A 72,089-nucleotide genomic window follows, 5' to 3' on the forward strand; every position below is an offset into this window, starting at 1 on the left:
AAATAATAAAAAAGATACCGCAAAGAAGTAAATACCATATTAAAGTAGGAATCTGCAGATCAAACCACTAAAAGGAGCATTTATCACAATTTGTGACTTATCAAGGTTGCAAATAGAGTTGGAGACTAGTCAGTTTGACTTTGAAAACAATTCCCAGATGGCAAAATACCAGAATATACAGTGCTTTGACAGCAGCTATCAAATCCATAATCCGTCTTCACTTTCAGGTTTGTCATGAGCAATGTATTAAACATTATAGTGGCAGGGTTCTCCCTGTTAGGCAGCACTGACTGTCTCTTTCGCCAGTTAAAATAACAAACAGTACAGGTCAGATGGGCTGTTAGTCATGAGTGCTGATTCCTTAATGGCTAAAATGAATCTTTTGGCTGTTTTCTTGTAAATGTTTTCCCTGCAAGCCGGTGTATTCCTGCACCCAGCCCAAGATTGTAAGTGAAACAAAACACCATTCTGTAGCACTCCTCTTCAACACGAGTTGGAGAAGGGGTAAACTTTAAATTGAGCAGATAAGTAGGCTTTTCAAAATGTCAGATCCAGTAACTATATTTCCTATTTTATGCTTCTTATCTCATTTTGACCTTTCCAGGGTGAACCCCGCCTCTAACCCAGTGTCAGCTGGGATTGGGTCCTGCTCCCTGGTGGATGCAATGAACTCATTTTCAGGTGGTAGTTAAAGCAGGTGCTTAGGAGGTGCCTCTTTCATTCCCTCTCTGCGCTCTGAAAGCTTGTCATTGCACTATGTAAGTTTGGTGAGCAGGTACAATCTATCGCCTAGTGATAGATCAAGATTAATGTCAAACCGTAGATCAGTTAAAAATACAACGTTAAGCATTTTTTCAGTTCAGTTAGTGGGGGTATGCAGTGCTTGTGCCAGAAGAGAAATTTATAGGCTTTGTTTTCTGTACATGAAAACCACTCAACTGCTCAGAGTCTGTGCAACATCAAATATCTCTTCTGGCTGCAGGGGGCACTGTGGCTCAGTTAAAAGTTACATAGTGTTGCTTTAAGCAATGACAAATTAGGCTTTTCCTAAAAGTGTGTCCCACTTCGAAGCCAAAGGTGATTATGGATCTAAATTTAATCTTTATTTTTAATTACTGAACGCTTCAGTTACTTGCAAATGTTACAAGCTAAACTTAATTAGTTTGTGTTGAGGGACTTTAAAGGATTTGGATTCAGTGAGGTGGAATCAATATTGGATTCAGTTTCAATAGAAACCTCCAAGACCAGTTAAATACCTATTGGAAGTTATTTCAAAGTACTTCATTTGGCAATTGCAGCTTACCTAAACTGCCTCTATACAAAGATATACAAAGGTACTGTTGGAGTTTGTTCAAATTCATCAGGTTAGATGCATCTGGATCAGACTTCCACTTTCCTCTATAGGAAGGTTTTTCCAGTGATGGGTGTATCCCAGGTTTAAATTTCAGCTTGTCGATTTTGAGTGCGGACTATTTTCATCTGAGGGTTGCTCAGGCCCAACATGTCGATCATGTTTGGATTGCTGAGAATTCAATATTTCTCCAGGAAGTCATCATGATGGAGAACATTCATAACACGACACACACTGGCATGCAAAAGCATTTTCTCAAAGCAAAACGCTATGTTGTTAAAAGCCAGTGGATTTAAATGGTTGTGTGACAAAAATATTGAAATGAAAAGATAAAATCAAATCAGTGGACTGCTCGGACTGTTTTATGACAATGACAAAGCAGTGTGTGATGTTGCATGGGCATTGTTGGTCGTGTCCTCACTCAGTGTCGGTGCAGAATTTGCTCCCCATTTGTCGACATCCACACAATTATTTTGGGTAGTGTCAATTGAATATCTGATTGGGGTTATGAATTCAGGGATTTAATTTCACTGCAACAATGCATCAATTGTTTCCAGTAAGAGACGCAGGGACGGTGTTGTTGTTCAGTAAACTGATCATACACAGAGTGTACTAATGCCTCTGTGGTGGAGTCCATTGATCTGCTGTCCCCATGCATAGTACTTTCCTAATGATATCTGAGATGCCACTGTTACAGAAACGGAGAGCAGCATTTCCCCAGCTCTCTGGAGCAATTTATTGTGGGAAGGTAATAATAAGTCTATATTTGAAAAAATGGGAGTGGATGAGCCCCTGTCTGGATGTGGGCTCGGAGCCTGAAACCACAGCGGCTCATGGTGGCACTGGGAGTCATTTTCAATCTTACTGTAGAGGGAAACATCGCTGACTGCAAGAGAGCGGTTTGACAGAGGAGCTACATTTGTGACTTTTTCACAGCTTTTTATTCACTCTGTTAGGGACTGTACAAAGTTAATTGGGGTCAGGAGGCCGGTTAAATCTACCCTCCCCTGCATTATTCGTTTTCGGAACTGTCCGCTTGGCTTCACTCTGCCCCCCTGATATCTTAAATTATATATTTATAACAAATGCAACACGTCCAAGATCCCACACAATGATAACATATATGAATTACATCTGATGACGGTATAGCCTCACATGTATGAGATCATTTGTCTGACTGTCCCTCAAATCAATTACATGATGCATGACTTGCATGGTTGGATGCACAAGGAGATGCTTCTTCAAGTCACCTGTTTAAATGACACACTGGGAAGGCAATATAATAATTTGCTTTGTGATTTCACACCCCAATCACTATGTTTTTTCAAATATAATTGAAATGATAAGAAACTAGAAATGACAAATATAATACTGGTTGTACTATTTGTTGTATTATCTTTTTTCCCCCAGATTCATTTATATGTTGTTTTGTTGATACAGTTAAAAAAAACAAAATGATATCATCTGACTTTGGAAGTGGCCGATGATAAAAATGACAATGCCAAGTGACATGCTGGGGAATTTCATTTGGTATTTGTTTAGCTGAAAGACTCAGGGAATCAGGGATTTGTCATGTAGTTGGAAATCTAATAAGCAACTAAAACCACTTTCAGCAAATGTATTTCCAGAGCCTGTTTTCTCTCCCAGGGGTGAAGTGTGTCAGTGGTGCAGCAGCAGCCACTGTATAGTAAACATAACACTGAAACAAACCACAGTGAAGTTTCTGGCCATCGATCTTCGGTCATTAGCTATGAGCTCATGGCGCCACTCAATGACCAGCAAGACTTTCAGAGTAATATAAGTACGCAACACCACTATTGATCCTGGTGTGCCCCTTTCTGTGTCAAGCACTCTTAATAAGGGGGTGTCAAAAAAACAACCACGGTCAAGCCAGAAAAAGTTGTTTAACCAAACCTGACATTTGCTCTGGACTAAATGTACCTCAATGTACCTCTGTCTGCTAGAAATAATGTCTCTACGCAAACTAAACTGCAACACAAAATATGTTCTGAATGAAATGGAATTGTTGTAGAAGCAACACATTTTTTAATAAACAAAACGTTACATGTGTCACCTTTTCTGTGGACAAATTATTGATAAGTTCAGGATCAACATATTAGCAAAATACGTAAATTAACATCCTCGTTATATTAATATCAAACATAATCATAACACAATTAGGTTTTGTACAAAACTTACCTGTTGTTGCAATTTAGTAATTTTAGGTAACAGGCAGGGCTCCGACTGACTTCTTCCATTGGCTCCACCGGTGGGAACCCGGCTCCAGAGGCTCCAGAGGAGGATAACAGAGGACATTTAGACTAAAAACACTTAGACTACTGCACCACAGGAGCAGTATGGAGGCATTTTCTGTTTTTTTCTGTTGTTTTTTCTGTTTGAAGAATTGGTCACCATTGACTTCAAATGTATCGGATTTGGCTGCAACGCTGTTTTCCCCTGAAACTCCAAAAGTGTTTTGTGAACTCTCCATCGGCATTGTGGTGAGTAGGTTATGAGTACATTTTCATTTTTGGAACTAGCGCGTTTTAGCACCACAATAATTCACCTATTATACCTTTACTATACCCCAGATTCGATTTCCAGTTCGATTCAATTTCGATTCAGTTAAGGGTATTTCATTGTACAATACCAATTTGGCCTGGATATGAGAGAAATTCTCAGTTAATTAAAGCTGTAAACTGAACGAGGAAACTTCTAACTCTGTGCATTCTTACAAATATTAAGGAAGGCCTGTCACGATAACAAAGTTGTTTGATGATATTTTGTCCCAGAAATGATTGCGATAAATGATATTATTGTCATCTTTGAGAAACCATTTTAATATGTTTTATGATATTATAGCATAAACATTTGGCACAGGATACATGTTACCAGCTCAGTAAACAGGACATGGATGAACTTTTACCTTTGTATTGTATTAGGTTAGTATGGGATTTGTGTGTGTGGGTGTATGTGTGTGTGTGTGTGTGTTTGTCAGATTTTCTATGTGTTAACATATGTGTCTCATAAACACTGGAGTGAATCAAACAAACACAAAGTAAACTTCAGTAGTGTTCAGATAATCACTTGTGAGTAGTGTTGGTGTTTATTGTTAAAGTGTAAAGTGTAGCCAGGTCAGCAGGAGTGTGGAGGAGGCAGCTCAGACAGAGACTCTGACACGGTAAAACCAAAGTGCTGCTTCTGCTCTGATCATGAAGCAGCGGCGCTAATCGTTTAGCGGCCCTTGTGGAAACCCTGTATTCACACTTTCTGTCGCCACTGTTCGACATTTACCGCCTCGTTCACCGCCTCTCATCTCTCATCTGTGAGTGAGTGGGGGCGGGGCCAGCCAGGTGTAAACTCCGCAGAGGAGAAGAGATGAGGAAGCGACACAACTCGATCAAATACAGAGACACCAGATTGATGTTTGGCGCACCGGTGCGACCAAGGAACATTTTTAGTCGCACTTCACAGGTTTTTGGTCGCACTCGGGAGGCCTGACAGGGCTGCTGAAGGTCAGTTAATGATTAAATGTTAATCATAAATAAATGTTAACCAAGTAGTTTTGTTTGCCAACCAATACTGGGGCTGAAAACTTAGAAGGGCAAAAGCTAAAGATAATGAGGTAAGTCTAATGATGAACTTTTGTCTTGTCATGCAGGTCAAACACCAGTCTTCTGGATGGTGGCAGAAGTTGACACACTTGAAAAACACAGTTCAAGTGACCATTCTCGTACAATGGACATACTGTATGTGTGCTGGTGTTGGAAACAGATTGTCTAATCTGCAGTTGATTACTTGGTTCGAGAAAATACTACAAAGGAGAAACTACAATGGTGAGACGAGATTTCTTTTCTTGGGCCATTTCTGTTGAACTACCTAGTAGTGAGTGCTGGCAGGTGTAAACGCAGCTGCAGTGATGCATTTTGAAACTAAAACAGAGTCGTGTGGATGCAGCCGAAGACACTTGATGAAAAACAGATTTGAAGGAATGAGAGAGATGACAGTAATTAAGGCCAACATTTTACCACGAAGAGATAAGAATGGGAAGATTAGGAAAAAATGTTTCCCCTGAAGAGTTGAATTGTTGAGTAAGACTGCAGTAAAACTTTGATGAAACCAATTGTTCATCTGAATGTTAGCATTTGCTTTTATTTGTTGGGAAAAATGTAATATCTTATGTCATAGTTTGTTTTCAAAGGTTATGCCTTATTTAGTTTATGTTGTTTTCATGGGACAAAAAACATTGGCAACGAATATTACAAAAAGAACGATAGACTCTAATAATCCATGATGAATACCAGTGGACAATAATCCGAGGGGAATTTAATTTTAAAAGAACTGCCGATCTAAACTTATGCAATAAACATCAAGACAAACCATCTCTGAGCATCAGCCTTTCCAGTTCAATTTAGCTTTCAGCGAAAAGATAATTGCATTATTTCCTGAATTCCTGAAATCTTTTATAGAAAAAACACTCACATTCATTACACCAGACTTTGACATCACTTCAAGTTCTCATTTTACAAAAAAGTGAAACTGGAATGGAGTACAGTTCAACCCCTGGGCTAATCGTGGGGCCTTTTATCTGTAGCAGGAAGAGTGTCTTTTGTCAGAAACAGCACCCTGAGTCTGGAGTGAGGGGGGAGGGAGGGAGAGTTCTGGGCATTGTCTCCCTGGAGGACACTAATGGGTTTTGGTGTCATGTGTTTTTCACTCAACACTTGACACATGGAGCCGCTCTCCTTCAATCACTCCACTTTAATGTCCATTACGATGAGGTATGCCAAAGTAACAGGCTGACTTTTGGTCACTTAGATTGTCCAAAAAATGAGAGTCTATTTTAAAGACATCCCTCCTTTTAAAGCTCTCAGCCTTTCTTTGCATCCCCGCACGCCAAGTTGTCTTGGTAACACACATCCTCGCCGTATCTGGTGTGTGTGCGACACCGTTTCAAGTGTGTAAAAGTCAATGTTTTTGTCTGGCCATGTATGCAAGTAACAAAAAACTATTGGTTGTGATTCTCTTTTCAAGGCACTAGACTGTCTAATGAACCCCTGAATTCCAATGAGGGTGGGATGGGAGGCTTCACAGTATTTGGGGCAATAAAAGATGTATTCTATCCAAAGGAGAAAAAGAAATGTATTCTCCTGAAATACAACTTCTCTTTGTCCTCACCTGGCACAATTTAAATTATTGCTCCAACCTAGTAAAGTAGGACACTCCATACCTCCTAATCCATTAGGCAATTAATATGGGAACTTAAAACATTGCTGCAGATTTTTGCCGCGCTGTCGTCGTAGTTCTGCGAGACAGAGAGCACTCGGGGGCAGTCCCTGAAACTTGAGTAGATGATTAAGTGCATTTCTGCTCTCGAGAAGAGATTATGTCTTGCGCCAGTGCCCGAGTCAGAGGATGGAGCATGGCTGTGGAACTTGGCAATTGTCGAGGTACATTGAGATAATGATGTACCTGTCCTCAACAATAACGCTAATCATATCTCACCTCCAGGGTATCGCTTTAAGGTCAGAACAAATTCACTACCATACATTAAGTCCTTGTATTGTTTTAATGAAGGTGCACGGATTCCTGCCGATGCGGATTGCACTTACACCTCAAATACCCTGTGTGTATGAATGCCTCCGATTCTTAATTCGCTTCTCACTTAACAGAGGAAAAAATCCACTGGAACACTGTTCACCTCTGAGCTCCCAAACATTATGAGTAAGAAGATTGTGACACATAAGACTGCAGGCTCATTTTTAATGAATGTGAAACCTGGCCCGAGTTTACACTGGACCGCAGTCTGGTGCCCTAAAATTATAGCCATGCAACACCTTTCCACTCTGCACACTCGTGAGGGCAGCGGCAGCTCTCCAAATGTATGGGGCCGCTGAAACGAGCATCTGTGTAGACGCCAGCGCCTGATGGGAGTTTCTCATGGAGGGAGCCATGGAGATATATTTATGTTTCTCCCCCCATTACCAGAGCTTTAAATAATAAAGTAAAATAAATAGCATCCATTAAACTGATCACATTGTACTAACTCAAATTGTGTTTATTATGCTAATGGTACATGAAATTAAGAAAAAGACCTTGATGCCAGTGGATTTAATTAATGGGCTTTGCGAAAGGCACAGAGACATAATTCATTTCTGAGTAAGTAAGTCTCATTTGCAGTTCCATGGGTCCTCATGCCACTGATTGCCTGAGTTATTCTTGCAGATGTGCTGCTCACAGCATGTCCCTCCATTAGAAATGAACACCTCATTATATAAACTACCTAATTAAACATAATACAGCGCCGCATTGACTCATTAATGCGTAGCCTTCTTTCGTCTGAAGGAAAGAATGCGAGGGGGGGAAAGGGAGAGCGAGGCAGAGATAACGCAAATGAGAGATAGAGGAGGAAGAAAAGGCGCTGTGAGCAGAACGGGCCAGTCCACTGTACTCCCATCGCACCAAAAGGACCTGCACCTTTTCACAGATTCAAGTCATTGTTGCAAACACAAGAAAAACTGTGATTACATTGTGGGTGTGACACAGTTGCTGGAGAGTTTTTTTTTACTCTCTATTTATAGTTTCTAATATTTTGTGTTAAAAATATAACACAAAAACAGCCAAGCAGGACAGCACACCGAAGTCCAAGATGAGCTGAAACAAAATCAAACAAATGCATGTTGAGTAAAAAGAAGATCAATGAGTGAAATCCCCCCCCCCTGTGGCTCAATCACCCCCAAAACCTAAAGCAAACACTGCCGGGATAAGCCTCAATAATTCAACACTAATTAAAAAGACACCAGGATATACAACCACTTTGAGAGCTGCAGAGGCGTCAGTCACTGACATGCCCACACAGTGCCCCATTCATCGCTTTGCGTGTGGGTGTGGGTGTTAGCAATTATGTGTGTTTTGCAACTTCAAGGCATTTTTGCGAAGTGATGACACTGTGGTTGGTGTTCATTTCTTCATGAAGTTTCGTCTAGTTGCAGGGTCAAGTTTGGATTTAAGATTAGAAGCGTTGAGGTTTGGGATATAGTGTTTGACGGCTTTAACGTGAGAGTTAGAGGCTGGGAATTACTCCAGTCGGTGAGGGTCCTCACACACAGCAGATGTGTGTGTCAGTGCACGTTTCTGAGTGTGAGTTAACAGTGGGGTCCACAGACATGTAAATGTGAGAATAAAATAGTTGACTCAGGGTCCAGTCAGGAGCATCATCTGGAGCTCTAAATCATATCTCACAGTCTTTATCAGCAGATGGAGTTATATTACGGTCTCTATGACAACGGAGTAAACTCCATTCAAGACTGTGACATGTAGATAAAAGCTCAGAAAAAAAAGCTAATAAGTCGACGTTGAGACTTAAAAACAAAGAGACAGATTTATAATTTTGTCTTACAAATAAAATTTGAAATAAAATTAAACTAAAATTACATATATATGTGTGCATTATAATATCAGTAATTAAATGTGACAACATTTTTACATGACATATTTCAACTCTGATTGTCCCAGAGTTGAACAGTACAGTACAATAGTAAACTCCCTCAGTCTGATCCAATCAGAGACTTGTTTGATCTGAACATCCTGTATATAAGTAAAAGCTGAACACACTTTTCTGTTGTGGTAATACAATACTTCAAATATAAATACTCTTTTTCCTGAATTCACATTCCCTTCAATAATATTCATTATATTTAGTCATGTTTTGTTGCACTGGCTGGTTCCTCATATTTTATATTATGATCCGAAAATAGCAGGAGAAATATGTCGCATTTCTCCAAAGTCTTCCTCTAAATAAAGACTAACACATATGGGTTGGAAAATTCGGATTACTACTGGAGGAGGTTAATGAGTAGCGCAGTCATAGGTTATATATTTATTCTGATCATATCAATTAAAAACCATTTATTAAAAGTATAAATGTATGAACTTGTCACATTTCATCTGGCTTTTACCCATAAAGAGTTTTGAACGAATACATCTCAGCCTCATTACACCAGAGAAAATCTACTTCTCTGTCCGTACAGTAATATGTCCTGATACCATCTTTAAACAGATTCAAAACCACTATGTCTTCCTGTGATTCCAAGCTGTTATAATATTGAAAAATTGGTGTCAAATCATATAAACTTTCTTTTTGACTTTACATCTGATTATTGTAATCGTAGCTCAACTTCAGCCTCTGAACATATAATTTACTTCTGTCGCTTCTCTTCCTCCACTCTGCCCTTTTTTACTCTGTCAGACATTTATTGCACTTTTGTAGGAAGCACAAATGAGAAACCAAGTCAATCATTGGTATGTCCAACAAGTGTTAATCTACAGTGCCTACAGTATTCACAGCGCTTCACTTTTTCCACATTTTGTTATGTTACAGCCTTATTCCAAAATTTATTAAATTCAATTTTTGTCCTCAAAATTCTACATAGAATACCCCATAATGACAAAGTGAAAAAGGTTTGTTTAAAATGTTTGCAAATTTATTAAAAATAAAGAACAAAAATATAACATGTACATAAGTATTCACAGCCTTTGCTCAATACTTTGTTGAAGCACCTTTGGCAGCAATTACAGCCTCAAGTCTTTTTGAGTATGATGCTACAAGCTTGGCACACCTATTTTTGGGCAGTTTCTCCCATTCTTCTTTGCAGCACCTCTCAAGCTCCATCAGGTTGGATGGGGAGCCTCGGTGCACAGCCATTTTCAGATCTCTCCAGAGATGTTCAATCGGGTTCAAGTCTGGGCTCTGGCTGGGCCACTCAAGAACATTCACAGAGTTGTCCCAAAGCCACTCCTTTGTTATCTTGGCTGTGTGCTTAGGGTCGTTGTCCTGTTGGAAGATGAACCTTCACCCCAGTCTGAGGTCCAGAACGCTCTGGAGCAGGTTTTCATCAAGGATGTCTCTGTACATTGCTGCATTCATCTTTCCCTCGATCCCGACTAGTCTCCCAGTTCCTGCCCGACTGAAAAACATCCCCACAGCATGATGCTGCCACCACCATGCTTCACTGTAGGGATGGTATTGGCCAGGTGAAGTGGTGCCTGGTTTCCTCCAGACATGACGCTTGGCATTCAGGCCAAAGAGTTCGACCTTTGTTTCATCAGACCAGAGAATTTTGTTTCTCATGGTCTGAGAGTCCTTCAGGTGCCTTTTGGCAAACTCCAGGCGGGCTGTCATGTGCCTTTTACTGAGGAGTGGCTTCCGTCTGGCCACTCTACCATACAGGCCTGATTGGTGGAGTGCTGCAGAGATGGTTGTCCTTCTGGAAGGTTCTCCTCTCTTCACAGTGCAACGCTGGAGCTCTGTCCAATCAAGTTGTAGAAACATCTCAAGGATGATCAGTGGATACAGGATGCACCTGAGCTCAATTTTGAGTGTCATGGCAAAGGCTGTGAATACTTATGTACATGTGGTTTTTTCGTTTTTGATTTTTTTTTAAAAAAAATTCAAGTTATCATTATGGGGTATTGTGTGTTGAATTTTGAGGAAAAAAATGAATTTAATCCATTTTGGAATAAGGCTGTAACATAACAAAATGTGGAAAAAGTGAAGCGCTGTGAATACTTTCCGGATGCACTGTATATACCCCACGATGACCTAACAGCACTACTAACCCCAGATAGCATTGAGAAATGTAATTTAGGTGTAAAACTCAGAAACTGTATCACACCTAAATTGCTTTCAGACATACACTGAGCTCTCGATAATCTCCTGGCATATTACGGCGGGTGCTTGTTTATGTCAAAACGCAAATGTCCAGGTGAGACGCTCCAGACTTTTTTTGTAGTTTCTCCAGCCAGCCCCCTTGTAAAAACTCCGGATAATGTCTGAATGAGCTAATGTAAGAACACAGCAGGAGATCGTCAGGAGGATTCAAGCGAGTTGTGCGTTGATGACGTTTTTGACACATAACAGACACAAAACTGAAAAAAACAAACAGAATACAAATATCTTTGGCTGGGTCTGGATGCTAAAGTGGTGTCATACACAAAGAAGACACCAATGAAGATGTCAACAGAGCTTTTGGTGATAATGGCCGACGCCAGTGTCAATGTGCTGCAAGAACAAGTAAACTGCATCATTTATACGTTACATCCTGCCTCTGCCTGCTGTGTGACCCCTCACCTGAACGCTCCGGAGATCTTGGTGTTGTTGTGAACGAGTCTGAGCGGAGAATGTCCTGCTGCGTTGTTAATGTGGGAAAGACAAACTCCGGAGAATGTCCAGACCCAATTGTGCGTACATTTATAAACAGTCTTCCTCTCAGTGACGAGTAATCCACATTCTTTGTTACTTGTGGGAAATAAATATGAATATTCATATTCATAGTCATATTCTGCTCCTCTCAACACACTGGATCAAGCACAACTGCTGTTCTCACCAGGAGGTGAGAACAGCAGTTTATCTGACAAGTGTGAATATTTTATATATTAGTAATTTTGCAATTTACAAATTTCGAAAACTAATCTGAAAAACTGTCATTAGATTACCAGCACATGAGGCCTCCAGGACAACTAGTGGACATACTGAAACTAGTCAGTATCAAAATGTAGATCTGAGAATAATGCCCAAAGAATGTGAGGGTCTCATTAAAAATCCTGTGACGTAACAAATTTTGTGTTGCACACATAACCTACATTTACTACTATCCAGAGTTTAGGCACAACAATTAGCGCACAACGCTAAGTTTTAGAGCTGGGTTTCAGGATGGCAAACAAAAAAAGTAAATCTGGTGGTGCCAGGTTTGAGGGATGTGTCACAAGAGTTTGGGGCAGTTCTGGGAAGAGTAGCATTTCTTTTGCTGCAAAGCGAGGGTTGATACAAGTACTGCACATGTAGCGTACTGGTTTTAATGAAGTTTTACAAGGATCGCCATCAGTCCGCTGCCATCCACATATGCTTTGGATCTGTAAACCTCGGTTCTTCTTTCTTTCTTCACAATGGTTATTAATATTTTTGACTGAAATACCTAGAAAGCATGGCCCTATCCATTTCAGTCAGCCTCTTTAACCTCTATCTCTTTATCCCAAAGGAATGTAATCACCTTCACCACTTTACTGGCCGATCCTGATGAAACGGACTCCACTGCAGTTTCATATCACTGGATTCAGGACGTTGTGAAGTTAAAGAAAATTAGGCCCTCCAAGGAAGGGCCAGTGCATGTGTGCAGGTCAGGGGTCCCTTTCTCCTACATCAGTTTCTTGATATTCCAATACAATCGAAATGTGGAGGGACAAAGTTCAGCAGTGTGAATTTTTTAATGAGTAGAATTACAATGCTCACATGCTTCTCAGCGCCATCATCATTATGTGGTTTTGTTTTGTCGTGTTCTCTAATTTACTTGTGTGTGTGTGTAGTCATACATGTCTGCATTCCTCTTTGGAGCATAATAAATGGCAGTCTTATTTGTAGAAGTAGTTGAGTGGTGAAAGCGTTGCCCATTGATAAACTTAGATGTTAATTCATAAAATAGTCAGTAGGACAGAAGTAAATAAAGAACAGCCCCGTCATTTTTCCCCTGTCAGCAAACTCAGCATAGTGCTTCCATGTACAGTTACAGTCGGTGCACTGAAAACACATTTTCCCCAGAGATATTTTACAAGTAGATTAAACAAATGTTTATAACTGAGACACAGTGGATTCTCAGATCTCTTTATTCACAAAATATGAAGGATGTTTATCAATATATCTTTTTTCCTGTTTATGGTGTGTTTCTAATAAAATGCTTTTTTTAAAAAGCCAATATCATTATATCATTATATGATAAATTGAAATCAGTTAATCCTGAATCTGTCAGGCTCTACTACTAAGTAGAAGATAAATCAAGGTGCAATGTTCAGATTGTTCACCCTTGCTTAAATTATACTCGTTATAAAAACGTATAATTAAAATGGGGAGAAAAAACCCCATTTCTTTTCAGATTTGCTGCGAAAAAGTCATTTAAATATACACATCATAACTTATTTCAGTCTGTATTTTTCATTTAAAAAGTAATGTGTGTGAATTTGTCTTTCATCCATACTGCACACTCCCTGATGGTGAGGAGTGGATTAAAGCATTGGCATGAAACAGACTTCTATTAAGAATTTACCTTTTTAATTATGCTGCACTTATGTCACAGTGTTATGGGGCCGCTATGCCCTGGGGTGTTTTTCAAGACATATAACACAACAACTCATCCCTGGACCATAAACTCTATATTAAAAGTTCCTGTATTGTTACAAAGAGAAGTCACAACAACTGCCAACACAGATAATTAGTCTGCGATTGCCAGAAATTAGGTCATTATGAAAACTGCAGCCACCCCTGCTGACAACTTCACTCTATGATTAACCGTTAATAATGTTGCTTCTATGCAAAAACTCTGTAGCAACTGAATGTGCAGCATCCGGATCCCAAGGAACAGTGCACGGACACAAACGCAGATACGAAAGGTCGAGAGAATACATTCACGTACATTTACCTTAATCCATCATCATCCCAGATCAACAGAGACATCAAACCAAACAAGTGCATCGGAGGTAATTATCACACTTGACAGTCAGAGCCATTTAAAGCAAATCTGTCTAAATATACATCGAAGCTCACAACGAAACAAGAGCATTGAAACGTTCTCAAATCCACTTCTCCTCAGTGGATCCATATGATCAGTGTAGTCAGTAGCTCCACAGGCAGACATTCATACAGGGATGAAGTTAAGTTATTCTTTACCTGAGTGGGAACATTGCCAGGTTAGGTGAACAGAATCCAAGCTTCTAAAAACATAAACTCTTTATGGACAAAGCTTGTTGTTGTTCATCTTGTTGTTAATCCCAGATCTCAACTATGAATCTGACCGTCCGAGACAGATTTTTTTCACACAAGCAGACTTGTTTTTCATTTACCTTCATTCTGACCACTGTCTCCATTTTGTAGCTGTAAAACCACAGGTTATTTCATTTGAATAATGTAATGATCTGAATCGAGTTCATACATAGAGTCTGGTTTTGTGTGGGTGGAGTGTGATGAGCTTTACTTTTCACAGGCAGTGGAACTTCCCCTCGACACTGTCTGATCTGATAATCAGATAATATCTTCCAAAATAAAACTTGTACCCATACAGGACAAGATAGGGACATTCACCATCTTGTCCTATATTCTGAAATGATACTCAGGATACAAAACGTAAATGATTGCCTCGTGGTTGTTGGCCTCCACCAACCTGTTAACTTTCAGGAAATATGGACACAATCTCCACGTCTGACTTAAGGTATTAAATAATGGCTAGAAAATGTTTTTTTGCAGAACATTATGATGTCAGTGAGGTTGACCTTTGACATTTTGGATTATGGCGCTATTGCCAAAAATGTGTTTTGATGTCGGAAGGATCTCGACCTTTGACCGAAAGAATCTAATCAGTTCATCCTTGAGTCCAAGTGAACCTTTAAGCCCGGTCTGAAAAAATTCCTTCAAGGTTTTTAAAAGATTGCATTCACAATGGGACAGATGGACAACCGGAAAATTGCTGGCACAGACGCATTAGAAAAGACCTAACCGCATGTATGTTCATTTCTCACACTTTGTTTACGACATTTGAATATTGTAAATGAGTCTGTAAAGGCCATTTGAGAAAAGGTATCCCTGTGTTTTTCCATTCAGTCTCGCTCTCTGTGGTCAAATTAATCCTGAGAACAAAGATAATCTGAGGAAAAAGAGCTGCAACATTAAATCAGTAAATGGAAAATCTGCCAGTCAAGCTGAAATGATGTTATTACACTGCATGCTGTGAGTGGCTGAGTAACCTTCAGATACCAACTGTGAGTGAGATGATTTATTTTAGAGCAAAAAAAACAAAACAAATCAAAATGAAATAGATTGAGATTTAATTAGAGATCATGGCATAAAAGTTAAATATTCTGGATAATGAGATTTATGCTTGGTGTTTAAATTACAGATGGTAGATTGTATCTTTTTATGTACTCTTTTATTGGGTGTGTTTACGCTCTGTATAGTGCTGTGAATGTTGTGGGGAGGGCCTCTGGTCATTGCATGCCAGCCTTTTCAATGTAATGCAAGACCTTCCTGAAACTCTTGAAAGCTGACAGTGCTTGACGTGAGCTGTGTTAATTACAGTAATGGCACGCATTCTCATTAAGTCATTGTTTACGTATCCCGGGGCCTTATGGAGCCTGAGTGGTGCTCCGGTCTGCTCCAGCACCGCCGCCTCGCTGGCCTGTGTGGCTATGGCCTCGTTAACACAGACAGCTGTTCCTCCCAGCCACGGCCGTGGCCGACATGACGAGTGGCGCCGGACATGCTGCCGAACACACCCACTGAGCGACTGTCAGACACAGACGTATCCCAAAAGGCAGGCAAATGTCAATGAGTAATCAGCGAGAAAGTGCTCCTCGGGTGATGTTTTCAGGCCCAGCCCCCCCCCCCCCCAACCCCTCGTAGAACCAGCCGCTCCCCTTCACAAGACTGTGCATGAGGCTGTCGCATGACCTCGTCCTCTCCCTTTAAATTGGTGCAGTCAAAGGTGCAGGTGGTGTATAATTCCACCAGTGACCTGTGGAGGACACCATAAACAGTGATACAGGAATCCTGTAAGACTCCTCTGTGAGGCCAAGCAGCCAAAAGCAGGAGGCAGATGAGGCAGATGACGCAGGGCCTGTATTTATCCAACTAATCAACATTTTGGACTGAAGGGGAAGATAAACGTAAGAAACATTTAATTTCATCGCTACTCATGTATTTAAGGATAAAAGCCGAATAAATTTGTCACATATCTTTTCACTTAATACATAAAGTTATGGCAGTTCCAGAAATCCTATTAGTTGGTTTAGAGGAGATGATGATTGCAGTACAGACAGAGGTGAGCACATACCTTTTGAGATGTGTTAGAGTTTAATTAAGTACTAAAAATCACTGTCATGTTGACAAATATGTTATTTATAGAGGTGGGATGTAAAGAAGTACAATTAATTCGTAACTGTACTTAATTACTTTGTAATGTATTTGCGCTTCATTTAAGTAGATTTAGTTTTGGTACTTTTAACTTTTACTCCACTACATATATCATCCAAAATTTGTACTTTCAACAGCAAACTATTTTTTTTTTACAAAGCACTGTGTTATATACTTTTACATGTATTTAAAAGTGATTAATAACGTTATAATATAGGTAAGTAAATAAGACCGGCCTCCTTCAATGAGAGCAAAGCAGCATCACTGGTGAAGAAACACCTGAAAAAGACACGAAGGAGACTCAGACATCGGCCCTGTCCCAGTTCCTCTACAATGTGGAGTGCCCAACGCTGGGAGTGCCCCCTTCAAACGGAGCCAACCGATATCAACCAACATTACACATAGTCAGTCAGCGTGTTCACATCGGTTATTTCAATGTTACGTTTGTCCTGTCCATAAAAAAACCTCTGCCCCGCACTGAAAACGTTATAACATGAGCAGGGGAAGTTTTTTCCAACATCCATAAATGGGTCCAGGGAGTAACAAACGTTCCCCGTTACTCTCACTCAGACTGTTTACATGCTTGTTTTGACGCCGTGAGTAGTTTTCCTGAAGCGCTTGTCACAGCAATTCCATAATATTTTCATTTCCTATCAAAATAAGATATTCTGGGGGATTTAAAACATTTAATCCGCAGCGGTTGTCATCTTGATTCGCTTCGTTCGTTCGTAAAGCATTCAGACACTTTCGTCTACCCCTTCTTTTTTAGGGGGTTCCTGAATACACTACGGTTGAAGGGGTGTTTGAAGAATGGCCACTACCCCTACATCACATAGAGAAATGGGACAACACTACCCCTTCACTGCCACACAGTAAAAACGAAGGGGTAGATCCAAGTGGTAGGACCAAGGGGCGAATTGGGACAGGGCCATAATGATGTCGTCAAGGGAATAGGCGACACTCGGCTAGTACTTTGAGTATATCTAATAGTAAATACTCACTTTTACTGAAGTAGAAAAGCTAAGATGGTGATATAACTTTTACTTGAGTATATTTTGGTGAATTTATTAGTACTTTTAATGAAGTACAATGAGTACTTCCTCCACCACTGGTTATCAGCAATATACAGATTTCTTACAAAAGACCAAAATGAAGTTGGTTTGGTTTGACTAAAACCTCATACTTAACTTACCTTATTTCCCCTCAGGTCCAGTCAGATCCTCCAGTTTGGTTTCAACCAATCCCACTAATCATAAATGCATTTAAAAGGTGTTAAGGATTTGTGTTATGTTTTGCAGATATTTTTTAATGTTTTTGCTTTATAAAATTTCAGAAATCAAACCTTATTATGTCTTTGTTGGCTCTGGGGCACATGCGGCTCTGAAGGTGGCGCTGCTGGTCAGTTAGTGCTGCGGTGGTCAGTTTTAACCACTTTGTCCATGAGGAGCAGTCAAAAGCAGAGGCATGAGGAATTTGATAAAAACAAATCAAACAGCATGATCAAGTCAGCTTATCTACATGTGACTGTGACCTATAAAATAATCAAGCATTATCAAATTAGAGTTTGTGGAACTTGATTGATGCTTTCTATAAATGTTATTGCAAAATTCCAATTTCTAACATATCACGTCAGAGTGAAGGTGGCAGCGATGGCTTCAAGAAACAGGGATTGAAATGTCTAATAAGGAAACAGTGTGTTTCCTCTGAACGTGGGAACTATAAAAGCTTTAATTTCCCTATCATCACTGGGATCTAATACCAATCTGTATCCTCTATTCAGACCGTCTGTGTTGCTGCCAGACAAAGCCTTTGAAAAGCCAATTCCTGGGAATTAAAGAAAAGAGATTAAAATGTCATTAGGTGCTACATAATTGAATGTCAATTTTGTATAAACTTGAATTCAATCCCTGGTCGTTAAACTGGATGTGGTCTACCTTTTTCCAATCATAGTTTTTGAGCGTGCAGATGAGAGTGAGGTGCCATAACTTCAAAATCATTAAACTGAGGGGAGTTTGTTTGGCCTCGGCGCTGCCAGGCTGCTTTGATTTTGGCTCAGAGTGGAGGGATGAGCAGCTGGAGGAGAGATCCAATTGAAACAAAGCTTCGGAAAATTGAGGGAAACGTGAGCGTAATAATATTTAATAATTAAATTCTCACAAACAATGGCAACGCGAATGAAGTAATCTGCAAAAGTGTGCGACACCATTTGCATAATTGACACAGTCCCCCCCTTCTCCCTCCTGTAAATGAATGATGAAGACAATAAAAGATGTTGCTAAAATTGGGAACAATAACAGCAAAATTTCATCAAGGCCCCCGTGCTCTGATTAATCTGAGCTTGCAAATCAGTGCAGGGGTAAGAGAGAGAGAGAGCGGGAGAAGGAGGCAGAGGAGGGGGAGGGGGTGAGAGATTGGGGGGGAAGGCAGGTGATTAACAACAGCAGGGATTGCCACCGTGGACAACGTGCCCCGCTTTGCCGCGGCTCGAGGGGCACCATACGAGCACCCCTTCCACGCAGCTGCTGCAGGCGCTGGCTAGCTGGATCATCCCCTCAAAGCCTGAGTGAGTGCAATCATTTGTATTGTCATTAACCCCTCGTGCACCGTCTCCATGCCTCAGCACCTTTCACTCCTCGGCCACAAAAAAAGCCCAACTCAGACGCTTTTTAAAAAATTCCATGACAAGACAAAGCAGCTGATACACTGCATGTATCATTTCATGTGACATTCCTGAATGTTTCTCATCTTTCTCTGCTAATTATTTGCTATCTGAGAACGCTGCCATTTTTAATTATTCAGTCTGAAGGAACCATGCTAAATGGAAACATAGCACAATGGCAGGCCTATTTCGTATTCAGGATTTCTAATTAACGGTTTCTCTTTACACACATATCTCTCTGATCATTTAGATAACAACTTTCATCATCATCTTTTGATGTTTACAAAATACAAAAACCAGGCGGCAGCGTGGAGATTTATGCCGCATAGTCGGCTCCTAATAACATTTGCATTTATTAGTCAATTAACTTGATTAAATTCATATTCCGTGTCTGATTCAACTTTGCTTGCGAGCTTAGTGAATTAAATAGGAGCAGGGGCAAGAATGACGCAACAGGGGGACGGCGGAGGGAGGGGGGCGCTGCTATGTCAGGTTTCATTATGCTGTAAACAACACAGGACAACAGGAATTACACATTACAGCAACGCAAGCCATGTGAAGCAAGTCTGTCATAGGAGAGGGGGCCTTTTACTACTTTTGCTGCATTTTTGGGGTTTGGGGTTTTTTAATAGTTACTCACATGTTTTGTCTGTGATCATCAGTGACCGTCCTCTGCAGAGGACATGTGGCACAAGCCCTTCTGAGCACATTAGTAAAAACATATGATGTTTTCGCCGCATTCCTCCCCATGTTATCTCCCCCTGATTTCTGTATTCCCACAAGCAAGGGCGATCTTGTAAATTCCACGCAATTAGTGGCCTTAACATATCCAGAGACATCCATTTGATTTTAACCTCCTCTGTCCAATTAACAAAATGTAGGTTGGAAAATAAATGGCAGACGCCTAAGCAAATTAATTATGTGTCCACCAAGCTGTTAGCCCGCGTGCACAGAGCAGGGGCTGGCAATAAGGGCTGGGCACACACTGCCATATGGCCTGTGTGAGAGCGGACATTGTTGGAGGGTGGGGGTGGCACTGGTAGACCCCTTAAATTCTCACAGATATTTATGTCATTGTCATAATAGATATATAACATATGCTGTAAAATGCTGTGGAATTAGACTAATATAAAAAATAATAAAACTCTGAGGATTAGGACATTATTTGATCCATCTGTGATCCCTTGGGCCATTTTTACATTCTACTGTAAATTGAATTGTACTGTGACATGGTTCACAACAGATATTTGTTTTTAAATGCTGCTTTTAAAAGCTTTTGTTTCCTGAACTTTGCAAACTACTTTTCTCTCACAGTCAGAAATATTAAAGGGACACATTACTCATCTGGAGGACAACACGTCTTCTGCAGTTCTGGATGAAGCTTACCAAAGTTCGAAAAAATGACCCCAGGGATGTCATCAGGGTTATCTAAGCTTGGGTCTGAGACCGGGTTTAACGCCTATGTGCTTGTGCAGCACGTTACGGCTGCGTCGGGGATCTCCTGCGTCCTGCACACATCTGTTGTTCACTCAGGGAGCGTGTCTGCAACAGAGTTGTTTTACGTGAGGTCTCTGGCACGACTACTGTAGTTCCTTCAATAAAAGTAGGGCTATGCACTCAATAAATACCAGGACTCTACATTATGAAGCCGTGTATTATCCAGTTCCTGCAATAACAATCCAAACCTGGTTAAAACAATTGAATGGATTTAGTCAATGGAGTGCTTTTCTTTTGAAACAGGTACAGGTGTTGCAAATATGTATGACATATTTGACAGAGACCAACTGTCTAGAAGAGCAGCGCGGCTCAAGTTCATAAGCAGTCTGGCCACATGGGCACTGAAACGAAGAGCAAGACGTTCACGAGCCGCTCATGCATCCAGAGTGGCCCAGGCGTAAGGTGCGAATCTGAAAGGCAACCAGGATCCACAGAGGGTCCAAGTGAGAGACCATTCTGTAAATAGAAATGCAGCTGAACAAGTTGCATTAAGGGATATGCATTTTGGGAACTTGACTCATAGACCAAAAGTTAAGATATCTCTGCCTCCGTTGATGATTATCTAGCATTTCAACTTAAATCAATACTGCCCCCATGAAAAAACTGATCATATCAAGTGTTTAGGACAGTTGGAGCAGAAAGATCCTGCATATAAAGAAGTACAGAATGAGGTGTAAAAAGCTCGGTTAAAGACGGACGTGTGACAACACCAAACCTCCCTCTGCACAAACCTGGAGCTGTTTGGCAAAGTTTGGTTTGAAAGCAGGAAGAAGGACAAACTGCTGTTTCTACAGAATATGATCAACGTCGCCACCTAGAGGCAGCACAAAGCAACACCAACATCTGCTCTATTTTTAAGGGCAACAATAACCTAATTCCTCCTTCATAACAGGATCGTGACATTAGATTATTGGCACTATAATCACAATTAACATAAATTATGAAGGTATTATGCGCAGAAACATCTAATCCACAGGGATCTGGTGACTGCACATGAAATATGTGGACTACAGCTGCCTACATAATAATAATACTCTTCAGATGTTTAACTGCAGATCCTGTGTTCCCAGCATCACTTCTCACACTACATTACAACGAGGCAGCATTATACATTTATGGAGCTGGATATTCCTACACATGAAAAATTCAGCCAACATGGCACACAGTGTTAATGCAGGACACTGTTATGTATAAGAGAACCCGAGCGAAAGCATCTACATGGTAATTTGAGGCAGTAAAAATATCCTATAGTGAGAAATGAAAACACGAGCAGAATAGGCCACATGCTATACATGCAAAAGATAAGAAAGCAGAGGTGACATATTCTGAAGTAAGTGGCTCCTCAAAGGCATTTATTGAAAATACTATTAATGAACATGATCTGTGCCATCGGCTGCAAAGGTCGAAACAGGCCTAGATCAGTGCACTTTAAGGTAAATCACAGTGAACCACTTCCACAGGTTATTCGAAGAAGCCTTGTAGTTTTCTGGATGGACAGAGTACCACTGACTGGAGGATGATGTTACTAAACGGGCTTGCTGCTGACACTCTATAACCATGAGGCTGTGGACTCAAAGGAAGGAGAGACTAAGGACTCAATTGCAGAAATGTATATGTAAAAGGAAATTGATCTTGCAGACAGGTGTAATTTCTCCTGCATAAACCTGGCCTCTGGTTTCCATGACATCATCGGCCTGCATGAATTCAAAGGTTCACCCAGTCATGGTGTGTAGATGTTAATCTAGGGTTTGGAGAGAGGGGGAGGATGGGGGGGGGTGAACATCAACGCCCCTCCTCACCTTTCCCTTTTCTTCCAGCAGCACCGCACCACCTTCGCCCCCCCCCCCCCAGCACAGCACAATTTCATGCCAAGTAGCTTGGAACGTTAACTATTAACTCTGAGGCTACAATTAAAAGCATTTCATCAGATAGTGTTTCCTATACCAGATGAAGTGCGGGCGTATACCACTGCCGGATGTGGCAGCTGGAAACACCTTTAGGTCGGGTGTTTAATGTGCCAGAGCACACAAACACGTGCCTCATGTATGGAATCCTATCATCTGTTGATGGTACAATAAGGTTGTATGAACTGGCTATAGAGTTCTGAAATATGTGCCAAGTCTTTAATGTAAAGAAGCTGCGTCTATCGTCATATCTTCATCAAGACAATATTTAACTCTCAGTCACACAAAACAGTCCTCACCGGTATTTTTATAATGAATGTGTACGAATTTCATGCTACTTTTCATTTGTTGCACCAGATTCTTAGGATAGGATGCATCATATAATATTAACTAGAAGGGCACTCAGAGAATGCATACAAAGGCCCAACTGTCTACATTTGTTTCATCAAGATCCATGAATTACTCTCTGAGAAATCAACGAAATTGTTGAAAAAAGGCTTCTCTTGCACTGCTAACGAAAGTTAAATTCTGCATCTGCCCCTTAATCCGGATCCAGCGAAGTTTGATGGGTTCTTTCTTGGCCCATAAACACGTCTTTTCACCACGTTTCCTGGTGATCCCTTCAGTAGGTTTTGCGTAATCCAGATGACAGACAATCGCAGACAAAACCACAACCTCCTTGGTGGAGGTAATAATAAAAAGGCTTGTGTACGGCTTCTTAATATACTGTATACTACATGCTTGTGGTTTGGATATGGTCTAAATGTAAAGTCTCTACATGTATGTTTATGTACTGTTTAATTTATTCATTGGCAGTGGGAGAAGCCCAATAGAGAGCAAACATTTTTTAAATGTTTCACTAAGTTCCAAGTTCCTAAAAGCCTGACACATTCCTTCTCTGGAACATCCCAGCATTTCCCAGCACTGACGGCACAGACTGGCAACAAGTACAGGTACAGTTCATCTGTTTAAAAAGATTAGTATAAACTACTACGTATAAACTGACAAGTAATGAAATCAAGTAAGTCAAGTAAATCTAAAAGTTTTAGCATCATTTTCATTTTTCTGTGTCAAAGCATCTCTTTTTTCTCTCTCTGTTAATGTGATCATTCCTGATGTGTCTGTATTTCCACCCCATTGAGGCAGCCATCAGGTTTGAGTACAATGTCCTAAGCAATATAGCCTTTATAAATCATTAAAGTAAACATTTAACACAAAATGACTTGGCTTTGTTTTTTACTGCTGCATCACTGTAGTAAAATGGAAACACAATATACTCAACACTGCATGAAATGGGCACTGTCGATTTTTTTCTTTCAGTCTGATGTACTTTGTCTCCCTCAAGTGGTCAAAAGGATGAACAAACATCATTGCTCACAGTGCAGAGTGAGTGGATCTGATGACAAACAGAACACATGGACCTTTTTTTTTTTTTTACAGCAGACATACTGTACAGACACATCAGGAAAACAGAAGTGTAACTGAACACGTTAATTATGGCTGCATTCCATTCAGGTGAGTCGGGCCATGCTGGTTCAATGATCATTCAACCCTTAAATCCTGTGGAGCCATCGTCACTGTTATTAAATACATATGTGCTTTTCCAAAATTGGTTTGAAATGTCTGCTGCAAAAAAGGTTACTTAGTGCCTACAAGTAAATAAGTGTGGAGGAGTCGTTTAAAAAATATAAAAATAAAGTCACAGATGTCAAATTCAAACAGCAACTACATATATTCTTGAAAAGTTCTCTTTATTTTGGGAAAATGCGGTGTTTAGTTTTTATCAAAATTCATAAAAAAGAAGACAAGCCTTTTTTTAATTACAAATCTGATATTAATGTCAGTAGATTTTCTATACACAAATGTAAATATAACAATAAAAAACCCTGCTTTGGTGTTTTTTTAAAGGATATGGAACAATGCGTGAAATGACTTTCTTTGCTAACAAAAAGGCTGTCAAAACATTTAATGACTTTATGTTTTATAATATTTTATTTAATGTAGTTTTCCCCCTGGCTTTTTAATTTACTGTACTGCTGTATTTGTATACTTCCTCCTGTATACTTATAATTCTATGAATGCTGTTGCCATGACAAAGATCAGCACCTATGAATGTTTGTAAGGGTGCAGCACCCCTACTGTGAGGGGGCTGTATCTGCAAGGCAAAAAAGTTAAAGAAAATAATTTTCTTGAAGAATATTTAAAGAGTAACATAGCAGTAAACCTACTTTTTTTCTTTGTTCAATACTTTTTATAATTATTCAGAAAAATCAATGTATTTTCTGTGATGCAAAAAGGTAGAAGATGACGTTTGTGAAATTGTTATGCGCAAACTGACAGATTTTAGAGGAGGTGACAGTGGGTTAGATGTCTCAAAAAAGAAACTCTGATTTCTAAATTCTTTTGCATTCTAAAATGTTCTATAACTGGTATAAAATATTGTTGCCTTTAATGCAACAGTATTATAAAAACTTTCTCCCACTGAAGAAGAAAATGTAAAGATGCAATTTATCAGGGGGACCAGTTGTAGCCCGTTGTGGACCAGTGGTTTACAAGATCAAAATATCATTCAGCAATATTGTCCAGTACCATTTGTGAACCATTGCAGTACTAAGCTGACTAAACCAGTGTCGAGGGTAAGGACTTCACTGTGACATCGATTTTATTGGTGAGGCAAGCATCTAGCCTGTCCTGCTTTACAGGATTCAATTTCACCAGAGGCACAATGAGAACCTAACAATCAGCACATATCAGGTAACACTGCGTGACAAAGGAAAGGGTGGAGTGAGAGAAAAACAGCAGCAATGATTTGGACAACAAACTGAGTGCATTTATTGAGTGCAGAGATTCTAACAGACTCTAAGCACAACAAACATCTAAGTTTGCCAAAGAGAAATTCCACCAAATGTGGATGCTGGTAAATGCTGGTCAAAACAGCTCGTAAAAGCTGCAAGTCAACACTTTAAAGAGGCACAGCCATAAAAACACTAATTAAAACAAAAAAAAGTCCAGTGTCTGTTGCAGAATGCACTCGAAAGTGTGGACACACCACTATTCACATTTCACTAAAAACATTTCAACAGTTTCCTGTTTATGTGCAAGTCAAAGCCAGACCCTTCAGCTTGACCACAGGGTTGGTCCCCCTCTGACCCCTGAAGTCCAGACACGGCAGCCCATTAAATCTTAGTCCAGTTCTTCAGGATGTTCTCTGCTGCATCCAGAGTGCTGTCTTTCTGTTGATTGAAAGACAAGTGGATGTTATAATGCTTTTTCACCACAGAAAAGAGGAATGTGCACCTCAGCCAACGTCTCTACTAGATGATTTTGGATGTTGTGTCCTTTTGGTTTGTAACCATCAGACAGTGTTTGTATTTACCTTAATGAAGCAAAGGCGAATATATTTCTCAAACTGCTTCTTTGACTCATCCCCGACAAACGCTGTGACTGGAATGGCTGCCAGTTTCTATCAATACAAAATGTTGTTTTAAGAACAGCAATAAAAGAATAAAACATAACGTGAATGATGTATATCATAGGGAGCAAAGTGAAATTACCTTTTCTTTAATCATCCACTGAACAAACCTGTAGTCATAGGCCTCATCATCACCCATATGTGACAGGTCCTGATCTACAATGAACACAGAACAGACATATGAATATTCAGCAGTAAGGTTGGAGTTCACAGTCGCTCTGCTGATACGGTGACGGATTGATAAAATACCAGGATGATGATGTTTCCAAATGTATCAACATTTTCTTCTTCTCCTCCTTCTATAAGAGCTTAAAAATACATTTCCAGTGGTAACTTATTTACTTTGAATGTTCAGGCTATATCCAAGAATTTTGACAAATGTTGACAAAAATACATTTTGTTGTGTCTCCATGTGTTTTGTCCAGGAGTAAGACCTTGGGCAAAAGTTGAGTTCTAAGCAGTGGGAAGGTCCGTCATTGAGTTACACTGTTGAATAACTACCAGCCATTACAGAATAGCTGGTATTGTTTTCAGCTCGTGAGTCTGTAACGCGTGTCGTCATGGCAATGATGTGGTCCTGGAGACACAGACAACTGACAAGTGTGTAGCTGAGAGCAAAATCTAGGCAGAGATTGAAGATGGGTGTGGTTCAACCCATGACTAGTAAGTACTTGTGTAATAATGCAATGATGTTCATTAACATGTTGATGGGCGTCTGGCAGGTGTGATGCCTGTGCAAGATGGTCTCTACAGAAACTTTTTTAGTAATTCAACAATTTTGTAAATACACTGAAAGTACACATCCTAAATTGATGCAAGTTTAGATGCAAATAAACTTTTGGAGTCATAACTACAGACCATCTTTTGGTTGGACAGGTCTGGTTACACTCCCATCACTATAACAACTTTGAGACGCCATTTCTCGCCCACAGTGAGTTCACACTTCTCTTGCACATAAATTGATAATCAGCTCTTTAAATCACTTCTGTGAAGCACATAACTTCAACTTGAAAAGTGAAAACTAGAGTGTATTACATTTGGAATGAGCAACCAAGTGGTAAATGTTGACACTAAGTGTTGTCGTTTAAATGTAGAGTAACTCACTGAGAGATGTGACGTCCACTACCATGAAGTAGCCTCCCTCTGGAATGACAGGAGTCATGCCGGCCTCCAGAAGGATGGCAGCCAGGCGGTCCCTCTTGCCTTCAAGTTCTTCTGCCAGTGAGCTGAAGTAGCACTCAGACTGACCCATCAGCTCACAGTTCAGAAGCATACCTTGTGCCACAGCCTCCTGTAGAGTAGCAAACAGGCTTCAATATAACAGTGGATTTGATTTGTCTTTGCCTTACCTTGAAGGAACCTTGAAGACTTGCCTGTAAAGGTGTCGGACAGGTGTAGAGAGTATTCTGCATGATGGTCTGAAGGTGCTTTATCAAGTGCTCAGGTCCTATAGACCAACCAAGCTGCAAGACACAAAGTTCAACTTCATTCCATCATGTGCAAGACCTGATTGTTGACTGTTTAACGCAGTGTTTAAAATCCGGATCTCTCACCTTCCAGCCAGTGACACTGAATGTTTTCCCTGCACTGCTGACCGTAATTGTTCGATCCCACATTCCAGGCAGAGTCGCTAAAGAGAAAGACGACAACATATAACAGGCAATTTCATTTTATGTCCAGCAATTATATTTATCCGTTTTAATCCACGTCGATACTGACATGCCAGAAAAAGTATATCATGTAACTGCACACGTACAATGGGCATGTGCAGTGTAAACAGGAAGAATTCGGTTTCGAGTTGCAGAATTGTCCCAGATTGCTCGAATTATAGCTCGTCTTCTATGCATGTAAGCAGTTGTTTCATTGTAAAACGCGGAATTTAACTGCACAACAGCTGCTAGCAAAGATTACAGGGGTCAGCAGATCTTCTTCCGCAAGATCATGTGATAGAAACCAGCTAAGGCTACATTTTGACCAAAAAGAGTGTATACATCATCATTTCCAAATGTCTCAGTTTCTGAGTGTTGTCGTGGCAATTTCTGCAATCCCACCTTAACAACGAGGAACGAGACACAATTCTCTTACAGTATTGTCACACTTTAATGCTCAGAGCATGGTGCATACGACAAAGGTTAGTTTGTAATATGCACACCGATGGGAAACAGTTCTTTGTCTTTATACATTTGGCTCATCCCTCCCACTCTGGTTGGGTTTGTTACAAAGTCAAAGGTCAGGATCTTCTGATGACATCAAGGCAACAATGCCTTAGTTAAAGCAATCAGGCCAAGATTCATTCAGTTGTACAGGATACAGCATGATCAAGGTTACATTGTATGAGATTCAATCATGATCAATCAAAGGGGAAATTAACATGATCATATTGTGGTCAAAATGTTACATTTCCCTTACAGTGTCAAGACTAAAACATAGCCCCGACATTTTCAAACTAAAACGTTTGCAAACAGCATTTCCAAAGAGGAGAAGTGTAGACGCCGGGCATGTCATTAGAGTTAGGGTAGTGTTTTTAAATTAAAACTTAATAATGTGGATATAACCTCACAGAGTGAAAAACTCAGATACGCTATAACTAGCTCAGCAAAAAGTGTCATCAAGCAGCGTTTCAGAGGACGCAACTCCCTGTAGCTGAGCTTGAAGGATGGAGGTGCTTCTATTGCACAGGGTGGGGACAAAGCCAATTGGCTCTCATATAGTTTTTTGTTTAAAAAGTATGTTGAGCTGAAAACGTACCAATTTTAATGTGCTGGTGGCCCCTGTAGACAAGCCACTCATAAACCTCATCGCTGAAGCACAGAGTGTCATGTTTGATACAAAGGTCTGCGATCATCTGCAGCTCATCTCTGGTGAAAACCTGCAAGAAAAGAACAAGCGATTGAAACCAAAGAGTTTCCTGTCATGCGAATACATCAAGTTTCAAGTTTACATTCCTCAAACTTAATGAGGTGACTGATATGGTTTTACTTACCTTCCCTATAGGATTGTTGGGATTATTGATGATGATGGCCTTTGTCTTAGAGTTGAATTTACTGGAAAGCTCATCTGGGTCAAGAACCCAGTCAGCACTTCTAATGTCCTTCTTCTTTCCAGACTTCTAAATAATGGCAGGACATGTTTTGTGTCATGACTTTCAAAAGGTACCACCCTTCACAGGCCAGCGTGTTAAAGTGGTAAAGTAGGTACATATGAAACATGTATGCTAAACAGAAGTGGTTTTGGATTAAACTTACAAGGCGTAACGGTATCATCACAGGCTTTGCCCCGGCCATTCGTACCATAGGTACATAGCAATCGAAAAAAGGTTCTATTATGATGACCTACAAAATGAAACATTACACAAAATAAATGGCAAATACAGAGAGCATGATTATGAACATTTGAATACAAACACCCTTGCTTGAGAAAGAGGAAAGTCTTTTTGCCTCGTCTCCCTCGTCCACCAGTCCTTGCATGGTGCTGAATAAGGAACCATAACCTCCGACTGTGACCAGGATTTCTTTAAATGGGTCAATCTCACGTCCATAGACCTTCCCATAAACCTGAGAAAGGGCCTTCACCAGAGATGGATGACCCTTTTAAATAAACAGAAGATGTAAATCAGTAAATGAAAAACACAACATGCAGTAGACAGTAGACTTCTGGAGTACTGCATCGTGTGAGTCTTAAGGGTTATTTATGCTGTCTTTACGTACGAGAAGAGATACGTCCGTTTCAAACAATGTAACCGTCACTGCTTAAACACTTCAAACAACACATCCACTAGAGGGCAGCCGAGCGTGGCGAGCTACTGACAACAACAAACATAGTGAAAGTGGAGGAGGTTGCGATAATGTTCCTCTTAAGAAAGAGTCAAAAGCGGCTGCGTTGTAAGCAATGGTGGTTTAAGTTACCAAGTCTCTCCTCAAAAAGTTCAACCATTGCTGACATTTTTTGCTTGTGTGCTAATGTCCTCCCCCTCAACTAATGGCTACGCCGCCCACTACAGTTTGTGGTGCTACTGCTCTGTTTCTTCTGTTTTCTCCGTATCCATAAGCTTTCAGAGGCACAAATACGGCCGAAAATTACTCCGGGCAGAAGGTTCCCACCATTTCCGTATACATATCTAACATTGAGCATAAAGTTACCTTAATACAATCTTGGTCTCTATCTGTACGATATAAATTATATAATTTGCATCAAAATGGAATTTGTTTTTTGTTATCGTCTACAATGGCATCCGTCAATGATCTTACAAAGCCTCTGGTGTACTGGTTCATCTGGTCCACTGATGCAGCCTGAGCTAGTGCCTCCTTGACATAAGACGGTGGAGGGATGTCTGGGTAGCCTTGGCCGAGGTTAACAATAGATGGGTCTGCTGCCACTGAGGTAAATGCCACCCTGAAAATACAAAGAAATAAACAAAACATTTTAAGAACCGATTCACAAAAACTCTGATCTTACCGTAGTAAACCAACATAACAACAGGGAACTGACTTGACCAATGGTTTTACTCTTGTGTTCGCATAAGCTGTACTGTTAGGTGTCTATGCCTCTTAACTTGATTATAGTGTTTTACATTTGACTTTTACTGAATTTTTGTATCACATATATTGTGTTTGTGTCTCCTAATCTGATTCTCACATTTGGTTTTACTTAAACTATTATATGTGTTTTATTATCATGCATTGTAAGTTGTCCTTGGGTGTTTAGAAAGGCCCTGTGGAAAGAAAAATAAATGATTATTGTTATTATTATGAAAACACTATGATGCTTTCCTCTCTCACCCATACCGGTTACAATGGTGTGATATCAACTTTGACTGACTGCTTTTTCTTCGGTATTACTTTAGTATTATTCTTTGTAGTGTGTATGTGTGTTTTCTGTTTTAAGTTTGTAAGGTGTAACCTTCTTTTTTCTTTACCAGCATGCTTAGAGGCCTGCTTAAGCTCTCACGCATTGTAAACTGTTGAGGTATGCATCAGAACTCCTCATCTACAGTGTCATACACACAGATGAACTTTTCATTCTGCCACTTACCAGACATTTTTGTCCAGTCCCTCAATTCTTTTTGCATGAGTGTGCCGTGATGTCATGATACACTGCAAGACAATACCAAAATACATTCAATCAAATTGAACATCTTATCAAATGATCAGTTACATTTTGTTTAACTAAATGCGTAGATAACCTCAACAACTGCCAAGAGCCAAGTGCGAGTGAAATACAGGAAACACTTATCCAGCAAAGGTTTGCTAGTTAAATAGTCATCAACCCTTCATGGTTTGTGATGTGCATTAACATTCCATTGTTAAATGTGGTGTCAAAGTATCAACCTAATCTATTATCAAGTAATTCTTCAACACTGCTGACACTGCACTGGTGTTGGTAGAAGTGTGCCTTGTTGAACCCAAACACTTGCTACCTTTGTAACAGGGTTATATTAAAAAGACAGACCCTTAGTTTAATACCAAAAATCATTGAGCAGAGAACTGAGGTGGACCTACCTGTGAAGTACAGAACCGTCTGTAGTTGATGTTTGCAGAATGACGTGCAAACCTGGAGCAGTTCAGGACCTGCCGTGCAACGTTCATGCTGCACACCAAGAGAAAGATGAAAAATGCTGTTAAACGTTAACCTCATCCTGCATTTTCTGCTAACCTCTGTCTCGCTGTTTGAACATATACACACAGTGACACTGCAGTTGCTCTCTCCTAGTAACAACACAGTAACAACACAGTAACAACACTCTAACCCTACCCCCCCCCCCAGGACACAAACTGCTCCAAAAGATCTCACCTAGAAATTGTTTCCACTCATTCAACATTCAACATTTTCTTTTGAAAAGCGCTGCAAGTATATAATGAAAAACATGCGACTTCATTCAAACAACAGGAACTACACAAATGTGGACGGAGGCATTTGGTCCGTTTGAACAAACAGACATAGCACTAATTAACAATTAGTAAATCTGGCAATGCGATGCTGACAATAAAAAGGAGAGAGCTTAAAAAACTGTCAGACAGAAATAGCCTTAATGCAAAAACCAATAATCTTGACTAAAAATGTATCTATGGCTGCACTTTTTAAACCTTATCTGTTATAGTTTGGTCAAATTCCATTGCTTCATGCTTGAGTACTTTAATAGTTAAATGACGGAAAATTATACTGTACTGTTTTCTCTCCTAATATTCACTGTAAAACTGAACATTTTTTGTACCGAGGGTCAGGGGGAAGAACACTACCCTACAGGACAGAAGGTGGCGCTCGTGTGCACGAGCAGAGTCCTGGGTCAGCTATAACTTTCATGACCTTATAATAATGTTATTGAGCATTGGTTGATTGAGAACCAGGGGAAAGAGTCACGGGACGTTTCCAGGTCGTGACACCTGCGTGTTGTGAGAATAATGTGAGTGTTAGCTACAGACCCGCACCGTTATACGCAGCCTGTGACCCACAAACACTGCTGGTGACATCGTTAGCCACAGCTAGCTAGCAGCTAACTGTCGCACCATTAATCAGGCTGTCCCTATGGGCTGTCCCTTTAGCTTGAATGCTATGAGGTAGAGAGAGGTTAGCTCTCTGACAGAAACACGTACCATGTAGTTACAGAGGAGTCAGACACGTCACCGGCTCAGTCAGCGCTACTTACGTATCTCCACGGTGAGTCTCCTCTTTATATACACACTCTATGGTCTCTATGCGAAGTCCAGGAAGGAGGAGCAGGAGGAGGTGCCGCTGCCTTCACTGTCGTCGGAAATGTACCTTGTTTCACATGTAGGTTCTGTGTAGTGGACTCAATTGGAGAAAGTAAGAGGTTTAGTAGTTTGTTTTGGTTTGTTTTTTTGTGATGACTCAGACTCATCGTAGTGTGCCCTCATCGTAAATCTGATCTGTGTGTGACATTTGACTGTAAACATGTTATTGCACTTTTTAAGATGAGAATTGTAACGTTGAATTCTGTATAAACGTAATGATTCTGTGTGGCACATTTCACATCCATAAGTGCGAAATGGCAAATACCTCAAACAGCAGTAACCCAATGATGAGGAGGAGGAGAAGGAGGAGGAGAAGGAAGAGGAACCATCATGGAAGGACAAGCCCCTGCATGGCATGCACCACTGACAAATAGATGTGGTGGCTGATATCAAGAGATCCTACCAAAGGCTGGTCTGACAGACAGCACAGAGGCACAGATCATGGCAGTACAGTACATAAAGTTGTTAAAACACATTTCTTATTATTATTATTATTATTATTATTATTATTATTATTATTATTATTATTATTATTTCTCCTCTATACAACTTAATATCAAAATGTACAAGGGACTTTTCAGTGAGCAATAAGAAACTGTTTCCTTCCTTTTGTCTTTTATTTTCTCTCCAGGTTTCTTTGTCAAATGGTAATTTTGACCTTTACTTGAGTTATAAGGCTACTTTTACTGGACTAAAGGTTTTCTGCAGGCTCCACTTTCCACCACTGTATATAGGGACTTAGCTTTTCTGATATAGGTTATAACATATATGTTGTGCCATAATGCATCAAACGTGATACCATAAAATGGTGTGCCTTTCGGCATTCAATAAATTTGGTTATCAAAATAAAATATTAGATATTAATATTTTATTATTAATATTAAATAATAACTTTAATTGATTAAAGTTACCTCGGGCACCACCCTTCAAAGGAAGGGAAAAGATAGCCAATTTATTGATTAAGTCTCATTGATTAAGGTTCTAACTACAAATTTGGAACTCTGATTAACAATTAAATTAATAACTATAACCAAAATTACCCTATAGATAGTTAGCTAAGTTGAAAGATATGGGGTTCTTGACAGTGTAGAGGTTGGCGAAATTCACTTATGCAACATTAATAAGAAAACATTTGTGAAAGAAAAACATTTATTATGAATATAATAAAGTATAAAAACACAAATTACTAACGGTATAATTGCTAAACAAAGATAGGTATGTGTGTATACATGTGTGTGTGTCTGTGTGAGTCAGCGTGCTTTCAAGATGGTGGCTGGCCAAAGAGATAACACCCTTCCCCCACCTATTGGAATGTTTACGACCTGTAGAGATAATGAGGTGAAGAGTTATGCGTGTGTCTGTGTGTGTGCCAAATTAGAGGAAGTTACTAGATTGGATGCAACGAAAGACTGTGAAGAGCATAACAGACTAACATTACTTTCTCAATAACTTGTACCCAAAATACCACAACACCACAAATCAAACTTATAAACCTCACACAGAATCGAATAAACAGTCTTGCTTAGCCTAGTATAATTATTAAGCCCAGATGTGTTACCAGTCCGTGGAAAGGGGAAAACGGAAGTTGCTGTGCAGTTCGCAGTTTTGTGTCGTCTTGCTGGTTTCGGTTGAGTTCAGTTCAGTTGCTGAAGTTTGCCAGCAGGACATCGAGTCGCTGCTAGGACGTTGGTAGAGCTTGGAGGGCGAGGAGGTTTCCTTGGTGAGATGAGCTGGAAGCTGCACCTTTGTGCTCCTCTCGAAGAGTTGGATGGGAAGAGACGATGTGAGCTGGAGAAGAGGCTCCACAGCCTTCCCTCCTGTGGAAGGATCGTAGGAAGAGGCAGAAGAGGCTCAACAGCCTTCTCTCCTTAGAGGGGTTTTAGCAAGAGAGAGATCGAGAGCAAGAAGCTGGAGAACCTGGCTTATATTGGCCCGGTGACCTCACAGGTCATGGGGTCCAGAGTGACCAATGGGAGTTGAAACCTGTGTCCCTGGGGGGTTTTCCACCCCTCTGTGTGAAGTTGTTGCCTGCTGGGAGACTGAGTTCCTTGCTCTGGTTTTTAATGGCCCCTGGGAGACGGAGTCCTGGGGGAACATGCGGCTTCAGGGTTTGATGGCACATGTAGGCCGAAGTGTGGTTTCACACAAAACCATGGCCCAACATATATTATTTAAATTGTAAGGGGATATATAAGATGGAAATTAAAGTTAGACAAATTTAAGCTCCATTTATAAATTTAAAAAAAAGTTGGGTGCAGAAACGGAAAGCTGTCCATGGGGGGGGGGGGTCGCACACCTACTTCCAATATCTAAGCTTGCCCTCTAGGTTCAAGTGTGAGTGATGTGTAATGTGTAATGTGGGTTACATTGTGTGTAAATGAAAGATACTTCATTGATGGGACAAACTCTCAGAATCACTCCAAAGTACAACACAGTAACATTGAGCAGAACCAACTGCAGCTGCAACACCGCCATGAAGTTTTATCAACACCTATGAATTATATTGCAGATTAGAGTTAATCAGTCTCGGCAAAGTCTACCTTAAACTGACAACTGGGTGTCAGAATACATACACGAATACATATATATAAATATTTTGCTGGTGTATACGTAGGATCAGAATTCTGTTGCTCAGCATCTGTTGTGTCAATTCTCAAATTTACTGGTTTTTTTTAGGTGATGTGGTGAGATTTTACAGATTGAAACATTTTATTTTATTAATTTAATACAAAATGTGTCTGTACAACAGCAAGTAGAGGAAATCTTCAAATTCCAGTCATGTAACAGTTATTGTTTATCATTATTGTGTGATGTCACAGCCCGGCTCAAGGATTGTGACAAGGAGGGAGATGACACGAGTGGACTGTTACTTTTTTAGATATTTATTAACAAATTAAATTATACTCAACAACACAACGTGTGTCCAAGAACAAAAACAGAAAAGGATGCTGCAGTCAGGAGTCAGGGAGCGCCAACCTCGTTCCGCCAAGAGCGCCAGACCCAGAGATGAACGTGGCAAGGCTTTTTAAAGGGCCCAGCACACCTTACCGAGGTGTGCACTGATTAACACTGACGTCACCTCCACCTACAGCTCAGGGGAAAAGAGAACAGGGACACCTAGTGTCCAGGCGAGGGTGGAAGGGGTCGTCACAGTGACAACACCAAAAAGCTGTAAAAACAGACACTGCTCAAAACAGATTTAAAGCCTGCCTGCAGAGGGCGACAAAAGTGTATGAGTCAGTAATTCCCAAAGTATTATCAATTTCAATATTATTTAGGGGATAGGAACATTAGACGTATACAGTATATTTATTCCAAGGTATACTGAAACTAATTACACTTATTCAAGTACTGAAAATAAACACAATTTGAGGTATATTTATGCTGCTTTACACATTTGCTTTTGTACATTTAAAAGAGAAATGTGCTGCTTTTCTATTCCACTACCTTTATAACACAGATACAGGTTTTCTGCTTTAGATTGGAAAGTTTATATCTTTTTTTTTTAAATAAAATGTTTAACAAACAATTAATAAATAATAAATAAACAGTGATTCTCAACATCATTAGGTATAATGACCCCTTACATGAAAAGAAAAAAATGTGTAGTTGGGGCCACTGGTCACATTTAGTCTTATGTCTATAAATATGTATAGTATTTGCTGTTTCAGTGAATTTCCCCTCTAAAGTTTTCTAATATTCTCACAACTCTTTGAGGCAATTTATAAGGACTAAAACAATTCCTGAAAATGAATATCAGAGTCAGAGTGTGTTTATTTCTTCTGTTCTTCTGTTCCAAGTGCCCAGCCCAGAAAGTAGGTCAAACAAGCTACAGCAGTCAAATGGGGCAATACGAGGTGAAAGGTTTCACAAGTATTAAAATTAAATGTAATGTAGAGTTACTGTATTTGTAATTTACATGATCAAACCCATTTAATGCAATTTTAGATTTCCACTCCAATTCAGAGGGAACTATTGTATCACTACATCTATTTACAGTAACTACTCTACTTTTCTAATAAATATACAAAGAGACCAATGGAGGTTATGAAGTATAAGATTAAACGTTTTGCCTAAGGCCATACACTCAACAGTATACAGAATAAAAACAAGTTCCATGTCTACCAACTGCATATACAATGCTGTCTAACAAAGCTGCCTAATAAAGTAATACTACAGTAGATAATAATAAAACATATCAAACACACTATTATCTTCCATACTTTAAACAGGCTTCATTTTATGTACTGTATGTTTAACTATGTAGCACTTTTTATTTATTTGTATTTTTTTTTATAATGGAGTCTACACACTGTGGTGTATTTGATTTGTGTAAAGGATCTGAGTACTTCTTCCACTATTGCCAATCAGTGCTGGAATAAGTACTTTAATCGTTTATTTATGTTTATGCATGTCTTCCAAAATCTAATTCAGTAAAATGAAAATCTCCTTCAAATGTAGTGGTTATTATTGTGAAAATACCTAACTCAAAAATCATACAATTTACTGACGACCATAGCCTATTTATGTGTGCATCATTTTACCTTGCAGCTGGTTTATTACTCTCCCAAGGATCAATCAAATCTTATTTTGGTGTTACCAGCGACTACCAACTAATCACTACACCATCATTTATTGGATAATACTTTGTTGTGGAGTGAAATGTACAAGTACCTCAACATTTGACAGTAGAGTACTTTAATAAATAGTTACATTCCATCACTGGTGGAAATCTAGTAATATTATATTTAATAATTTGTGAAAGGGGAATTTTGATAGGCTTGGACCATTGTGATCACGACACTTATAGGTAGAATTTTAAGTAAAGAAGTTGTACTAGTACTATTACTCAAGTGAAAGATGTGAGCACTTCTTCCTGAAGTGTTTGGCACAGACAACCTCTCAGGGGTGAGTGTGTGTGTCCTCAGCAGTCCACGCCCCTGGAGCTGACAGCAGCTCCATGCCTGCTCCGTGTGGCCGTGGCCGGGGATACAGGAAGGCTGGCGGACAGAGAGGGAGGGGGCCGGCGCACATCATGATCCCAAAGATCACCGCATGAGAGACGACCACTCGGATCCTCAAGTCCGGACCTCATCGAAGAGAAGGTAAAGCACTAATATAACCATCAGCTTCACCCACAGAGAGCGCGTCATACTGTGGAGGAGCGTCTATACGACTAGTTCCCACTCAGATCACCGTTAGTTTACCTGCTGTGGTGTGCGCGCGTGTGTGTGTGTGTGTGTGTGTGTGTGTGTGGCTGCGAATACGCGTTAGTTTGCGCACATGAGCACAGTGCGGCACTTCGTTTATCCTCAGTGTTTAAGGTCGAACGACTTATTGATGGTTTCACGGCTGATCTGACGGTGTTAGCACTTTTCATTCTGGAGCGTCTCATCCTCCGTAAAGTCTGCTAAAGTCTGCCTCATCAAAAACACCCAACATGTTTTTTTCTGTCTGCAATGCGGGTGCTTTCCCCCTCTGTATCCTTGAGGAGAGAGGACTTTTTGTTTTGCCCAGGGCGCTGGGTGTGTTCCAAACATGTCTGTTTTGGGATATCTGTGATTCAGACACATTTCCTGTCAGGAAGGGACGAGGATATGGCCTGGTCAGCCCAAGTCAATGGCTGACTCATCCAGTGGAAGACAGGGTTTTTCCTATGCACCTAATACCAAGTGTGGGCCTCAGATAAACCCCCTTTGCTCTGTGACATCCACTTTATTTTCTTATGAATGCACGATTATTAAACATGTAGGAAAGGCTTGTGACCAAACTTCAAAGATTTCGATGCTGCCATGTAAATGGATTTAATCTTTTTTTAGCCCAAGTTCTAATGAGTTGCTGAAATTTGACTTTAGCCTTCAAGGGTTCATCCCAGTTAACTGTTTTAGCAGCTTGAGTGAAAGCTGTAAAAATGATGGCGACCTCCGTAGAGAGGACCTGATCCCGCTGTATATATAAAGGGCTCATTTTAGGGGAAAGACAACAACAATTGAACAGAAAGCCTGCACTGAAATGTATGTGTGTATGATTTGAAAGAAGTGGACACTTGAGAGGCAGGAAAGGATCGGATTTAGGATGTCATTGAGTTTTTAGATGGGAAAAGCAGGATCCAGTTGTTAAAAGGACAGGACATTCTACTGATGACTTGTTTCGTGAGTTCCCCTCATTATTAGAATGCAATAAGGTTTTTGTTGCCCACAGCACTGATCAATTGCATCTGAAAAAAAAAATACTTTTCATAATCAGTATCGGTGAAGTTTTCAGATAGCAATACCACAGTTCAAGAATACTCAAGTGAAAGTAAAAGTCCTACATCAAAATATACTTCAAGTATCAAAAGTAAAAGTACACATTAGTTACAATAGTTTCTTTTAGAGTGCTATAGTACAGTGTGTTGTGCTGAAAGATGTTTATTACCAGTAACACATACATGGCATTGTATTGTGGTAGCTTATTGAGGCCAGTTTAAAGTAGTTGCCTTATCTACTGATCTTATTTGTAAGAAGTTCCAATCCCCTTATGCACAGAGCAACACCAGGTCTTTGAAGTTTTCCTAAATGGCAATGGGGATGTGTATGGTTTTGAAATTGTTTTTATAAAAATGGTCCACAGTGCAAACACTTTTGGGAACTCCCACATACGGGCTGATCCTTCAAAGTAAGTAAAGACTATAGTTGTCAAATAAATTGAATAGACTATTCAAACCTTTTTATACTTTATGAAGTAGAACAAAACAACATAAATACTCAGTTACAGTTCAGATGCCTCAAAGTTCTTGCTTTCTTATTAATTTATTTGACTGGGATAGTACATATTACTGACATTTCTGAAAATATGCCAGAGTTAGCCACAGAGGCTAATTTTCATCTGCAGTCCCTGGGCAGGCAATAAAAGTGCATACGTTAAGAATAAAAGCATCTAAAATACAGAAAAATATTAAAGTAGTGAAAACTATGGAGACACAAACAGAGCCTGCCTTACATAAAAGTAAGAGCAACAGCTTTTACAATAAACAAAAGGAACAAGATGACAACAATAAACAAATAGCAAGACATCCCAATATCATTATGTATATATATTAGGCCTGGAGAGGTGTGAACACTTTGCACAGAGCACCTGTTCCCAGTTCTGATTTATTATAAACCAGGCTCTATGTGGAGGAGAAGGAATGATAGTTGGCAGTTTCTTTTGTGTTGCCGTAAGTTGTTCCAATCCTGTGAGGCTCTGACAGAGAAAGGAGATTTGTCTTGTCTAGTTGTTGCTCTAATAGTTCGGCATGTTTTTAACGTTATATAGGTACAGAGTGGCGGAGGAGCCATATTTACATGCAGTAGCTACTGTACACAATCAAATGTAGTTTTTATCACTGTAAAACACAGAGTTTTTCACAGGGACTATTTATTCTGTTGAAAACTATTCACAGTGAAGTCTGAGAAGGACACAGCATAACTGGGATATTGTTTTTGGATACTGCTGTGTATTTCAAACAAAATTCCACGAGATGGATGTCTCAAACCTTGGCACACTTTATCTACACGGCTATTTACAAATAGAGCTGAGAGACAAAAATGTTCTTTTTTGTAATGTTTGGCTGAACTAGCATTTTAAAGTCAACCATTAGTGGACGGATGAGTGTAAACATCCTCTGAATGGCTTCTCTCCAACCTTCCTGAAGGGATGACACTGAGCTGTGACAACCAATAAAAACATCCTATGTGAAAAACTGAATTGAAATATCAAAACGTTGACTTGTCCAAAAGCCCCAACGCTTCTAGCAACTAAAGTTTGAGTGTGGATACATTCAGCTATTGGCAGCACGTGCTTCTCTGGCACTGTGGAACTGCTGATGATAAAACACTGTACATTTGGACCTAGCACAGTGTAGATTATTCATTATACCTGCTCGGATGGACTGTATGATTCTGTACAAACCTCACAAGTGCTCAGAGAAAATCTTCACCAGCTAGCTCTTTTCATTCTGAATGACACTGCAGTCAACCTACTGGCAGGCAGATACTGAAACAAGATATCTGCAGCTGGAGTACGCATTTTACTGAAGGTGACCATAGACAGTGGGAGCATGAAGCAGCATCAGGATCACACTGCTCTCTACTGCTGCTGCTGTTAACAGAGACGGGGTTTTAATAGTTTAATTTATTCAATTACCAGGTGTGAGGCAACTTTACAAACATGTAGGCTTCTCGGACTATGAAGAATGAAAGTCCAAATGCTCCTAACACTTGTCACAAGCTCACAAAGTGTATCAATAATGACACTGGTAATGTGCATTTGTATAATGTTAACAATCCACTAGAAAGGCACTCATCGGGTTAAGGGAACTTTCTGTTTTTACTAGTGTCCATTTTCCTCTGTGCTAATGCCAAAGAGGACAAGGTGAAAAAGTAGAGAGTTGACAGCTCCCCTGGAGACTGAGGATGGAGAACAGCAGCTCTGTGATGCTTGTAGCTAAATGCTAACATTAGCATGCTAATATATTCCTAATTGTAATGCTAACATGCTGATGTTCCACATGTAAAATGTTCACCATGGTCGCCATGTTAGTTTAGACTGAGGCCGATGGGAATATCATTAGTTTTTCCTCATGGCCATCTTCTCTCTTCTTTTCATTATGAGTCCTCCAAATTAATTGTCCATGTAGATTGTTTGTCTCAATCCTCAGATGTTGTCATGGTAACAACAATCCTACCATTGGTAAAAATAATGAACACTCAGTTAGGGTTATGGAACAGACATGGTTGGGATCTGTCGTGGCACAGAAGCTACTAAATAGAAAAAGATCATGGGATAAAATAAGCACTTCATTACGGTTAGAGGACCATTCGACATCATCGTTATGGTAACACTCTTAACACACATAAGGTTATGGACTGGTCATGGACAAAAGACGATGAGTGAGTGGGCGTGTTAATGACGTTTCCAACATGTGATGGATGCAAAAATAAAAATAAAACTAACTACAAATATCTCAGGATGAAAATGTCAAGAGAGCTTTTGGTGATATGGTCCGACGCCGGTGTTGATTTGCAGTAAACAAATACACTTGATCTCTGCAGTGGAATTAATACGTCATGTAGATTTCTGAGATTTCTGTGTTGTTGTGAAGGCATGTGAGCGGAGAATCTCCTGCTGCGTTGATCATGTGTGAAAGGTGAACTTCAGAGAAAGTCCGGGGCCCAATTGTGTGGACAAATTTCTGGAGTTCATGTCTGAAAAAGGCTTAAAGTGGACATAGCATGCAAATTCCACTTTGTTAGTGCTTCTACAGGTTAATGTGGGTATCTGGCATGTCTACCAACCCAAAAACTCTGGGGAAAAAACACTCGCGCGTTTTGTTATAGTTCCTCTAAGTCAGAAACGTCATGCTTGAGCGACTCGATTGCGCTTCCTGGGTTTTGTGTCGTAACAAGGAACTGGAAGTCTCCTACATGGTCTTGGCCCCCCGTCCCCCACACTCGTTACTCCGGGTTTACACCGAGGCAGCGAGGCAGCGCAGCGCCGTTCCCAAGCACGCAGCCGCCTGGCTGTTCACACGGACGAGCATTTCTCCGCTGGTCAGCCCGCGATTCACTCACATGTGGCATTTGTCTGGATCGTTGGGACTGGGAGGCTGCAGCAGCTGCTCGGGAGCGACCGCCGCTCTCCCGTGCGTGAGCTGGAATTTGTGTCAGCGCCACACAGCCAGCAGTGTGGAAGACTTCCGCAGTGTTCAGTGCTACTGTACCCGAACCCCGACATTCAACGGGTACAACAACAAGCGGAGAAAGCAGAATCGCGGGCTGACCTTATATATACAGTCTATGGGGCTCGTCCCGTGTGAACAGCCAGGCGGCTGCGCGCTTGAGAACGGCGCTGCGCTGCCTCGCAGCGGTCTTCCACACTGCCAGCTGTGTGGAAGACTTCCGCAGTGTTCAGCTCTACTGTACGCCGGGTTACAGTAGTTACGCCGGGGTACAGTAGTTAAGGTCAGCCCGCGATTCTGCTTTCTCCGCTTGTTGTTGTACCCGTTGAATGTCGGGGTTCGGGGGTAAATGATGGTCTTCATAGCCCCCCCACCTCTCTTTCTCTCTCGGTCTGTCTGCTTGTGTGCTTGTAGTGGATGGGCAGAGGGGGACATTTAATTATGTGATTGGGAAAATTAAAACTCCAGGACAACAAGGGGAATACAAAGTATGGGATGCATATTTGATAATTTATATCATATAAAATATGTAATTTATATCGTTTAAAATCATGGGGGGAGGGGGGAGCTGGCTCATTAGCATTTAAAGGAACAGGCACTCAAAACAGGTCACTCTGTGGAGGGCTGTTTTATACAGGGTAAAAAGGGTGCTGTTTTATATGATCCTTGTGGTATTTTGACCAAAGTATGTTACAGACATTTCATTAAGACCCCAAGGAACCATATCAACTTGTGGTAAAATGGGCATGCTATGTCCCCTTTAAATGAAAGGTGTGAAACATCTAATGGACATCACAATATAGCTCCACATTTTCCCTTAAATCTTGCTCGGGAAAAATGTGGGTTGTGAGTCACAGTTAATACAGTGTTACACAATGAAAGCGAACCCATGCTGCACTGCCCTCGTAGTGTAGCTCCACCTTTTTCTTCAGCTCATGTAGCGAAGTGATGTTTAAAGCGTTCTTGATTCTAAAGCTTTCTGCTAATATAGTTGATTGGATGTTCACAAACATGCTGATGCTGAGAAGCTTTGTTTGCTATTTTCACTGTCTTAATTTAGCATAGCATGATTACCTAGTCAGCCCAAAGTAGAACTGAGGGTGATTTGGGTTTGTGAAGGTATTACATAAAGTGAAGTAAATTAAGTACTGAACAAACTCAAGTGTGACCTGATGATGAAAAAAATGAAGGGTTTGCCAAATTAAGCAATTTTTCCTCAGGGGGACATGACTGAATGCTAAAAATACCCCCCCACCCCCATTGTACTGAATGAAGGTCATGTGGTCTAATTTTATCTCCTTTTGTAACAGGCATCATGATTCCGGTGATGGAATTCCGGCAGTTCTCTGAACAGCAGCCAGCGTTCAGAGTCCTGAAGCCTTGGTGGGATGTGTTCACTGACTACCTGTCTGTAATCATGCTCATGATTGGTGTGTTTGGATGCACCCTTCAGGTCAGTAACAGCGCCTCCTACGATGTTTTTACTGCAGCGAATAGGCTCAGATTAGGATCAGAAAGACTTTGAGCTTGTAAAGTGATACTCACACAAATAACACAAATTAGATTGTGGTTGTAAATCAAAACTCCCTATCCAATAGAATGTCAGCTGTGGTGTTGACATGGGAAATTGTCCCACTCGTTGTGGGTGTGTTAGCGTTATGTCTTAGAGAGTCCCGGGTTCATGCATTCCAGCCTCCATGGCTTCCTGTTGCTGTGCTTCAAGAAAAATGTCGACATCTTCATGGAGCAGGATTCCAGACGATCTCTGGTCAACATGAAGCGGCAATATCCAGGATCTCACGTTTGTTATGTTGCTAGAAAAAAAGAAGATAGATGCTGCTCTGTTTCTTTTCCCCCTGTATTTTATGGGATGAGCACCAACAGCATAAGTAACGTTAAGTGCGTCAACAATAAGTAAGGTTGGGTAATTTTGACACAAAAAAACATCTTCAAAACACAAAAAATCTGAGAGGAGAATAATCCAAAGCAGACATTTCATGTTAGCACAGAAGCAGTGTTAGCGTGAGAAGAATAGCTGAAGCTGGAGCACAAGAAATCTAAACACAAGCGGGTATATTTGAGTGCAAGCACATGGATTTGAGTGAGAGCATTATAAATTCGGCACATGAAATTAATAAATCTTGCTCTCAAACTGAAAGACCATGCTCTTGAATAAAGAGAGCCATAGGTTTTGCATTGCAAATTAAATGTTTACCATTATTTTATATAGCATCATCAAATATATACCCACCAGCATCACAGAAGAGGGTTTCTTCCATCTGCAAAATCTACATATGACAGTGTCTTTGCGTCACGTCACCACTAATAGAATTTGTTCACAGATTATATTCACACAGTCAATACAAATCTATACACGTGTTTACACTTGAATATCTCATGCAAATTTATTTTATAGTTTATGTAAATCAATTACAAGTTCAAAACCCTACTCAAGCTTATACTCTACCCTCATGTATCGCTTTTAAAATGGCTTGCGCTGCTTGTGTTTCCATTTTTGAACTGTAACCTCTTTGTAAGTGAAGGAGAAATGTGCTGCAGCTAATGCGCGCTAATGTAACATGGGTCTGAACTGCAACATGTTTATGTGATAAAAGGAGTTCCCCTACAATTGTATTCATTAAATCTGGAGCACTTGAATCCACCAGAGCAAGCTCCATGATGGAACATTGCTGCGCTGCCTTCTGCACTGGCACCAGCTCAAAACCACTAATACATTTCTTTTACAACCTGGACTGTGCAGCAAAGGAAGCATTCAGCCCATCAGGGGTTTACCAGTGGAAACATTCACCCACCCAGTCCCCTTCAGTAAACACGAGATTCCTAAATCATGTGGCCATGCGCTTGACTTCTCTCTCTGTGTGGAATAGGAATGTTTTGTGGCTGCTGTGAATGCTGTAAATTATGTCAGCTTATTTTTAGAAAAACAAGATATTTGTCAGGGCAAGAGCTGCCATTGTCTCTCGCCCTGTTTGTAACAATGTTAAGACGTGATCTGATAGATAGTAATTGACTGGGCATTTCATTCTGAGGCCAAGTTTACTTTATAAGTGAGAGTGTTATCAACATGTCATGTTGTGTAATTACTTCATTGCCTGACACAATAATCCCTGCATTCAAAATTAGAAGGAGAAGTGATTTGTAATTTCTGCAGATCAGCTCCTCATAGATCCCCACAGACCTTGCAGCACAACTGCATTGCACTAATTATAGTTGTTATAATGTTATTTTGTATTGACTCATCAGAAATGTACTATGTTTGCCTTGACATACCGCGACAGTGTCAGATCATGTTACATTATAGTAGGTCGAGCTCAGTATCTGGCAGCTAAACAGGGTGCACAAAATGCTTGTCACTACTGAATGTAAGTTCCAATTTCCTGTTATTAGCTTTGCAGACTCAAACCTGTGTCACCTCAAAAAGTGGTTTTCATTATTTACAGTACATATAAACACTAGAGGCACTTGTTGTTTACTGATGTCAACCTGGGGAATCATGCAATCTGTGCAACCAGGTTACTCAAAGCCAGGATAAATCAGAGACTGGTTTATATGCACTGTAATAAGGTATGGAGTGTAAAAACTGTGGATAGTATGGACACAAGTTGGGAATGTAAAGCCCCTCTTCCACTCGTCAAAAAACCACGCAAACTACGCAACACAGCGATTTTTTTCTGAGTTAAAAGAAGAGGAAAAAGTAAATGTCAAGGCAGATGGGAACCTGCTGTGGTGTGATGTGATACTTTGTGGTCTGTGATGCCTCAGCTTGTATTAAATGGACTGGATGGACTGCAATTACAGAGCACTTTCCTAGTCTTAACCACTCAAAGCATTTTACAATAAAAACACATTCACCCTCTGGCACACAGATTCATACAGGGCTTCAATATGCAGCACTTTTCTATCATACATACACTCGGGCGAAACTATGTCAACTGCTCCCGAGCGGTGACAACACGCAGACTTTACACAGAACTTTTGCCAAGTTAAATCAGTCGATCCTCTCCAACCTCCAACCTGCTCTGAAGAGACTAGTCACTTCTGTGTTGGTTCAGATTAAGCTGGGTTGTGGTCCTGGATTGGAGTGTGAATTGGAGTTGTGGTTCGAGAGTCGCTACAGCCCTACCATACACTGATTGTACATTTAGGACAATTTGGGGTTCGGTGTTTTTCCCCAGGACACTTTGACATGCAAACTAGAGAAGCCGGGGATAGAATTACCTTATATTGCACCGCCACCACCAGTGGAAAAAAAGTGTGTCCAGGTGTGGCGGGGGGGAAACTGTCTTTCTAATGGTAAGTGACAACTGGAAGCAAGGCTGAGTGGCTGTGCTGTATTCAGCTCTCTTAATGCATGTGTGACATAAACCCTGGTTGTTGCCTCTCAGTGTCTGAATGTTTCTTTTAAGTAATTTTACATTTTTTTTACATTTGATTTCAGGTAATGCAAGACAAAATCATATGCCTTCCTCAGAGAATAGCATCGCCATCGGATAACACAAGTGGAGGGGAACTGAAGTCACTGGTACCCCTTCAAACCAACATTTCAGCTGTACCCAGAGAAATGAAAGGCCTGAAAACTGATCTGGATCTTCAGCAGTACAGTTTCATCAATCAGATGTGTTATGAGAAGGCTCTTCACTGGTATGCCAAGTATTTTCCCTATTTGGTTCTCATACACACTGTTGTGTTCATGGTGTGTAGTAACTTCTGGTTCAAATTCCCTGGCTCGAGCTCAAAAATAGAGCATTTCATCTCCATGCTCAGCAAGTGCTTTGATTCTCCGTGGACCACACGAGCTTTGTCTGAGGTGTCCGGGGAAAATACTGAAGAGAAGGACAGTAAAAAGACTAGTACTTCTAGGTCCACCATCACTGTGTCTCCTGGAGAAGGAGATTTGGAAAAGACACAGTCCCTCCGGTCTATCCCAGAAAAGATTGTTGTCGAAAAGCCATCTGCAAGTGTTCTTGATAAAAAAGAGGGTGAACAAGCTAAGGCTCTTTTTGAAAAGGTAAAGAAATTCCGTTTGCACGTTGAAGAGGGAGACATTCTTTACCTTATGTATGTTCGTCAGACAGTGGTCAAGGTGTTCAAATTCCTCTTAATCATTGCCTATAATAGTTCTCTAGTGAATAAAGTGCGGAACAGAGTACGTTGTGAAGTTGAGATCCAGGACATGACAGGCTATAGAGAGTTTGAATGTAATCACACTATGGCTCATCTGTTTTCTAAGCTTTCCTACTGTTACCTGTGTTTAGTGGCTGTCTATGGATTAACAAGCCTTTACACCTCCTACTGGCTGTTTTACCGCTCGCTGAAAGAATACTCCTTTGAGTATGTGCGGCAGGAAACAGGCATCAATGACATCCCCGACGTGAAGAACGACTTTGCTTTCATGCTCCATATGATTGATCAGTATGACCCACTGTACTCTAAAAGATTTGCAGTTTTTTTATCTGAGGTCAGTGAGAACAAATTGAAACAGCTCAACCTTAACCATGAATGGACTGCAGAGAAACTGCGTCAGAGACTCCAGACTAATACCAACAACAGACTGGAACTCCAGCTGTTCATGCTGCCTGGGTTACCCGACACTGTCTTTGAGTTGACAGAGCTGCAGTCACTCAAGCTTGAGATCATCAACAATGTCACCATACCTGCCTCGATCTCTCAGCTGGAAGACTTGCAGGAGCTGTCTCTTTACCAATGCTGTTTAAAGTTGCACACAACAGCTACCTCCTTCCTCAAAGAAAACCTAAAAGTGCTTCGCGTGAAGTTCGATGATAACAGGGAACTTCCACACTGGATGTATTGCCTGCGCAACTTAGAGGAGCTCTCTCTCACTGGATCACTCAGCCCCGATGCCTCGAAGAATATAGTTCTTGAGTCGCTGCGGGAGATGAAGTGTTTGAAAACTCTTTCCCTTAAAAGTAATTTGACCAAGATTCCTCAGTCAATAGTGGATGTTTCCAGCCATCTGCAGCGACTGTACTTACACAATGATGGCACAAAGCTGGTAATGCTCAACAACCTGAAAAAGATGACCAATCTGATTGAGCTGGAGCTAGTGCGTTGTGACCTGGAACGCATCCCGCACGCAGTCTTCAGCCTCACCAGTCTGCAAGAGCTCGATCTGAAAGAAAATAACATTCGCTCGATAGAGGAGATTATCAGTTTCCAGCATCTGAGGAAACTCACTTGCCTTAAACTTTGGTACAATGGCATCATGTATATCCCTGAGCATATCAAAAAGCTTGGCAGCCTAGAGCGCCTCTACTTCAGCTACAACAAGATCGAGGTATTGCCATCGCACTTGTTCTTGTGCAACAAGCTGCGGTACCTGGACCTGTCCAACAATGACATCCGATTCATCCCTCCAGAAATTGGAGTCCTTCAGAGTCTACAGTATTTCTCAGTCACGTATAACAAAATCGAAAGTCTACCAGATGAGCTCTTCTTTTGCAAAAAGCTCAAGACGCTAAAGCTAGGAAAGAACATGCTGTCTATACTTTCGCCAAAAATTTCCTACCTAGCACTACTGACATATCTGGATCTCAAAGGCAACCACTTTGAGCACCTGCCACAAGAGCTTGGTTACTGCCGCGCTTTGAAGCGCAGTGGCCTTATAGTGGAGGAGACAGTGTTTGAAACTCTGCCTTCAGATATCAGGGACCAGATGAAGGCTGAGTGAGATGCCTTATTGTAGCCACAGTGCCTGCTGTTGGGTCTGTCTACCAACTCAGAATCCTTATTTTGTATTAACTCATAACCAAACCTAAGTATTACGCTACTGTTAAGTTAAGCTAAGTTGTTTTCCAGTTTCTTGATGGAGGGAAAATAACGGATTGTATGTTGTCACATTCAGTGTGGCTCCATAGGGGGGCATGTTCTGGTATTAAGTTTGGACACATTATTCAGCCAGAAAGCCTTCTTATACACATATTTTTACATTTTGGGAAATACAGTCTTTCTCTCTTATAAGATTGATATCAATCTCATATTTGTACGTTAAACATTATGCTCCAACCAGCAGCTGATTCGCTTTGCACAAAGACCAGAAAGCACGAGGAAATCTAGCCTGGCTCATTCCAAGGGTTAAAAAAATACATCTGCAGCCCCTCTGAGGTTCAACAGACTGTTTGTTTAGGCACAAAAAACAAACCAAAACAAAGAACGGTTAGGTTTTATGGGGACATAACATTAATTACATTGATTGTTGCTGTACATTGATTTTCTGGAGTCCCTTAATCAGTGAGTTTTGAGGTGCTGTGGATTTTCTAAAAACATAACTGTCTACTAGCTGTAGCTTCATATTTAGCATACAAGCTTGAAACAGTATCAATCTTTTCATCAAACCCTTCATCAAAAGAATATTTCCCAAAATGTCCTTAAAAAACACATTTCTTGTCATTGCCTCATTAAACCAGTGCATTACTGAATGTAAATCCAAACAGAAGACCTCACTTAACGTTAGGCGAGTAGCCTTATGCTGCATTCTGTATATTTTTTATTGCCCTAATGATAACCTTTATTTTCTTCATGAGACTGTTAGCTAATATGGACAAAAGCAGGGCAAATGCAAAAAACAAAGGATACATCTTTAATAAGAACATGTAATAACTTGTCTAATCGATTCTGTGTTATAGAGAGATGCCATTTTAAAGTGTATTAAACTTAAAGGCCTATGTCATACTAGTATCTTTCTTCAGTTCCTGAAATGTGCACAAGGAGAATGTTGCCTATTAAACGTGTATTTTTATAAAGAGTATTGTATGCTGTTTATAAATAAAATTTGATATACTTGTGGATGTCAGTTCTTAGGTTGGAACTTATGAAATCATATATTAGCAAGAAATCCTCTATGGAAACAAAACAATGAAGGATAACATTTATTTAATCAGAGTAATGACTCAATGTCATTAACTTGTGCTGAATTTACAGAAAGACCATTTAAATGATGTCTTCTCTTTGAAATCAGAATAGTTCAACTGCACTTCATCTAACATATTTCCGGTTGTGTTGTGGAATATCACCTGCTGGCTGGTGAAGATTTAAGTGAAGAAGATGTTGTCAACAAGTTAAGTGCAAAGTGTAAAGTTATTTGGTTAAAAGAAATGTTAAGTTTGTTTTAGAAACATTATGGATGCATTATTTTCTCCAAGATGTAAAAGATTGTGGCTGCAGTTGGATCATTCCTAATGAAATTTTATTTTAATTCTCCAAGAACAAGGAATTTGTTTTATTGCAGGTGTTAGCGCAACATTTTTTTAATTTGCTAATAAAAGCTATATTATGTAACTATAACAGGCAACTTGTTGGTATCAAGCCACTTAATAGGGTTTGAGAACCACCACTCCCTACCATAGCTAATACTAACTATGGTGGGTGTAGTAGAACACAGGGCTGTATACATCTAGCGGTCGGCAGCAGTGGGCCCCACCCCTGGCTTTGACATTCTCAGATTAGTGAGAGGGAACTCCCTGTGAGTCAGGGTCACAGGAGCCTTTAACGACACCAGTCCACTTTCAAGATATGTTTTGGAACATATTATAAAGAAACCAGTGGCGGATGGTGATAAAATGTATTTGGGGGCTGCAGTTTAAAAAAAAGTTGTTTTGGGGCAGGGGTTAAACATACTGAAGCCAGACTCAACAAAAACAACACAACACACAATACGACAGTCCTGTAGCCTTCATCGGAAACGTAGCTTCATTGTGACTGTGGCAACTTTCATGCAATTTTCAGAGAGATGTTTAAGGTCTTGCAAAACAGCAAACAGGTGAATCAGTAAAAGACATTACTTACACCACATCCAGTAACCTCTGTTTCTCATAACAAGAGCGGGAGAAGCACCAGGTGTAAACTCGTCCTCATCACTTGCTGCTGAATCTGTAAATGGCGTAGGTCTGGACCAAGCTCTTTTATCCTCTTTTTGTCTTGTTGGGGTGTTTTTGTTAAGAAATGACTGGATTATCTTCAACGGTCAAATTGCAGTGGACGTAACTGGATGTACATTAGACGGCGTCGAGGTTCGATCAAACACATTAGATTTTAAAAATGTAAATCAATCCCTATTGGCTGTAAATAAAAGTGGGAGTGCTGGGGGGGCAGAGAGCTGCGTCCTGTGGAAAATCTGCAACAACCAATTAAAGAGCAGCCTCCGGTCCAGTGGTTGCCAAAAGTATATGGGCCCCCATTCACATCCATTTGGCCGGCGCCCCGCACCAGGAAGTATTATGTATTTAGACAGAAATTAACTCAACACAATTGGAAAACAACTTATATTTAATGCTCACAGGCGCTTATTGTCTACCAGGAGCATTGTACGAGTAAAATATTGTTTTATAATTCAATTATGTTTAACATTCTTATACAGGCTTTTTTGCCCCAGGATATTGGAGGGGACTTCACCCCATATTAACCAGCTGCCACTGAAAGAAAACAAAATGCCTAAATCACTCTACTCTAAAAACACTGAAAGGATGATTTTTGCACGGTTGATTAAATTCTTTAGACATTTTCACCTCGCTTGCTGCTGCCACTATTGAAAAGCAGTTTGTCGCTTTATCATGGGATAGATCGGGACGGGGAAGGATCCACTTTTGCTTTGTCATCCACATTTTGAGGAGCCTTTCGAACTGGGACAGTCTAGTCGCGCTGCTGTGACGCAAGCGGCCATCACAGGCAGCCTCCGAAGGATGCGGCCCATTGCACTTTTGCGACGGTCCCTAACTCCAGTGGGTCATTGTCCCATCTGTGCGGGGTCTTCTCTGCTGTTTACTGTGTCCATCAGCTGCTGGTGTGAGAAGGAAACATCACACTGCACACTAACATGAGAGCTGGGGGTCATGTTGAGGAAGAGGCTGTGTGAGGAAGAGGATCATCTCCAGCAGCCGGCACAGGACCCGACCATCTGAAGCGGAGTGGGGGGGTAGTCGGCTAAGCTGCTTACAGCCCGGCCAGCAGCAGCAGGCCTCCGGTGCAAGGGATGCGAGGAATGGACGGCGTCACCAGCGCAGAGAAACAGGCGTGTGAGAGGAGGCTTTGTTCGGCTCGGCTGTCATCGACATAACTGGACCAACTCACCTGAAGGTGCGTGACCGTGCGTGTGAGTGCGGGTCCTCGTGTGGGTTATTCAAACAGCCTGTAACGCTGCGACGGCGAGTTTCAAACAATAGGTTCTGGATCCCGATCAACAGTCGGTGCACTGCTCCACTGCGACCTGAACGCACCATGATTTAATTTTACAGAAGCCAGATTTCAGTGTTGCGTTTAGGGCCACCTCCTGCTTTGTGTGTGTGTGTGTGTGTGTGTGTGTGGACCAGTCTATGGTGTGGATGCGTCTGTCTGCTGGAGCCGGTCTCAGCCTGCTCTCTCTGCAGCCGCATTAACAATAGTGACCTTCATGCTGTTAGCTCACGCACACACACACACACACACAATGGTGGCTTAACGTGTGTGTGCTACAAGCAGCACGTCCCGTTAGCATTGGGATAATATGAAGAGAAAATTATGCTGCACAGAAAAATCACAACAAATGCAGCTGTTAAGAATGTCCCAGACTCACACATTTAGGTGCAGTATGAGTATTTGTGTTGCACACAACGTGCACTGTCTGCACAGACAACTCATGTGCTCATGTGTGTCCCGGTTCAAGGCCAGCCTCCTCTCTAAAGCCATAACAATCACACAACGCTGTCCTTTCCCGAGCCTCCTCCTTACATACCTGGGAAATGTGGCCTTGCCCGAAATTGGATGACACAACCAGTGAATTCTTTTCCAGTGCCCGCTATCCCAAAATCAAATATGCAGTGATTCCATGGTCACCTAGCCAGGAAATAGAACTCCTCTCTGTTTTTCTATGTACAAAGTCACAACATCAACATGGTAAATGTGACACATCTCTCACAGTGGTGTTTACCAGAAATGTCGTACTGACTCACTTCAGATTACAATGTACAGAGCCATTCGCTTTCTGAGTCGTCTCGTTGCTTTATCAGTTTATTTAACGTGTCAACTTGACTGATGAACACGCTGCTGCAGGTATGATGTAAATAATGAATTATAATCAAACATATACTCTGTGGGCACTTCGTCACTGGCTGCTGATAATCATTTACAAAAATTAAGCATAAACATGTCATTATTTTAATGAGTTCACACATGACAAAATTCACGTGTACATGCTCCTGGTCACAGCTAAAAACATAGGATAATGCTAACAGTAAAATATTACATTTGACAAAAGGACCAGTTTAATCAAGCTTGCATAAGAATTTGAAAGATCCATAATTTAGGAATATCAACCTCAAAGAAACATGTTCTGTACTGAAGAAAGGGAATTTACAGCTGCCTGTGCCTAAGCTGACAGTATGTGTGAGAGTAGTGTGACTAAAAAGCCCCTTAACCACTGGTCAAAAACCCCAATAACACCAACCTACATCTTGCTTCTGTCTGCAAGATGTAGAAGGATTCAATCAGCGTTCACTCCCGAGTCACATGACTCTGCAGTAGACACAGGTTTTAATCAGCTCCACCTCTGATCGGCTGTGATGGAAAGGAGGCACCTGGGTAAAATCACTAGCTGTGTCCAAAATCACTCACTAATCACTATATTGTGCATTTGCCATTTTGTAGTGGTGTCTGAATGTTTAGTGTAGTTTTGTATTCCCTATATAGTGCACTCATTATTTCCCACAATGCATTGTGAAAAGTAGTGCAGGGAAAAGAGCGAGAGGAGCAGGAACAGCCCGACCTGTCTGCCGAGCAGAGCAGCACAGCACAAAGTAGGGGGAAAAAGTCTATTTCTATATTTGAAGATGATCATTCATTTTGTTTTTTTCACCTTTAAGTATTAATACTAAGTGTAAAATAAACGTCTAAAATGTACTGTGGGATTTTCCACCGGCCGACGTTGTTGTTGTTGTACGCCATTATCCTGCGACAATGATGACATTACTCTGGGTCCAGTAGTAGAAAGTGTTTTTTTCTTTCCCTGATGAGCTCACTATATAGAAGTCACTATATATAATAATGAGTGAGTGGGGGATTTCAGACACAGCCACTAATTAGGCAAGAAAACGAGGTGTGATATCGAACATGATCCACCAGGAAAAAACTTCTCAACTGGCAATGGCAAAGCAATCAGTCTCCTTTTATAGCTGGTTTAAAAAACTTGCTTGTACCTGCTAATTTTGGTGTAAAAGAGGTATGACATACACAAACCCTCTGTTCCAGGGTCTAACATGGACACACAAAATATAATGTTGAAATAATTTAATAGGTTGATGAAATAACAAAGATAAATCTTTCTGTTGCAGGAATGTTCACCCTCACAGAAGTAGCCTCCCTGAACGACATCCAGCCAACCTATCGAATCCTGAAACCATGGTGGGATGTCTTCATGGATTATCTCGGTATTGTCATGCTGATGTTGGCCATATTTTCAGGAACCATGCAGTTAACCAAAGACCAAGTGGTCTGTCTTCCCATCCTGGAACAAACTCCAGAGGAGGCTGGGGGCTTCTTGGGCCCCCAACCACCAGAGACAGCTGATGGTTTCTGGAACAAAGAAAGTGCCATTGGGGAGCAAGCTGCTCCCCTAATGGCTAAAAGGCCTCCTGATAGCGTTGCACCTACAATTCACATGGCACAGCAATCTACTGTCGGGCAACCCCAACCTACAGGTGTCAGAACCAAGCTGGATTTTCAGCAGTATGTTTTCGTGAACCAGATGTGCTACCATGTTGCCCTTCCTTGGTATTCCAAATATTTCCCCTACCTCGCTCTAATCCACACTATTGTTTTAATGGTCAGCAGCAACTTCTGGTTCAAGTACCCGAAGACAAGCTCCAAAATAGAACATTTTGTGTCCATCCTTGGAAAATGTTTTGAATCACCTTGGACTACTAAAGCACTGTCCGAGACCGCTTGTGAGGACTCGGAGGAGAACAAGCAAAGACTGGCTGATGCGTCCTGCCTCCTTAAACATCTGTCCACAAGCAGCGAGGAGGGGAGTCCAAACCAGTCTGCCCCAGTGCTGACTAAATCTGGGGTCACGTTCTCGGCTGAAAAGCTTGTGAGTGAAGTTCCCTCTATGACGATACTGGACAAGAAAGATGGGGAGCAAGCAAAGGCCTTGTTTGAAAAAGTTCGGAAATTCCGTGCCCATGTGGAAGACAGTGACTTGATTTACAGGCTGTATGCCATTCAGACAGTCATCAAAACAGTCAAATTCATTTTGATCCTTTGCTACACAATGACATTTGTTGCCTCTATAGATTTTGACCATGTGTGTGAGCCTGAGATAAAGCATTTGACTGGATACTCTAAATTCCATTGTACACATAACATGGCTTTCATGTTGAAGAAGCTACTTGTCAGCTATATTGCTCTCATATGTGTTTATGGCGTTATTTGCATATATACATTGTTCTGGCTTTTTCGTCGGCCACTAAAGGAGTATTCCTTTGAAAAAGTCAGAGAGGAGAGCAGCTTCAGTGACATTCCTGATGTTAAAAATGACTTTGCTTTCCTCCTCCACATGGTCGATCAGTATGACCAGCTGTACTCAAAGCGTTTTGGAGTTTTTCTCTCAGAAGTGAGTGAAAACAAACTTCGAGAGATCAGCCTGAACCACGAGTGGACCTATGAGAAGTTGCGACAGCATGTAACACGCAATGCTCAAGAAAAGCTGGAACTTCATCTTTTTATGCTATCCGGAGTTCCGGACGCTGTGTTTGATCACACCGATTTGGAAATCCTTAAACTAGAATTAATCCCAGAGGCCAGGATAACTGCTAAGATCTCACAAATGATAAACCTCCAGGAGTTGCAATTCTATCACTGTCCAGCCAAAGTTGAGCAGACTGCTTTCATTTTTCTTCGCGATCACCTACGGTGCCTTCATGTCAAATTCACAGATGTCGCTGAGATTCCTAGCTGGGTATACTTATTAAAAAGCTTAAGGGAACTATACCTGATTGGTAACCTGAACTCTGAAAACAATAAAATGATTGGACTCGAGTCTCTCCGAGACCTCAGGCACCTAAAGATTCTGCATCTCAAAAGCAACCTCACAAAGGTTCCCACAAACATAACCGATCTGTCCCCACATCTGATCAAGTTGGTCATTCATAATGACGGTACAAAGCTTTTAGTACTGAACAGTTTGAAGAAAATGATGAATCTCGCAGAGTTGGAGCTTCATAATTGTGAGCTGGAGCGAATCCCCCATGCTATCTTCAGTTTGAGCAACCTTCAGGAGCTTGATCTCAAATCCAACAATATTCGTACCATCGAGGAGGTCATCAGCTTTCAGCACCTGAAGAGACTAACGTGCCTCAAGCTTTGGCACAATAAGATCATCAACATTCCTCTGTCAATCAGCCACGTCAAAAACCTTGAGTCACTCTATCTCTCGCACAACAAGCTTGAGTCTCTACCCTCTTCATTATTCACCCTCCTGAAGTTGAGGTACCTTGACGTTAGCCATAACTCCATAGTGGTGATACCACTGGAGGTTGGCTTTCTGCAGAACCTCCAACATTTTGCCATTAACAACAACAGAGTCGAGGTCGTCCCAAAGCAACTGTTCAAGTGTAACAAGCTGAGGACCTTATGTATCAGCCACAACTGCATCTCGTCCATTCCTGAGAAAATTGGCCAACTCACACAGCTGGCACATCTGGAAATGAAGGGAAACTGCCTGGATCGTCTGCCCGTCCAGCTCGGTCAGTGCTGCCTCCTCCGCAGGAGCTGCCTGATGGTGGAGGATCACCTCTTCGACTCTCTCCCCATGGAGGTCAAAGAGAGCATCAATCAGGAATCCAGTGTTTCTTTTACAAATGGGTGCAAGTGTCTAAGTGATGGGCGGTAGTTACATTCTACCTGGGATCATAAGTTTGGAGCATTTCATCTTAGTTTTTTAGGTCATGCATTGAGAAGCAGTAGTTCAAGGTACAGTGTTGTAGGCAATACTCGCCTTGCCTATGCTTCGTGATGTTTTAGGAGCATACACATGAACACACCGCAGCACAGACGAAGTCAGTACCACTGGAGATATTTTAGATAAACAGTAGATATTATCACAACTTGTGTCACATCCTTGTTTTTATTAATTTTGTACTCAGTCAATGTGGTTGTACAAAAGTAGTTAAATCACTCAGTTTATATTTTTTGTAACTTTTGTTTGCAATATGTCTACAGTCAAATGTACATAGTTTGTCCTTTTTGAAGTACAATTTTATTAGGTTTTCTTCAAACTAACTTGGTTGTTTAATGTGGTTGACCTCGGCTTAAAGGTTTGGTTCACTCAAATTACAAAACGTAGCAATGCAGCTAACTTGCTGCCAAGATTTTTTCCATTTAGATTTGATTACATTTGGTCTCCCCAGGTTTTGGGCCTCGGTGCTCACAACAATAAAATATTACATTTGACAACGATAAACAGCAACATTTCTTTTCAGGAACAATGCTCCCATTACTAGCATAAAACCTCATTGCAGTTTTTATGACAGCTGCCTTACGTGCAGAAATATTTATATTAGTGAGGTCTGTGAATTATCCAGAGCTCCCTAGATATTGTTCAAGAAATTCAGTGTTGTGAGCACCTCAAACATAAATGTATTCCTTCGCTTGGAGTAGAGACAGCAATCTTAGAGACTGATATCTCACATCTTAGACCAGCAAATCAAACCTACCTTCATGAGAATATTTTTCTCATTTGGACGAACAGACCCTTTAGAGAGCACTCAACCATTACAGTATCCTGTGGACCACTAAAAGATATTATTCCAGTAGTTTCCATCTGGTCTAGCTTCAGGGCCCAAGACAGACATCCGGTCTGACATTAACCAACTTGACACCCATTCTGTAAACATTATTTCCATCCATCCACTCTGCATCTTCTTGTTGTGAAGGGACATAGCTAACCACACTGCCACCCTTTAATGTTATATCACAAAAAAATAACTGAAGTGCAGCTGTGTAAAGCTCAAATATTTAAGTAAAAATAAAAAGAAGCTTTGCACATTAACATTAAAACCATTTCAGACACAGTTACAAGCATTTGGGGCTTATTAAGCTGACTGAAACTACAGCATAACATATGAACAGGCCTGACAAAGAGAAAAGATTGATACAACAGCTGCAGTGCAATAGGTTTTAACCCCAAAACTTCTACATTTAAACTCGTATAATTACAACCACATGCATTCCAGTTTGAATACACTTGTTATACGTCATTATTTTTATACACTTAATTTGACAAACAGAGTAAATTGGAGTTTTGTTTCCTGTGCACAGGCCAACTCACAATGATGCATTTTATTACTTTTATTTTTGCGCCCCCGTTTTACTATGTTTGATTCTTGTAAACAATATTTATGTATTTTGTGTGTTCTTTGTATGTGATCATGATCTCATTGTCTTGTATCTATCTGTACAGCAGTTTGTAAACCTGGTTTTAAAATGTGTTACACAAATACTGTGTGTAATTCTACTACTATTACTATTGGAAGTTAGAAATGAAGCTAAAATTGCACTATAATAGTTTTTGTAACATAAAAACATCATTATGAAATATTCAGCATACTTATAAAGTTGAACCTTGATGGCAGATGTATTTATTATCAAAGAAAGTGCAGGCAAAAAAGTTCTCCTTACTTAACTTGAAAACACTGCAATCAAGCCAAACATCCCAAACTCTGAAGGGATCACGTCACAACGTTTGATTCCGAAGTCATTTAACTGAGGTTTATAAACATTGTGACCGATACTATCTATGCACTACACTCACTGAAGTGTTTCTTTTTTCAATTAGTGGAGAATTATGTGGAGAACCGTAATAACCAGATGTATTTCTTTTTTCTATGCTTTGTTACTATCAAAAGTCTAAATTAGAAATAATCGACTACGGAACAACAATTTACAATATAGTATTTTGAAAGTTAGCATTAAAATGCTCTCAGTCAGGTGCAGCTTTGCCAACACTCTTGTCCCTCTACCCCACAGCTATTTGTTTAAAAAGCTTCACATGCGGAACGCAATAGTCTCTCAGTGAAAATGACATGAAGCAGTTTCTCAACCAAGTCCAGTTACCTGTTTTAGCACTTGGATATCCCATGACCTGGATGACTGAGAATCTCCACAGACATATGACATGAAGCGGTGTAACACACAGTGCTCCTATACCTCACTGTCTCCTGTTCATCCAGTTCACACTTATGAATGACTCATCATTTCAGGAGAACATTCTGTAAGTGTAGGATGACTGGACTATCACAACTGTGTTGTATTTTACTAAATATAATAAAACCCCTCTCTCTTGCTGATCGTGTGTGTGTGTGCGAGAGAGGGAGAGCTGTGAGCACATAAGCATTGTGGGAAATCAAAACATTTCACTGGAATAAATATGAGTTCTGAATAAATGCTGGTTCTGTAATCTTGATTTAAATTTTGTGTGACAGCTGCCGCAAGAAATATTCAGAGGATTTAATTAATTGTAAATGACCTAACCCTAACTATACCCTCACGTTTTGGAAACTCATGCCATTCTTATCTTATCTTTTCTACCCTTAGCTACTAACAAGATCCAAAACAAGTCACGTGTAGAACATGAGACTGGACAATGTCCACTTTGCTGATAGAGTGACAGTGAGCTTACATTTCAAGAACATCCTAAATATTCCTCAATACATTTGTTCCAATAATCGCTTCTATAGATGGGTTTAATATTGATGAAGAATTTCCCTCTCAGTGGACTCAAAAATGACAGTATTGCTCATATTATCATATGAATTCTGTCGTTGCAACAAACTGGATTTGCACTGTCAGGACGTCCTTGTGCTCTCTTTCTCCAGACCTCTCTTTTGTCTGTATAGGAGGTAAAAACTGAACATTTACTATGTGACAGTATTAATACAGTATGAGTCAATAGTTAGGCGTATATACCAGCAGCTGGTTGAAGTACTGAAAACAGCTGATAAATGACCCTCAGCAGCAAACCCCACTAATGTTATTCAATATACATGTAATGAAACTGTTCCCAAACATGATAAACCACGAGGGGAGGCTGTGGATGATGCAGGTGTCTGAATGTCAAACTGCAAACATTTGTTGGATAATGTTGCCCTCTGCTGGAATTAATAGTGACTACACATTATAACAACTCGGTGCATTGTCTTTACTGCTGCATGCTGAACAATACGAAATTAAATCTATTGTTTTGGATGCAAGCTACCATATAGTTTTCCAATGTTTATTAGACACTTATTCTTATCAACCCACTAATTCAACGTGTTTAATACAATTTTGAACTTAATTATATTAGATATTAATAGTATCCAACATCAGAATATATAAATGTGTTGAGACGCAGGGAAATTTAGGTTTAATATTCAGTTACAGACAACACACATTCAAAGTCCTGCAATAAATATTATGTCTCCCATTCATCTGAGCTGCATGTTTGTCAACAGTGTCTCCAATATCCTAAATATCGTTAGAGAATGATAGTTGACAGAAAATATCTGAGATTATGAATATTTCTGAAAAAATAATATTCTGGAGATGGATGGATACATTTATGATGACGGAGATAAAAACAAAAAACAACAACATTACAAATCAGACTGCAAAGCTGCGCTTGCAACACAAAGCTGTCCTTTCAGCTATATATGCGTCTGTCATTATCATTTATTATTGTTAATTATGTAACAGATACAATAGGGAGGCTCTAAGGTCCAAGAATATTTTTTTCAAATCAGGATTAACTACTGAAAAAGTCAGTTAAATTTAGATTATATATATAAAATAAGCAGTTTAACAATTAAAAAATATAGCAAACAATGATGAATTCCCAAGCAGATTAACAATGGATGGTATGTGTTTGATCATGCACCTATTAACTTCTATAACATATACAACATTGTAATTATACTGTATATAGGTGTATGGGTTTATAAGTTTGGACACTCAGTTGTGAATGATTTGTACATGTTTATCAACAATTGATAAATGCTTTATAACAGCCTTTTTTTTTACATGTGTGTAATCATACAGTTACATTTTACAGTGTTATTGACCATTTAAATTAAAATCATGAAAGTAGTGTGGAATTTTAATGGATGAAAACTTACCTAAAATAAATAATACCTAAAATGCACATGAAATATTAAATATTTACTATTTACTTATTTTTGAAATTATCATTATTAATTAAGTTAAGTTTGCTTACAATTATATTTTTATATATCTGTTTATATACTTCTTATAAATGTTTAATAGTCCATAATTATTCTGGAGGTAAATTCCAGCCTCTCTTTATTAATCTATTGAATCATATTTACCTTTTTAAGCTTTATCATACTGATCTCTTTGTGTAAAGTCATCATTTTAGCAAAGTCATATTAACTTAAAGTGTTATAGTTTCGTCAGTTGTGACTGTATTTCATGCATGTATTTCACCACCAGTGGGCGCTCTACTCTGTTCTTCCTTGCATCCTTTTTGCTTTTTGTGTCCTGCTCAGTATTCACACATTAACAAACATAGTGTCTCTGCTGCCTTGTTTTCTGAATAACTCGCATCACTGAACCAGACTAGTTTGTGACCATTGTGCCATTTGGCTCCACAGCGCTGCAGTGGGAGGGGTGAACACATGATGTGATAACTCTGGAGGAGCAGCGGAGGGAGGACTTGTGACCTTAAGCCGGACTGACACTGGGCTTGTTAGAAGTCTGCCATCAGGTGGACGAAGAAAACACACCGCCTACAGTCCAGCCTTCATTACTTCCTTGGGATCAAGCAATGGCCTTAGCACTCGTCACAAACACTTAGCGTGCACTTTCCCCCTCACCGGACCGCCCTGCCAGCCATGTTTGTACGAAGTGGTCATCACAGAAGCATTGGCCATCAACCCTTGCTGCAACCTGAGGACAGAGCTAACATGATGTCAATTTAAGAGGTTGACTGGCTGTGTCTCAGTTTTGCAGAGCATACAGTTTGACACATCAGCCGAGGAGACACGTTATTGCTTTAACGACCTGCTGTACAATCTGTGCCTTCTCTGCTACCTGGCCTGTCCTTGGCAGACAACATATTCTTCGACAAATGCAGGTGTTTATCAAGGAGAATAAGCAGTAAGTACCCATTTAACGCCCATGAGAAATTCATTTGAATTTGCACTGTTGAGGCCAATTTAGTTCCTTTGTGGTGTTCCTGATAACAAGACATAAGTATTTATTTGGTGTAAATGTGGCTGCGTGGGGAATTTTGTATCTGTATGTGGCATGCTGCTCCGCGGATGCCCCGAGGAAAGCAGCAGCTCTTCAGCGACAGCACTTTGTGAGCACTTGCACAGCTGATGAGCTGTAATTATGTTTTAATTATTTCTGTAGGGCATCGTTCTATCCTGACGTGAACACCCACCCACACACACACACACACACACACACACACACACACAAATTAAGACATTCCGCTTTTTGAAAACATTTGGTGATGAAACTCTCCTCAGTGAAGTCCACTAATTACTGCACAACCTCGTGTCAGAGCCCACAGAAGGCCGCTTTGATGTCTCCGGCCCAGCATGATAATCAAGGGCACAGATCGCATGTGATTGGCTGTAATTGGGACAAGTTGTTTAAAAAAAGGGCACCACATGACTTTGACGGCTGCTTTGCACAGCCACCGCTCCGAGACACTGTCCCCCACCCCCCACACACACCCCCGCCACCCTCCTACCCTCCCCCACCCTGTGCCCACGGGTGAGGAAGCCTTGTCACTTATTAAGGGGGCTGTTGCCATGAAGTGACAGATGTCCTGATGTGATCTGTCTGCATCTTTGGCCTCCATCTGTCTTGTTAGTACACATAGTTAAGGATGGTGTGAGGACAGAGTTGTTCTCCTTTCATATATGTTAAATGTATTGGAAACTGTTTCTGGGAGCTGAAACTGGCTCCCCTGGCAATCCTTCGACAACAATCTCGCAGCTCGTCTCTTCCACCTCTTGTTTTTTTCAAGGTTTCGTCTGCCTCCACTTTCTGCAGGCCCTGATGTTCAGGGTTCAGTGCCACTGAACCATCTCTAAATCTCCATTTTTGCTCTGCTTTGCTCCCTGCTTGGCAGAGAAAGATTAGGGGCCTGGGTCCTGGGGTGCGTATCCCACCCTCTCTCTCTCTCCTCCTCACACCCTCCCTTTCCTCAGCCATCCTGGGAGATTCAGATCCTTTTAGCTTCTTCCTCAGGTAAAATTGCCAAGGACCTTGTGAGCCCTAGGTTCCCCTGGAGGTAAAATCTATAATGGAGTTTTGATTTGAGCAAGAGCAGCCTTGAAAATGGACTTCTTTAACTAGGTAGCTGCCTCGCAGAAGGTCAACAGTGCTCCAGGTGGACACAACATGCCACGACTGTGTTAGGAAAAGGCAGAACAAAGGTACAGTTTTACTCCAAAGAAAGTGACCTGTAGACAATTTTGTAAATAAAAAGAAAATGTCTTGCTCTTCAGGTCTTTTCAGACTGAATTATTCAGCCATCACAATGTCATCATCAGCTTCGACATTAGAATACTTTTGTTGGCAGAATAAACTCCCGTTTACTGTCATGACTGTGATAGATTTCTGACTATATGTCATAAAAATGACTATATTTAACTGCAAATTAAGGAAATTGTCAACTTACTATTATTATTATTATTATTATTATTATTATTTTGCTTCTTTGACTTAAAGGTAGAGGGCACCAAAGCCTCAGTTTTGAAAATACTCTTGTTGACATCAACATAGAGGATTTGAAGTGATTTTAGTTTTTATTATTATTATACACTAGTGCCAAGGCCAAGGTCAGGGGTAGGAGTTGGGTTATGAAATATGATGAAAGATGCAGTGAATGTAATGTATTATAATTATTATTATTATTATTATTATAATTATTATTACTTGAGTTAGGGTTAGTGGTGAAGGTAAGGTAATAATACAAATAATACCAATAATAAGAATAATCATTTTCAATATTATAATTTGTATTAAATTAACCATCATTAACGATTAGTACAAGCAGCAGTTAACAGTACGAATATAAATCGTGTGTTCAGTTTTATCATGTTTATATTTCTTAATTCTCAGTAGCTGATTTTGAAAAGGTGCCATTTATTAGGAGCCACAGTAACATACAGTGAGCTTCATCACAACAGCAGATGTTGCAGACTGCTGGAAGAGTGGCAGAGTTTGAGAATTAGAGATTTCACACAGATATGCTTCATTACCACTTTATTGATGTACCCTCTGCTGACTCTCAATTATTCATCAGCCACTCAAAAAAAACTGTTTGCTCTTCCTCAATTTATGCTCCGTATCAAAACAGAAATCACATCCCTGCCGCAGCTATAATCTTAGTTAATCAGCATCATTTAATGCACTTAGCAGCAGTGTTTCAAATTCAATTGAACCACTTGTGAAAAAGCAATCGGCGTCTGCCCTAGTTCTCATCGATGGTGGGTTTGTCAAAATGATGCAATTGGTCATTACCTCACATCAGACGCCTCAGAGACATAATTCTGCCTGACAGTTGGATTCGAGCTTTGACAGCCTCAAACTTGTTGAGTTTTCTCTAAATACTTGCCACTGCAATGAGTTAAACATCCCCCGGAGGCACCGCAGAGTTTTCCTTTTGAACAAACACCCGAGGGACGCCAAGCTGGGACTGCACGAGGAACTGGAGGTCTTATGGAGAGGGCTGTTTGGGTTTATCTAATGGTACAATGGGTAATTTCTTCTGCCACTGCAGAGGGAGGGGGAAAAAGAGGGATGAAAAGAGAGAAGGGAGTATGTTTAAGAGAGAATCTTTATCTGGGCTTAATTTCCCATGCTCTAGCAGAGTGGAGGATTTTTTTGCTGTACAGATCTCTTTTGTCAGATCCTACCTACCCATGGAAGACCCAGGGGCACTCTAAGAACATACGCATCACCTAGATTTGCCTTCCAGCCCACTTCTCTCCAGCGATTGCACCCTCTCCCCGCTGGCTTCTTTGTGTAGAAGAGACGAGCGAGCATTTTGGAAATCAAATCTCAGTTTGTCAGAAGAAAAGTGGAGCAGACTTCAATTTGAATAGATTTATTTCTACATAATTGTTCTGAGCACATACATGCATGTGTTCTGTGCTTTGCCGGGTTGTGATGCAAAATGGAGCTGAACGGGAGCCACTGTGAGAGATGCTGTGACTCTCCCTGCTGTCCAATTGAGAATCCCTACATATAATCTCTATATTATTATGCGTATTTAGTAAATGGTAAATGGTCTGTATTTATATAGCACTAATTTAGTCTTGAAGAACACTGAAAGCACTTTACAGTACCGTTTTTGTAATTCACATATTCACACAAAGTACACAGTACACTATCACACACTCACTCACTGCCGGCACAGGGGCAATTTGTGGTTCAGTATCTTACTCAAGGACACGTCGACATGTGGAATGGGGAGGACTAGGATCGAACCGCCGGCATTCTGGTTATCTCCACCTCCTGAGCCACATATATATATATATATATATATATATGTGTATATCAATAAAATCTCCCCCTGTCAAGAATATTAAAGTTCATCTTCATGCTGTAATCGCTCAAGTCTCCCAACACCTTGAGAAAGCTAAGCCCTGGAACAGAGCGTGGCTGGTCTCTGAAGGCCGGGCCACTTCGCAAGGGAGACTACAAGCAGGTACAGGAGTCATCGTTGTCAAAAAGGAGTGCACAACACTGCTGGGACAAAGGAAGGTGCTGGTGAAAACACGAGGTGAGTGAAACAGGCTGAGGTGGAGATAGGAGGGGAGGGGGCTGGGGGGGGTGGGGAGGTTGAGGAGAGTCCCAAAGCTCCCTGCCAGTGATGACCAGAGTGTCCATCAGCGAGGTCTCACGGGTGCCCACTGAAACAGCAGCGCTGGCAGAACTAAAAAACACCCACCCTGGGAAAGTGCTTTTTCTCCCGCCAGACGCCGAGTGATGGATTGGGCCGGCCAGTGCACACAATGCATTTGTGAGGAGGGAGAGAGAGAGAAGGGGGCGGGGGGGGGACAACCTCTGTCAGAAAAACAATTCCACTTTACTCCTAGAATGCACTAAAATATTTAAGGGTTCGATATTTATTTCATTATTGCACACATCGAATGTGAGAATGGACATAGACACAAATGGAAGCATACAACAAAAGGTTTAAAGTCAGGTCCTGTCGACTGCACTGAAGTGGTTCAGGTAAAGACAAAGAAATACCTGGATGAATATTTCATGAGGGGTGCTTTATTTTTTTAAGGCAAAAATTGTAAATTAACTACTATTAAACACTTGAAATGACAACAGAGGGCATTTGAAAGTTGGGATTAGGTTTCCAGCTTGGCCGCATTGAGCTTTTTCTCTCTGAATGATGGAAACGCTTCTGCTGAGAGGTGCGCACAAACCACACCTGCCAACCTCAAGAGTCAACAGTATTGATTAAACCGCCGCATCCTCTCAAATCCATCCCCATTTCCTTTGAAGACGAAAATCATCCTTGATATCTGCCAACAGCTTACTTACTTAGGGATTTCCTCCTTTCCATCTAGGTTGTATTAATTAATGCATGCTTTTCTTAAATTAGCCCTCTGAGGAGCTATAACTCAAATTCCTGTATTTATGGAAGTAATAGGTTGGAAAAAAAATGCTAAACTGAAATAATTATGCAGTCCAACACTTTGCTTTGAGAATAAACTGCAAGAAACCTGATGAAATATGAATGTGCATTGGGTGCAAAGATAGTTAAATATTTACAATCCTGTGTTGGTCCACAACCCCAGTAAAGATGCTAGTCAACTGCAATAATTGCTTTACTGCAAAACTTTGCACTTGATTCATGGATTCACAGGGTGTTATACAAGAAGTTCAAGAACTTTTTAAATAAATATACACTGATTTAACGAATTACATTTTTGAAACTGCTGGTGCAAACTGTGCAATCCTGTATACATTAAATTTACTACTTAATATAATCAGGCAGGTAGTTGCATCTGAAGCAGCGGCCCATACTGCAGTTAGGAGAGGGCACGCTGCAGTAAGATGGCGAGGGAGCCCCCTGAGGGACTGATCTTATATCAGGAGACTGTATATGTCTACGCTAAAGAGGCTATTCAAACCCACCAATGCTTGAATTATTAAAGACACTGTATATTTTTCAAAGCCTTGATTTAGCTTTTTTAAGGGGCGGGATGCGTGCTGTGTTCGTAGTGGTGTGGCCAGGGGTTGGGGATTGTTGGGGGCAGAGTGAGGAGAGTGTCTGGGGGGAGGGCTGTAGGCTATCAGAGGCCGGATTGTTTCTGCTTCCCCCCCCCTCCCATCGTCGGGAGCGCCTCCTCTGCTAAAATGGCCTTTTACTTTCTAAGCATGCTTTTACTGCCTTTGAAAGGTTATTTCTGTTGATGAAAAGGATACGCCACCTCAGTTAAAGCGAACTCCGGCTATTCACAAGGTTGTTTAATACTTTCCCCTCAGTTTGGCTTATAAATTTATCATCAGTAAAGTATACCAGTGGTCTCATGCTTTCGTAGTACAGCCCTCAAGGTAAGTGGCTAAGGTTGAGTGAGTGAACGAGGGACATAAGAGAGATAGACGGCAAAACGCAGAGAGGGAAAGAGAGAAAACGGTTTAACAGTGGTTGATCTCATTCCAGAGTGGAGGAGTGTGTACTCAAGGTTTTAAGACATTAAAAGTCTTAAACTGGCTCTATCGATGGCTCTCTTGATTCCTAGATACAGTACAGAGGCCTCACTTGTTAACAACTTGTATGTTAATGACTTGTATTAGAACTGATCAATCTACTTTGGATGCAAGCATTTCCCATCGCTTTGAAGTGAACACATTGATTAGTGAGAATATAACAGAATTAAACAATCGGTCCTCCACAGTGCTGAGTGGAGCTGTCTGTTAGAGTAAGCCTCTTTTCTCTTCTATTAATAGATCACAAAACAACATTGCTAGTAGAGCACAGATTACCATATTGACATTATATAAATACTTGTATAAGAAAAGCATTGGTAGAGCCTAACATTACACTGAATCTGAAACCACATGGGCATACATGTGTTGCTAGAGCCTCCCGTCCTCGGGTCTCAGGCTTTCTGCTGGATGCTGGACCCAAACTGCTGAAAGTTTCTCTACCACAGGTTTAGTGAAGTCCAACACTGAGGCTGGATGATAACGCCTGGCTCTCAGTCGGCATTCCCAGTCATCCCAAAGGTATTGGATTAGATCAAGGTCAAGGAGATAAGTCAAGTTCTTCCCAAACCCAATGTGGGTATTGGGCAATTCTTTAAAACCCCGGATTGCAACCAGTGACTGAGTGAAAAAAATAAAATATATATATATATATATATTATATATATATAATATATATATATATATATATATAGGCCTAATTACCATTTGCTAAGAAAGCTTCATTAAATGAAAATGTAGCCTAGCTTGTTTCTGCTGCCACAACATGGTATAAAAAAAAATAATAAAAGTAATGCAGGTTTAAGATGATCATTAAATGGATCTTTCTCCAAACCATAAAAAACAGCACATTTGGAGGTGTCCCCATAATTTTCACCATAGTGTAATTTTCTACATGAATAGGTGCATGTTACACCTGATTTTCCTCATTGCTTTCATCAACAGATGTTCGTTATCCGAGTGGAACCCAGAAGAAGTGGTGTTAAAATCATCAAATCCTGTACATACACATATATAACCTCAAACAGCACCATTTCTGTTCTCTGTGTTTCAGTATGGGGTGAAGTATGGATGCTATCCCAGGTGGAATATTGCTGGTGTATTGCCCACCTAACAGATGTCTCTCCTGAATTAGTTACCTCAGGATCCTCTCTGAATACCAAACACATACACACAGGGACACATACAAGTTGTGCACAATTCTGATTTATTCATCCAGTCTCTTCCTCCTGCTTATTACTATATCATGCAAATCAATGGCATTTATCACCATGTCATGGTATATGGCATATATAGTAGTTTGATGTTTTATTGATTTGCCTTCTCTGAGGATAGATAAATAAATGATACAGCCTTGAATTAAAGGAAGTGCTGCCACACCTGACACTACAGTGCTGTCGAGATTTAGAGGACCGCAAGTCAATCTCTGGGTTCCAAACAAAACACAGGTTGCAGTTGCATTGCAGTGGGACGGCGAGGTGGTCTGGACTTGGATCACGGTTACATTATTTCCTCTGTTAAAGTGGGAGGGCATGAAAACAAATGGAACTCATGATATCATCCCCTTCTCCTCCTCCCTCTGAAAGACCACACGGCCCTGCCTTTCTTTATTGATAGTGGAGTGCTTGACAAAGCAGGGTAATTAAAGCAATAGTGCCGGTTGGGTTTCATTGATAAAGATTGGAGTCGATGCACCTCTCTGTGGTGTGTCAGCAGCAGAGAGCTCCCGTCCCCTGGATTCCTAATTCCCCTTTCATCTCCCCACTCAGCCATGAAAAATTCATCCAAGACCTCCAGAAATATTTATTGTAAAATCTTAGGGAGAAGTGGTAGCACTGAAAAATTCATGGCCTTATTCGCCTCCAACAGCTGTGGACCCCTTAATTAATTTGATTGCTCACATTACACAATAAAATTCATTTATACAATATTTATCTGTCCTTTTCCTCAACTTGGGCTAATCAAACAGACACACATACAAAGATATGTTTCTTTTCCTCCTACCTACCCCATACTATAAAGTCAATATGATATAATATAATATATCTAATTCAGTTATCCTGCCAATATTCTTGTTTCACTCAATACCACTTGTATACGAGACAGTATATATGTGATATACCAAAGAAATGATGACTCAATTAGTAAAATATGTTATCAGACATTATACCTTGGGAGAATAAAGTGATAGAAAAAAAGAAATACAACTGACGACGTTTTGCTGTAAAAATAATAATAAACAAACTACTGGCAAAGTACTACCATGCTACTGGCTCTGTGAGGCTGCACACGGTGCTTTGAGCAAAAATGCTAACCTCAACAATTCAATCTTGCTCACAATGTATTCTGCATAGCATTCAAACAGGTAAAATTCTAAATTTAGCATGTTGGAATGCTAACATTCAGTAATTTGTGCTCAACAGAAAGTACAAATGATGCTGGTGGGAATGTCAAAGTGTCAGGCATTTTGTCATGAACCAAGGTATTGGCCAATTTCAGATTTTGATCTGAGGATCGTGTGAGATTGAAGAGTCAGAGTATTACCAAAGCTATTAGGGTTCATCCTCTGTGGAGCATGAGAGTCTGCACAAGTTTTAATGGAAATGCTTGCAGTAGCCGCTGAGATATTTTAGTCCGGACCTTAGCAGTGGACTGAGTGACAGGACAATACAGCTTCATGGCTAAAGAAGTCCTTTCATGTGGTAGCTGTGACATCACAATAATAGTTTATGGTTTAAATGTAATATTTAATATTTTTGACAGACTGTTGAGGAATTGTGATAATGACCATCAGTGCTACATACCTCTTTCTACAGGCATGTCCATTATTTTGCTATGTTTGATGTGTATTTTTCTGCTTTCACATGTAAAGCTTGACACACATCAGCAGGCCTGCGATTCATAATGGTGAGTGATGACAGTCATGTTGCTTTGTTAGTGTTCAAATGTGTCACCACAACTAATTTGATGCTGATATATACTGCAGGACACCCCTTTCGTTCAGCATTTTAGAATCCCTGTCTCTCATCTCCTGCACCCAGCGGTAACATTACAGCTTCCCCCCAAAAACCGGAATACAAATGAATCTCCATGTAGCTCCAAATACCTCGGCAGTGATTCTAACTCACTTTCCAGACTTGGTAATTCTTTTGCCTCCTTACGATGTAGCGTTTTGTTTTCTGAAAATGGGATTTAGGCATATGCAAAGATAAAATGATACACTCCAAGATTAGGCTTGTCATTTTTTTCCCCCTATGCAATCGTAAGAGCTGCAACCAATCTGTAGTCGCCTTGACAGCTCGTAACAGCTAGTAACAGCTCCATGTGACAGGTGTCTTCCTCTGGTATGTAATCACAGTGTGAGGACCCATGCTGTGCACAAGAGACAACAACAGTTTTTATAATGATGGAATATGTACAATGTGCAGACTTGAAGCGAGGACTCTTGAGATGCTTGTGATGCACATTTGAATTGTATTTTTAAGTCAATGGCAGCAGTACGAGAAGCACAACCTGGTAATATCGCCGTCCTAAAGGTTGCATTTACACCCAATGAAGTGGAGAAGATGAGAGATAATAGGGCCTATCAGGCCATTCATTACCGGTGGACCCAGGTAGTCAGTCTTGCTGCCCACTGAGATTTGGTACCGGTCCAGTCCTGCACCAGATGTAAGCCTGAGGGGAGTACTGGGTCAGGGTTAATGGCTATAGCATGGTATCATGTTCTGCTCTGTTGAAGTCCACCCTCTCACCCTGCCAAGAGAGCTCAGAGGTCAGCAGGGACATTAGTCTCAGCCCTATTCTTCATTAGCCTTGCTAATTACAGGGCTCCTCTGCAGGGATGGCAGCTCATGCCTGGGACGAGCCCCGCGCTCCTCTGCCTCCTGTCTTTACTTTACACCACCATGGGCCCTTCCATATGCCAAGCTTCAGTTGGTGCCAAGAAAAGACACACTTATTTGAGACTCAGTGCTTCTTCAGCCAGTTTGGACATATGTCAAGTCGACACATATCCACACCCAAGATCCCTTTAACCCCATTTCCACCAAAGTGAA

General features: G+C 40.6%; 3 protein-coding genes and 1 long non-coding RNA gene across 6 annotated transcripts; 3 read left to right on the forward strand and 1 right to left on the reverse strand.

Annotated features, from left to right (window-relative positions):
- Nucleotides 1–4,728: 4,728 nt before the first annotated feature.
- LOC118121386 lies at nt 4,729–12,940 on the forward strand. Its single transcript, XR_004698313.1, has 3 exons — nt 4,729–4,866; nt 5,013–5,187; nt 12,388–12,940. It is a non-coding gene; the product is annotated as an uncharacterized LOC118121386 (long non-coding RNA).
- Nucleotides 12,941–25,169: 12,229 nt separating this feature from the next.
- Nucleotides 25,170–32,620, reverse strand: LOC118121356 (kynurenine--oxoglutarate transaminase 3). Of its 2 annotated transcripts, none has more exons than XM_035177182.2 (14): nt 32,477–32,620; nt 31,332–31,419; nt 30,865–30,926; nt 30,081–30,225; nt 29,271–29,420; nt 29,079–29,165; nt 28,817–28,942; nt 28,582–28,702; nt 27,387–27,463; nt 27,207–27,296; nt 26,938–27,124; nt 25,916–25,989; nt 25,738–25,824; nt 25,170–25,594 (listed from the first exon to the last, which is right to left on the reverse strand). In XM_035177182.2, the coding sequence occupies exons 2-14, from the start codon at nt 31,416–31,418 to the stop codon at nt 25,538–25,540; spliced, it is 1,350 nt and encodes a 449-aa protein (XP_035033073.2). In that variant the 5' UTR covers nt 31,419; nt 32,477–32,620; the 3' UTR covers nt 25,170–25,537. The 2 variants fall into 2 exon arrangements, with proteins under 2 accessions (XP_035033073.2, XP_035033072.2); XM_035177181.2 differs by having other exon boundaries at nt 32,424–32,587.
- Nucleotides 32,621–37,417: 4,797 nt separating this feature from the next.
- On the forward strand, nt 37,418–50,103 carry lrrc8c (leucine rich repeat containing 8 VRAC subunit C). Its single transcript, XM_035176777.2, has 3 exons — nt 37,418–37,687; nt 43,593–43,735; nt 46,742–50,103. The coding sequence occupies exons 2-3, from the start codon at nt 43,598–43,600 to the stop codon at nt 48,989–48,991; spliced, it is 2,388 nt and encodes a 795-aa protein (XP_035032668.1). The 5' UTR covers nt 37,418–37,687; nt 43,593–43,597; the 3' UTR covers nt 48,992–50,103.
- Nucleotides 46,827–59,729, forward strand: lrrc8db (leucine rich repeat containing 8 VRAC subunit Db). 2 transcript variants are annotated; one of them, XM_035176774.2, is made up of 2 exons: nt 46,827–46,944; nt 54,621–59,729. In XM_035176774.2, exons 1-2 carry the CDS (start codon nt 46,926–46,928, stop codon nt 57,176–57,178), a joined length of 2,577 nt encoding a protein of 858 aa, XP_035032665.1. In that variant the 5' UTR covers nt 46,827–46,925; the 3' UTR covers nt 57,179–59,729. The 2 variants fall into 2 exon arrangements, with proteins under 2 accessions (XP_035032665.1, XP_035032667.1); XM_035176776.2 differs by lacking the exon at nt 46,827–46,944 and adding an exon at nt 50,567–52,392.
- The last annotated feature ends 12,360 nt before the right edge of the window (nt 59,730–72,089 follow it).

The sequence above is a fragment of the Hippoglossus stenolepis genome, chromosome 14 (assembly GCF_022539355.2).
Source record: "Hippoglossus stenolepis isolate QCI-W04-F060 chromosome 14, HSTE1.2, whole genome shotgun sequence".
NCBI classification, from domain to species: Eukaryota; Metazoa; Chordata; class Actinopteri; order Pleuronectiformes; family Pleuronectidae; genus Hippoglossus; species Hippoglossus stenolepis.

Excerpts from the sequence above, each read along its gene's own strand:
- LOC118121356 (XM_035177182.2), bottom strand. The coding sequence starts at position 31,418 with ATGAACGTTGCACGGCAGGTCCTGAACTGCTCCAGGTTTGCACGTCAT. Across the intron at positions 30,226-30,864 it reads GGACTGGACAAAAATGTCTG|GGTGGCATTTACCTCAGTGG; the intron begins GTAAGTGGCAGA and ends TTGTATTTTCAG. Across the intron at positions 29,166-29,270 it reads TGGTGGACGAGGGAGACGAG|GTCATCATAATAGAACCTTT; the intron begins GCAAAAAGACTT and ends TTCATTTTGTAG.
- lrrc8c (XM_035176777.2), top strand. The coding sequence starts at position 43,598 with ATGATTCCGGTGATGGAATTCCGGCAGTTCTCTGAACAGCAGCCAGCG. Across the intron at positions 43,736-46,741 it reads TGTTTGGATGCACCCTTCAG|GTAATGCAAGACAAAATCAT; the intron begins GTCAGTAACAGC and ends ATTTGATTTCAG.